At 42.5% G+C, this 65,602-nt stretch overlaps 3 protein-coding genes and 1 long non-coding RNA gene across 5 annotated transcripts; 1 reads left to right on the forward strand and 3 right to left on the reverse strand.

The window, feature by feature from the left end:
* Positions 1-11,363: 11,363 nt before the first annotated feature.
* Positions 11,364-17,354, reverse strand: LOC146562300 (uncharacterized). The gene is made up of 4 exons (XR_014894638.1): positions 17,340-17,354; positions 15,119-16,598; positions 14,161-14,645; positions 11,364-13,614 (listed from the first exon to the last, which is right to left on the reverse strand). It is a non-coding gene; the product is annotated as an uncharacterized LOC146562300 (long non-coding RNA).
* Positions 17,355-17,415: 61 nt separating this feature from the next.
* LOC146562301 (dual specificity protein phosphatase 18-like) lies at positions 17,416-19,501 on the forward strand. The gene has a single exon (XM_085293934.1). The coding sequence runs from the start codon at positions 17,416-17,418 to the stop codon at positions 18,085-18,087; it is 672 nt and encodes a 223-aa protein (XP_085150060.1). The 3' UTR covers positions 18,088-19,501.
* Positions 19,502-19,706: 205 nt separating this feature from the next.
* tgoln2 (trans-golgi network protein 2) lies at positions 19,707-25,071 on the reverse strand. The gene is made up of 4 exons (XM_085293933.1): positions 24,832-25,071; positions 22,111-22,835; positions 21,560-21,643; positions 19,707-21,474 (listed from the first exon to the last, which is right to left on the reverse strand). Exons 1-4 carry the CDS (start codon positions 24,893-24,895, stop codon positions 21,469-21,471), a joined length of 879 nt encoding a protein of 292 aa, XP_085150059.1. The 5' UTR covers positions 24,896-25,071; the 3' UTR covers positions 19,707-21,468.
* Positions 25,072-28,740: 3,669 nt separating this feature from the next.
* Positions 28,741-59,491, reverse strand: tcf7l1b (transcription factor 7 like 1b). 2 transcript variants are annotated; one of them, XM_085293937.1, is made up of 12 exons: positions 58,429-59,491; positions 58,229-58,301; positions 57,984-58,111; positions 40,904-40,987; positions 34,012-34,147; positions 33,670-33,772; positions 32,987-33,070; positions 31,070-31,210; positions 30,797-30,959; positions 30,593-30,700; positions 30,351-30,402; positions 28,741-29,743 (listed from the first exon to the last, which is right to left on the reverse strand). In XM_085293937.1, the coding sequence occupies exons 1-12, from the start codon at positions 58,612-58,614 to the stop codon at positions 29,253-29,255; spliced, it is 1,749 nt and encodes a 582-aa protein (XP_085150063.1). In that variant the 5' UTR covers positions 58,615-59,491; the 3' UTR covers positions 28,741-29,252. The 2 variants fall into 2 exon arrangements, with proteins under 2 accessions (XP_085150063.1, XP_085150064.1); XM_085293938.1 differs by having other exon boundaries at positions 30,797-30,956; positions 58,429-59,489.
* Between the last annotated feature and the right edge of the window lie 6,111 nt (positions 59,492-65,602).

Consider the following 65,602-nt stretch of genomic DNA (forward strand, 5'->3'; position numbering starts at 1 on the left):
TGCCGAGGTGTGTGAGACCAGCATTTGGGCCGCTTCTCAGTGTGTGAGCTGCGCTTAGCCCACGCCACTCACTCACATCATTTAATGAACCCAGTCCTCTCACTAATGAGGCTAGTAAAGGACTCAAGGGTCAAGTTTTCTGTCTCTCTCTCTCTCACACACACACACACACACACATACACATACACACACACAGACACGCACACAGTTCCCATTTACACTCTCTTTTGAAGCTCTATTAAAAATGTGGGGATACAAAATTTAAAGGCTCTTAGTTAATTAGCAAGGACAGGTCAGAGTGTGTTCATTTGACTCAAGTTCATTAACCTTCAATGACACCTGAATGATGAGGAGCCACTTTTATGATATTGTTGAAGGAAATCATAGACGACTCCATCTGCTTTTTTTATAATCCCATCAAGTATAAAAATGGATTGTTACATGTTTTGATGTTCGAGGCTGCTATAAAAAATATCCCCGTCATTTTAACAAACCTCTGTTGTTATTATCAATTACTCTTGTTGCTATTATGCTTCGTGATCTGCCTGGAAACATTGGCTCGTTGTTAGCGTTTTTGTCCAAATATCTAATGCTGTGCAGCCTCAAAGCAATAAGTATGAAAGTGGATTTAGACAGCCAATCAGCGTTACAGGAACTTTGTCTTGGCAGAAGTCTTGTAACTTTGAAGAAGATTATTTTGAATATAATGCAAATAAACATAGCTGTTCTGCAGTCTGAGGCAGACACTGGTGATGAATCTCGTATCTGTACATCTAAAGGCATCCTTCACTGAGAGGCGCACACAATCACAAGAAAATAATGCCTACATGCCCGCACGCACACACACACGTAAGCACATGCACATGCACATACACACACACACACACACACACACAAAATCAGATTCTCCATCTCTGCAGGTGCTGTCATGGGCCCACTCTTCAGCCTCCCATCTTTCCTCCCAGCTCGCCTCTCCTTCCTTTGTTCCCAGACTGCACACCGTCATGTCCAGGTCTTGCCTCTGGGGAGTTCAGCCTGGCAGGAGGCTTGTTTTTAGAGCTTTGCTCTTTTTTTTTTTTTTACTTCTCTCCTTTCTCCTTCTTGGGTTTTTCGTTTGTACTGGTGCTGGCTAATTACCGGCGCATTCTCCTCCTGCCAGCAGCGTGCTGCTGCTGTCGAAACCCCCCCCCCACACACACACACACACCATCACTTCTACCACCACCTCCACCCCCACTCCTCTGTTTCTCTCTTCCTCCTCTTTAGGAGTGAGCGGAGGAAGGAGGCGGAGGGGAGGGCCAGGTTACAGATGTGTATTAATGAAGCAGTGAAGGGCAGGGGGTGACTCATAGAGAGGGAGAGAGCGAGGGAGTGAAAGAGGAGCAAGAGGCGATTTGCATGCAGAGACGAGATTCACCGCTTCTACAATGCCTCTCTCTCTCTCTCTCTCTCTCTCTCTCTCTCTCTCTCTCTCTCTCTCTCTCTCCTCTGTCTCTGTCTGCTTCTCTCTCCCTCCAAATCCTCCTCCCATCATCCTGCATTCTCTTACTGTTTTAGCTCTCTCACCCTCTCTCTCCACTACTTCCTTGCCTCTCCTTTGCTCTCCGGCTTGCTGCCACTGCTGATTTGAATAATTCAGCACAAGCCGGTATTCTCCAGGGCCCCATTGTCTGCGCGCGGCAGGAGAATGAGAAGGAGAGAGATAGGAGAAGAGGGAGAGAAGAGATAGGTGGGATTGCAGGGCAGTGTGTGTGTGTGTGTGTGTGTGTGCGTGTGTGTGTAAATGGAGAGGGTGGAGGGAAGGGTGGGGGGAGGGAGGTCCACGCTGCCTTCTTTCACCTAGCTGTGGCGTAAATCAGCACTAATGAGGTAGAGGAGGAATACCGAGGCCTCGTAACACACTACAGAAGCTTCTATTTTTTCCATGCAAACGCACTAACGCACACAGGTAGACACACATTTAGCAGTCTACATGCATACAATCACCCATAACCTTCATTGCTCTGCTGTGTTGTGGTTATTGACTTGTTGCTAACCCTCACTCCAGCGCTATCAAAAGGAGGAGGAACGCAAGCAGAGAGACAGAAATGTTGTCATAAGAACACACAGGAGAAAAAATGGCATTCATTCTTTGCGTTTGTGAGTTGGCTTCAAATATAAAACACTTAAAAGTGAAACAGACCTTTTTAGTAATTGTTGTCATAAGAAAGAAACTTTCTGCCCTTTTGTTTTCAGCTGGAATGCAAAGTGTGAACAACTTGGTCCAAAGCAAATCCTGCATGTGCACAGCAGCTCTGTAGTGCAGATCTGCTCTCCCTCTCTGGAGGTTTTCTGATGTAACATATTTGTCCTGATGCTGTGACCATTTTAGTTTTTACAGCTGCTTGAGCGAGGACAATTTAGCTTCGTTTAGTGCAAAGAGGAGGTCTGTCTGCTTATCACATACCATAATTTGACTTTTCCACCCTTCTCAGAAATAGATAATCAGCTTCTGATTGAATCCTGAAAAAGTGGAGGCTGAAACCAAATGAGCACACCAGGCACAACAGATGCTCTCACATTCTGTCTCTTTTAGCTCCCTTTAACTTTGCTTTTAAAACCTTGATCTCCACTGCACATCTCATCTCCTGCCAGCCCTCCGTCTTACCATCCACCCACAGATTCTGATATTGGGGAGTGGGCCCAGAAACTGTCCCATCCATGAGAACTTTCCCAGACAACAGGCACCACACACTGGACTGAGATCAGCTGAATGCGACAAAGCTCCGGAGATTGTAGTCTACGCTGCTGCATCTTTACACCCAACTGGTGATTTGTTCCCATAAGAAAATATGTCAGTAATAGCTCCACCTTCATGAATATGGACCAATGTGGAAGCTTTGTACTGTCTACACAGTGACTTCAGTCAAGTACCTCTCTCTTAGGAGATGACATACTAGTCCGTCAGATGTAGGGTTTTTAGTTTCTCAGAAAAAAAGAAGAAGAAGAAGAAGAAGAAAAGAAAAACATATAATGTCTAGACATCAAAGGAATGACGCAAATGTTATGAAAGGGCTTTCTTTTGTAAGTCTTGTGAACTCGCTGTCAGGCATGGGTAAAATATGCATTTTAAAATGTTTGGAAGGGTAGACTCAAACCGAGTATTGCACATTATTTCTATCACATCTTCAGCTCTATATTTGGCTCCTGTGGGTGAGGAACTCAATAAAAAACAATGAGCATGGGGGAGGAACTGATTCCCTGGGTACATTTTATAACTGTAATAATATAATCTGGGGAACATTTATTGGGTTATTTATCTGAAATAACAAGCTAAAAACATGTTAGATAGGCTCAATTAAGCAGCGAATCACGAAAGCAACGTAATGCTGGTGCACTCTTTTTCTCTTATCTCAGTTTCTGCTTATTCGCTGCCCCCCCCCCCTCCCCCCCAGCTCAGCTATTAAAAAGGCTCAACCAATAGCTGTTTGTTAGCCATCAGGAAAAGAGGAAGATTTTTACCTCACACCGTCACGGTTGAATGAATTTACCCACATGAGTGCAATGGTCAAATAATCAGCTTCGGGAGGATGCTTAACCAGTCCAACTTTATCCCTGGAATAATTTTAGTCAATGAAGGGAGGAAGGGGAGACTTTCACAGTTTGCACCCGCTCACTTTCGCGGCGGCCCCCCCATCACTAGTCTCGCCAAAAGCAATGGCTGGAGGAGGGTGGAATTCCTCAAGACTTACTGCCAATTGGGAAGGTTTGAAGACAGAAAAAATTATTTAAAAAAACAGCTGTATCAAATGTAAATGATGTTGCCTTACCTGTTGTGGGGATTATGTGTGGCTATTACTGTGGCTATTATTACTACGTGAAGAGAATTACAAATGTAGTCATCATCAAGAAAGAAAGCAAAAAAGAAACAAGGAAAGTAGGAACGTATTCAACATCTGTTTTGCAGCTGGGAGTATTTCTAAGGGACACCGGGAGAAAAAGGAATTAAACACAAGAAAGGGGGAGGTGGGGGGATCTCTGGGAAAGCTGGAAGAGAAGACAAACACGGGATCCAACATGGCTGGACTGGATTAAAATGGCTGGAGTAAAGAACACCTTTCTATTTACCCAGTTTGAACTTGCATGTCATACAGCTCTGATGTCTCTGCCATGATTAACTGGAATCTAGTGGAGAATTAGACTTCACATGCTGACCTTCTCTGGAAAAATGAGGTCATTTGCACCTTGAGCAAAGTTTAACATAATAAGTACCACGTTTACGGCAAATCGGGGGGTTCGTGTCATATGCAGCTGGTGACAAATGCCAAACTACCCGCTTGATAGCCGCTTCCTAACAGCTATAAAATGGCAAAGAGCACAGACCACAAACACCAACAGAGTGTAGCAAAGCCCCAAGCCCGGCTCTACAGGGCCTGACAGTAATCAGGAGAAGAAGTGAGTGCTGAGGAAGTGTCAACAGAAACAAACCCTGTGCTTCGTTTGAGCCAGACTGAGCTGATAGCTCATTGCCAGTGGCATAATTTAGATGAATGGTGGGTGCAATCCATCAGAATCAGAGTATAGCTAGAGTTAGTATGAGCGCAAGGAGGAAGAGGAGGGGTGCGACCCTTTCCTGCGCTCGCCTGCCAGTAACGGTATCCCATTACCCTACACCTGTTAACAACACCAATCCCCTTGTATAAACAGTAAAGTGATCCACTCATTGAAGGCAGAGGGACAGAAAGAGACAGACGGTGGGATTGAGGTAGGAAGAGAATGCAGAGAATGGGACAGGAAAAAGAGGAAAGAGCAGATGAAGCAGTGGGGATAAAGAAATGTTTTCTTGTTTGATTTTAAAGAGACTAGCACCTCTGGACATGATGGATGAACCCAGGGTCTGGAGAGACAAGTCATGGACAGATGGCTCAGATGCAAACTCCAACAGCACTGCAGCAGCCTTTACAGTAAAGCAACAGGGACATCTAGTGGCACAGAGCGTAACTTCCCCAACGCTCTCAACGTGCATTTGGAACGTGCACTGATTTTATCAAAGCAGCTTTAGCTTGAAACATCTTTGAAAGGCATCTGTCTGTTTTCATTGATATGTGACAGGTGCAATTAAAAAGTTAGAGGCAACAAATCAAAATTAAAATCTTCATTTAACCCTTGAAATTGTTTAAAATGTGTACACAACATTAAGTAGGCTGCATATCTGAGTATTTTGTCTACATTTTATTGTTGATTAAAGGAGTAGATGTCAGTTTTGTCATAGCAAAGGACGATATATTAAAAAAACAGGTTTATTTATGAATGAAAACAGCTGCTGTGTTCATTTCTTTCTTAAGTTTTTACATTCGGTTACGGCACAAGTCAACCACATTCCTCACCTACCTTTGCCACAGAGACGATCCCTCAGCAAAGAGACATTTAATGAGATACAGAGAAGAATTGTTAAAGCCACCAAGTATCCTCTGAAAGGCAACTTTTATGTGTGTTTATTTTATTGTTCCTGAATGGATGGCTCATGTGAAAAAAACCCTGAAAAAGTAACTTTTAGGTAAAAGCTATTGACTCAAGCGGTCGGCTAATTGCCCATTTTCAGGCAGTGAAGATAATGGGCAAAAAAATAAAGAGCCATCCAAATTTTGACTAAATTACCCTCCTATAGCTTGGGAAGGTATTTATAGTCAGAATAATAATAATAGTCAGAAAAACACAGCGCTGTGACCTGGCAGATTAGAAGGTAACCATTAGCGGTTTGATAGCTTCAGGGCAGTCGAGTATCGACCCGCATGTAGCTGCATGCTTTTGTCATTCTTGTTCACTGTCGGCTCTCTCTCTTTTCTTTTCTTTTTTCCTTTTCTGGAGAAGGAAATAAAGCTCTTTTCATGGCAGATGGCTGTTTTTCAGCTAGTTCTTCTCGGCTACAGTTTTACACCACTGACACAGATGAGGCGAGCTGCAAACAGCACATCAGGGCTTCAGGACTGAGGTGTGGACAGGCTCGCTTTCAGTGTTTCGGGAAATGTAGGTGTCTGTGGCATTGTCTGTCACACTCATCCTTTTATGCAAAATCTATTCCCTGTTTGGCTTGTGATACTTTTATTTTGGAATACTTATCAGCAGCACAAAGCCTTATTCAGATTCCTTCACAGGGTAAATGTCCAGTTCAAAATAATAATGCAGCAGCTGCACTGACATGCCCAAACATGCCAAAATTTATAAAAATGCATTTCAAGGAATCTGTTGAAGAGTCGATTATATCTTTGGGTCTTTGGGGAGTTTTATAAAGAAATGGCCAAAGTGGGCTAAGACTAAGTCATTATTCGGCCTGTGAACTTCTACATCATCATGTGTCGTAAAACTTTCAGCAGAGTGTGCGCTTGCACAAAAGCTTAAATTTGAATTGTGTGCGTCTTTGGGGTAACTTCTTAACAACAAACCCAGCGCAATTGTCTGGAGTCAAACTGTGACTTGTTCTTTAAATAGAAGCTCCAAAAAATCAGAGACAGGGAGAATTAAGGAGTGGGAAACCAGCGGGAGAGCAGGCGTTCAATCACTCCCCACGCAGAAGATATAAAAAGTCTCCAGTAAGAATTCGAATAAGTATAAATGTAACACACATTTCCAAAATGACCATCAGCTCTTTGCAGAGGGCCCAAATTTTGCATCTAAGACAAAAATGAAAAGCTGAAGAAAGTTGATAGAGAAGATGAAATGTGAGTGTAGAGCTCGCCGCTGTGTGCAACATTGTGCTTAAAGGTGATTCCTCTTTGGCTTCAGCATCGAGTCCTGCTGCCTACTGCCTTCACACCTGGCTTTTTTGTATGCACAAACAGGATATAATGAGTAAATAAGGGTCTCGTGAGCTTTAGAGGCCAGCCAAGATTTTTTTTCCTCAAGCTTACCAGCTGCTGTTTTTAGGTTTATATTTAGCGTAAAGATAAATGAGTGGTGTTAGTCTTCACTATCTCGTCACCATCAGATACCTGATAGTGGTTTCTTCCTGGTAAAAATGAGTTTGTGCTTACTCATTGGGGTTGTCGGATGGTTGGGGTTTTCTTTAAAATACTGTAGCGTGTTCACAGTACAAAGCACCTTGGACTATTTTTTTCTTGTAGTTTGAATTGAAAACCTGAATTGATTTAAGTCCAATTTTATCTATTTTGCAAACAAACAAAAAACAGTCAAATTGTGCTTTTCAACATGTCAAATTACAAAACTGGTGGACTAAAAGCTTAACAGTTTGCACAGGTAGTGAAAGTGGGGTGCTTTTAAGCTAAATATCACATTCATTTATAAAGCTATTAGAATTATTGTTATTATTTTTTATTTTATGGTGCAGTGAATGTGTAATAGCCTATTAGAGTTGATTACAAAGCAGCGGATACTGTGGGAACCTGTGACCTGCGAGGAAAATCATTCAGGAATATTTTAGCTTTAAAATGAAATATTTCCTATTCCAGCGCTAATGACAGTCCAGCTACCCCACCATCACCCCCTCCCCACTATCAATTCATCTTATCAGTCCACAGTATCACTTATCAGTGAGTTTGTGTAAATGGCAGTGTGTGGGAGAACAAGTGCTGCAGCTCAACTAACAGCATTCCTCCTCAAAGGAGTTTCTCCTGTCCTTCCTTCCTTCCTTCGTCCCCTCCCTCTCTCCTTTCACTCTCATATTGTGTCTCTAACGAGTCACGTCCTTCTAGCAATTATTATGAAATTAAAGCTATTTTCCACGGCCGATGTTTGCCCCGGTAATAACCACACCGAGATAGGCTTCATTCATTTAGCGTTTTAGTTCAGCTCAATTCCTGTCGCATTAGCAAGAGGAGCAAAATCAGAGTGTCACTCAGATATTCTGCTTAATGGTTTGGCGATGGCCTGGCCCCTTTTCTTTTTTCCCCCCTCCTTTTTCTTTCACGATCCCCCTAACCCTATCTCTCTGCCAATTACGCTGTTTAATCTATATGTAGATAATGGTGTCCAGGACCTCCCTGTTGAAATGTCAGGTGTGAAGAGGTTATTAGCTAACTTTTAATTACTGTCCATCATTCACCAGGCAGCAGGACAGATTGGTCTTCTCCAGCTGTCCGCTTATCTGGTCTCCGAGTTGGGTGGAGGTGTGGAAAAGAAAGACGTTTAGGAAGCACCAGGTCTTCCACTTAATATCACCATTTTTTTTTTTTACATTATTAACTAGACTTAGTGTTTGGAAGGAAGACACAGAAGCGAGGAGACCAAGTAGATCATGTGTCATAGGGTTTAATAGAAGCTGTCCATAAGGTGAGTTGCTCAATGGAAGGTGACTGTGATGCTGTGATGGCACTGTATAATGTGCAAACATTTTGCAGAAAATGTGCAATCATTTTAGCATCAAAACAAAACAATCTCTGCTTTCCAAAAATCTGAAAATAGTTGGCGCTGGTTATCAGAAATGCCAGTCTACCGACACTTTGAACAACCTGCATTCTAGTTTAAAGTGAAGCTTAATAGAGATCAGCTAGATCATAAACGTTCCAGCACAAAAATATTTTATGAACTCCCCCCAGTTCATGTGTCAAAACCTATGTTGTGCGCTGAAAGACCAACAACCCCAGAGCCACAATTTAGTACCCCTGTCTTCAGCACTTGTACTTGCTCTGCTGTATTGCTCCGGCAGGGAAGCAACAGGATGACTAGTGCAGACAGATGCCAAGGAGAGTGGCCTTGGAATTGTCTGTGGAACTGTTGCCGGATATGGTGGAAGAATTGGACTCAGCGTTTCCCAGCAAGACACAACCGCTGAAAAGACTGATTTCTGATGGTTGGTGCGAGACCATTTGATTCAAGACTGTTGCACCTGTACATATAATGTATAAGTTGGACTTCTAGCCTGGTTTCAGTTTTAGTTCTCGTTGTTTCTTTAATGCCCTGGGTTTGCTTTACTGCTACGAGCACTCCTTTTTTTTAGCTGCTCTCTACCCGATGGAAAAGGAACTCCCTCTTCCTTCTGCTTGTTCCTCTTCTTTACATGTGTAACTTGTCTGCTTCTTATCCAGACTGAACTGAATAGGAAGTCTCCATTAATTTCCACATACATTTTTGCAAATGTATGTGGAAACAGGACACAGGTTGTAAAGGTTCTACAACACGACAACAGCGCACATACAGCAGGCCTGGAAATCACTTTTCCCCCTAAAAAATAGAAAACCTGAAGAATATTGTAACTAGATTCACGTCTTCATTCAGGAAGCAGCGACACGTAAAAATACACACTTGCAGCGAGAGCGATCTCTTTTCAGTCCTTGAACTGTCTTTCAGTGGTTTTACTATTTTAAGCTCTACAGGGCAGAGCACTGCTGATTACAGTGCCACAAAGAGAAATACTTCCCGGGCTTAGGTTTTCTTCTTCTTCTTCCTCGCCATCTTTTACAGCCTACACACACATTCCGCTGGAAGTAGCGGAGCTGTTATTTCAGCAGGCATCCTCCATATGATGGAGGCTCTGGTTACAGAGGGCTGCTTCTGGATCGCACACATAATTACGCACGCACACATGAGCAGTGTGCTAAGACATTCCTTATTTTATTCAAACAAAGAAGAAAACGGAAATGGATAATTGGTAAAAACTTGCAGAAATTCTGACACAATTAGATAATTGTGGAAATTACTGATTGCTTACATCAACACACACACGCACACAAGCTCTCGGTCTCTGCCTCTCTCTGTCTTTGGGACATAAATGTCTCTGTGGTATCCAAGCCTGTATAAACTTGAGCATTAGTGTGTTTTCAAAACTAACCATGCGCTAGAGGACATCATTAAGCCGATTAAGGCTTTTCATGCAAACATACCTGCCTTTGAACTGAGGTTTGTGTGATATTTAAGACTTTAAGTGGAGCCTCACTTTTCTGCGCGGGGTTTTGTGTGTGTTAAGACTCTGCTTTCAGAGCTCTGCGGTGAATTACCGCTGACCCATGAAGACCCCGGGCCCCCCAGCTTCTGCCTGTGGAAACCCCCCTGTCATCTGGATCACATTGGGCTCAAATGGGGGGCAGAGCAGAACCCAGTGTGTCTGACCCATGCAGATCAGGAGGATGCTGGAATGAAGGTCCACTGCGGTGTGTGTTTCGCTCTTTCTGTCTCTGGCGCAGACACACAAACCTGTATGACGTGATGGATCTAATGCACACATTACAAGCGAGTTTTAAAGCAATACACTCATATCCTACTAACATTACTAACCACTTTTGTTTCACCTTTGAGTTGTAACACACTTTGTGTATTTGTAAAATCAACATTGCTGAAAATGTGGTTTAAAAGGAATCTTAAATGCAGTGTTTGAAGCAGGCCTGATGTAAATGTGAAGGAGTATCAACAGAGTAGTTTGAAACATTGCCCCATCACAAATATGTGTCCGCTTGACTTAAATATAAGAAGAAACCTGTGCTAGAATTTACATCGTTTTTATCTCCCAACATGATGAGTTGCTGCCCCCTGCTGGAAGTTTGCATCCATGAAAACAATGCAGTTATTTTAGACAGTTTGTATGTATGAATTCACAGGAGGAACATGGTGATCTGACTGATCAGCCAGACACATGCATAATATTTAAGTTAGTTTAGTAATACAACCACTTCCCACTTTGATGCCAGCGCTTCTCTGCCATTAATGATGATTTTAGGATCCATGACATTTCTTTGAGAGATAAAGTACTACAGGTATGTAAGCATTTCAAGATAACCAGAGCTTCATCATTTGACCTTAACCAGATCCTTTTTTTATACCTGAGCAGCTGTCAGAAACAAATACAAAAGATAAATGTTGAATGATGTCATCCCTGTTATCAGGTTAAAAAAAGGTTCTTGAATTCTTAAAGGTTGTTGAGGCACTGACACAATGAGTGTGTTGCAGTGTTTATGGGTCGTAAACACATATCGTTACACTAACACTCCTTCAGCTCCCAACAAAATGAACTAGTAGCTATTTACTTTATGCAAAATATGAAGCAATCTGGTCATTTTTTTCTATACTCATTGCTAATATTATTTATGTACGTATTTACAGAATATACATGCACATATACATATATTATGCATATATATTTATTGCTGATTGTGAATTAATAATAAATAATGTTACAAATCACTAGCAATATTATTTTCATTATTTTTGATGCAATATTGTCTACTTTATGGTTTATACATAGTATTTTATATTGAATTGGAGCTTATAAGATGCAATACCAATTGTGTTCTGATGGCCATTGTCTTCACATTTTAAAGCAATGTGTAACCTTGAGTGTCATTGCTAATCTGCGCTTGTTGCTTAAAACTAACTCCACGCCGTCTGTGACCGAAACAGGACAGGAAACACGGGCCCACAGACTTATGACGAAACGCTATGTTGCAAAAAAATTTATTAACTGGATACAAAGTTTTAGAAACAAAAGTTACAACATTACAAAAATATTCAGAAATTGTTCATGAAACAGTAAACAATACAATCACTATCAAATTATTGTTTTTAAACTTTATTAACACATTTTCTTAGACCTCCTGCTGTTCTTATGGACATTTTGCTTGTATTGCTTTTTTGTTCTTTTCAAAACATGATTTATGTCAGTGTAAACATTAATTAACATGCTGCTTCCACATAATACATAAACTGAGAGGTTCAAGGATTAGATTTAGGCTGCAAGAGTATTTGGAGGTTTTCGCAGTGCTCACTGCCAGTTTGCAACTTGTTTGCATTTCCACACAAATACACCTCTTGTACACACTCGCTCTTCTCTCTCCCTCTCACACACATTCAAGCACGTTGTTGAATTTCATTCTGTTAGTAAGTGACGCATCCCCTCGATGCTGGGGCGCTTCAACAATTCTGAGCAGAGAGTTATTGATTCTAGTTAATTTTTGTTAGGTTATGTGTTCATTAGTAGGTTAGTTTGTTAGTTTGTGGAGAGCTGTTCAACACTCTTCTTTTGGGTTAGTGAATTGTTTTGATGACTGTTGTTCATAGTAGGTCTGTCCAGTGGTATTGCTGGGCATGCTTTGATTTACTCAAAGTTTAGCAAAGAACAGCAAACAAAGACATTAGTAAGATGGACATTTACAGGATCAGGACTGTTAGTATCAGCACCAATCAGGAGTTAGCACTGAGGTGTGCTCAGTTTCTGTCTGACATCACCGCCCGAGCTGACAACAAGCCAGGCACTCACCTGCAGGTTGACCGCATTGAGCACGTACAAATGTAAAGGCTGACCTCTCTGAATCTGATCACAATCGTTTTTGCGATGATTGCTCGTAAGTGTGTGGTCAACCCAGTTTGATGTCAGCAGCTGTTCCCGCTTGTCTTTTCACCTTGAGCTTAATCGCTTTCTTTCCCTTTCCAAGTCCCGAAACCCTTCTTGACATGCTCAGTGCAACATTTTTCCCGACTTTAACGATTTATTTAAACTTCTAAAAGAAGGGATGCAAAATCATGCAAAGGAAGTATATGCGCTGCAGACCGCGGGCAGAAAGCAGAGGGTTAGTCAAGTTAGGGTTAGAAATGCCAGCCAACAGCATTCTCAATACAGGTTAGTAATCCTCCAACTGTTAGCACATATATTAGTACTGTTAGAGATTAGTGAGATACTGTTAGTACAACCCAGATGTGGGTAAAAATCTATTTACGCATAATTATTAGCATTTGCTGAAATTGGCTTCAGTGTGAAATGATAGGACTGCAGGCATCGGGACAACTTAATTAATGCCAGCGGGCATCGTTTAGAAAACTACAGACCATTAATTTCCAATGGCATCCTTGTGATCTAAATCAGCATAATAACTGCTACTTCAGTGAGGTTGTAACAAATGCTAAGAACCATTTGTAAATGTTGTTTTATCCCTTATCTGGTACATCCAGTGGCTAAAAGAATATAGGCCTGTTATTGAGTGTGCAGCTGTGAAAACAAAAACCACAGTAAAGCAGCTTTTAGCTTCAGGCCCGTTACAAATACATTTCATCTGACTGATAAGAGACACATGCAGACATACGTACAGGGTACATGCAAAGAAACACGTGCACTCACGTAGACACTCCCGTAACACACACACACACACAAGTGTGATCAACTTTAGAGGTTTCCACACAAACAAAAACATACTGTGTGAATGGCACATTGGGAACTTGTCATTTTCACACAATTTAGCAGCTTTTTTTTTTTTTTTTTTCAAATATCAGAGCTTTGCACAAATCTGTCAGAGTAAACTCCAGCTATGAAAAGACACAAAATAGAGTCTTGGTGAAACACTGCTCGCTTTGACTGAAGTATCTTATATAGGAAGAAACCATCAGAGGGTTAGAAAGAGTAGAGGTCACCGCACGCGTCACTGTTTTTGAACAGCAAAATAAAGTCAGAGAACGGGCCAGGACGCGCTTATTACTTACAAAAGAAAAAAAAAACTGTATCAAATTATTCTGTACAACACCCATGAAATATCTCCCTGCTAAATCTGAGCACACTGATGTTGACCACGAAGCAACAAGTGAACTACTGTTTTCACTGATTTGCAAAAGCAGAAGTCATCTCTCAGTAGGGAAACACTGGAACACGGACTCGCTCTTCTGAAGGTGCAGGGCAGGGAAAATGGCACCATGTGGTCATCGCTGCAAGACAAGTCACAATAAAGGGAATTAGGATGGTATAGTGTAGTATAAAATAATATAGATATAGCGAATGATGGCATGATTACAAAGATATAGTTTTGTACTGGTTTGAAAAATATTGACAAATATTTCCTTTTCTACAAAAATCTTGAATAAAATCACCCGAGGGGCAGATTATGCTAATATGATTTGGTCACATGATCCAATTTGTGGTTTATCTCACCTCTTAACCATAATCATGAGAAAAGTACCATATAGCAAGCATAATAATAATAATAATAATAATAATAAATGTCAGTGATTAAGCACATAACTGATCTCCCACGTTCTATCTGGTCTTCATTTATCTGTCCTCTGTGCCAGCATAGAGGCTTAACACAAACACACAGAGACACACACTCACACAAAAGCATGACTGAGTCCATAAAAAACTGGCTCTGTATTTTATATTCATCGGCACTTATATAAGAAGTCACTGTGTACAACATAAAAGTGAATGTGGAGGAATAAAAGTCAGTGGTATAAATCTGTGGCTAGATCCTGTACCAGTCCATACGCAGCACAGTAGAGGGCAATGGAGCGAAGCCACCGGGAGTACAATGAAGTCCTGTCGAGCCCCCCCAACAATCTGCTTTTTCCATCGATGTAACTGGAGAAGAGCACACAACACAAAGCAGCAGAAAAAAGTGGGACACAACCCAACTGTCCTCACAAGATCCCCCAGGTACTGGTTGTTCTTTCATCTTTTTTTTTTTGTTTCTTTTTACTGCTTTATATTTAGTATCAGACACGGTGGACTGAAAAACACCCACTGTAAAAACATATGAGTCACTTAGGATAGGAGTCAGTAATATCAGTTATCTAAATGACTGAGTAATGCTATTAAATTTCCGTGTGACCTCCCTAGAGATGATAATGACGACAATCCAGTCTGTACACATAACCTGTCCTGCTGTTGGTTCCCTTCTGGATCCTCCCAGCATCCTGTGTGTCTCTGTCTGCAGCGCTGTGGATGAATCCACAGGGAGTACCTAAAAGGCAAAATACTGAGTCAAATGGACTTGTCTATATACTATATACTATGTATATACTTCATATATACTTCATATTAGATGTGACTCTAATATTAGAAGATCTAAGTTAAGGCTGGGACTATTTGACATTGCTCTTGGCAAATCAGTGCAAAAATAATGACTACAGCTTGTTCTCTGCAGATTAAAGACATATAGGGTAGGTTGCATCCTGCTGTATTGAGAGATGTATTGAGATTAAAAATAACTACAAGATTATTTTTCATATTCTATGGTAAACGAGTATACACCCTACAACCTACAAGACATATTCTCTATAATCTAGGCCCTCAACTGGAGGGATTAAAGGAGTTAGTGTTTGCCTAAAAACATAGATCTTATTAAAGGATTGGGAGGGATAGAGGGGGGTAAAAGTTGAATGCAACGGAAGAGCAGAATAATTGGAAATAAATTATCTATTTTTTTTTTCCTACCAGTGATCTCCGGGATCCACGTCCACCTGTCACCAAACGATAAGAAAAGATCGCTCCTTCTTCGCCTTTTTTTCTGCTTTCTTCGTCTTCCTCTACCAGGCTGACCGCAAGCCGATCAGACGGGAAAACAGGCGTCGTGTGTGTGCGCAGTGATTACGCCCGCACTGAAAGGCTGGTTGGATCGAGTGGCAGCACGCTACTAACACGAACCGCGGCTGTGCGTCCTCTCTATATGGCTGCCGAGCGGAGAGAAGCAGATGTGGGAGTGCCAACAACAGCTGCGCACTGACGGGAGTCCAGTCCACGGAAAATAGGATAAAGTGGAGTCGGAAGCCTCGGGACAAAGAACATGAGCGGAGGGTATTAATGAGAACAGTAACTTCTTTCACTCAGCGCGCAGACCTGAATTAATCGCTGGTCTCGGTCTCCAGCTGCTGCCACAGGTTTATGGTCTTTTGTATGCGCCCCCTTCATCCACCATCTGTGTTTCCCGGGCAACGAGAGGACTGCCTGCAGGCACCACCAGCAAGGCCTGCATGCAACCACCTCAAATCAAGGCACACTACAGTGCTGTGATTCTGCTTACTGTAACATAACCAGTGGTTGATGTTTCTTCATTGTTAGGTGCTTTCTACACGTACACACGCATAATCTCACACCTCTTCTTTCGCCTGCTTTTCATTCACTCATCCAAACTGGTGTTTGAACAATATTTCTTATCTTCTCGGTGCTGTGATTCAACACATTCAATTTCAAATAGCGGGTACTCGACTAAAAATGCCAAGTTTACCAGTCAATCTCAGCAAATAATAAAAGCTCTTAAAAAAAAACTGGACAATTGCCAACTAAATACTTTTTCAGACACCTAGCTATTATCTTGATTTTAGTTCATGAGCAAAAGAGCTCACATTAATCAGATTTAAGCGAGAAATTGCCACAAACGTAGTTTAATTTAGCCTTAATTTTCAGGTATTATTAATTAAAGGGCTTAATTATTTCAGAGCAAATCAATGGGAAAAATGGAAACAAGTTGTAAAAATCTCAAACTGGAACAACATTAGGCTGTGTGTTATCAATCATGAGCATAAAAGAGAATCCGATACAAGCTGTTAACCTCCGATAATTCTCAGAAAAAGAAATGAAAAGTTTCCATAAAACAAGAAGAACAAAACCGGTGAAGTGGTAAACGGATGAAACAAATAGTGTCTATCAAAGAGAAAAGCTTTAGAAAGAGGAACATATGTAGACGGGGACAAAGATCCTGACCCCAAAGAATGTGGTTCTGCCAGGGGTTGGATCTCCTGGGCTGCCGGTGGAAGCGGGACACTGGCTTTTACTCTTGATTTTCCTGCCAACTAAATAAAATGCTGCTTTTCTGGATCAGGACCTGGAACATTCTTGACTGGCTGAGTTAATCAGCTGATCTCAGTTCAACTGGGCTGCATTCCACTTACTGAGGAGGAAGATTAGTCTGAGAGACCTGACAAGAAACAAGAATGAGTTGCTTTCAAAACCACAGCAGTCACTTAAGCATTTAAATAAACTTAAAATTACATTATCTTTAAATTTAGAGTTTTCATGTTTGCTTTGTGTGTGTGTGTGTGTGGGGGGGGGGGGGGGTGATGATCCTGTTTTCTGTTCTGTATGTCTCAGTTTTCCAGGTCATGGTAGGCTAAGGAGCTTGGGGGGGAAAAAACTCACTGGACTTCTTTACGTTTCGTGAAAATGTTTCATCTCTCATCCAAGAGCTTCTTGGACTTTAAGTTTCATGAAGGAAACATCTTCATGAAACTTAAAGTCCAGTTGTTTTCTGTGCCTTTAGTTCCCTGATTGCTTTAGTTGGTGAAAGGTTTATTAATCTCCATTTTGCATTCCCATTCTCGTTTATCTTCTATCTCTTTGTCAAATTCATGTCTCAGTCCTGGTCTCAGTGCTGGTTATTTCCTGTCTTATTTTGATAGTCTCTCGTCGTGTGCTTTCGCTTTGTTCCCAGTCCTGCACTTTGGGTTCAATTACTGAGGCCACACAGCACATCTTGATTTTTTTTAAAAAGTCATTTACATGATAATCATAACGTTGATGATTCATTAAAACTGGGATGTTTAACGTTTGTTTGTTTGTTTTCACAGTGTAGGTTATTTGAATTGTGATCACACTTTAAACCCACTGCATAGCTGTCAGTATAAAGCTGCCTAGTACGTCACTAAGAAAGGGTATTTACATTTCATTAATTCGACCTTGGTATCCACTTGATAAAACCCCCATCCAGCTGGAGGCGCCAGCTTGCGCGCTCACAGATGTTTGGCCTTCCTGAGTCGCCGTACCACTGCATGTACCTCGCTGCCCCAGCCGTGCGCGCGCTGGCGCGATTAGTATCATGGAATGGAACAAACTGTGAAGCATCGCTGAATGTGACGTTATCCATGCATCAGCCAGCTCCGTCGGCTCTCTCGGGTCTGTGCCGAGTCACCGACTGTCTTTACCTGAGTAATGCCCGAGCGGCCGGTGATCACCGCCAGGTGACTGGCTGCGGGATAACCTGCATCATCAACGTCACTGAGAAAAAGGGCAGCGTCTCGCCCCCTCCAGGGGTGGAGTACTTCCACATCCCGGTCTCTGATACCCCGGTCTCTCGACTCAGCGATCACTTTGACGAGGTGGCGGATAAAATCCAGGTTACAGCGGAGAGCAGCGGCCGCACGCTGGTGCACTGCAACGCCGGGGTGAGCCGCTCCGCAGCCCTGTGCATGGCTTACCTAATGAAGCACCGCGGCGTGAGCCTCCTAGAGGCCCACGGCTGGGTCAGGACCTGTCGCCCTGTCGTGAGACCCAATAACGGGTTCTGGAAACAGCTCATCCAGTATGAGGGCGGGCTTCGTGGTTGCAACTCTGTCCGCATGGTGTCCTCATCCATGGGAGAGATACCTGACATTTATGAAGAGGAGGCCAGGAATATGATGCCACTGTGAGGGAAGCACGCTTCTTTGTGTGTGGTGGGAAAGTGGGACATAATTTCACAATGATCTGCAGTGTGCTGGCCTTAACTGTAGAATCCTGTGCAGCCTTGAAAGGAAGCATAAACAGTGAATGCGTTCCCTCCAGGCCCTCATAATAATGGGCAGTTGTGCAGAGTAACAGTGAGCTACTGTATAATTTATGCCTGCCGTGGTTTTCCCATGGTGCATTTGGCCACCTCTTGCTTGATTATGTGAGATTTTTGGTGAGCTCAGGAACCGCTTGCAGATATAAACCCTCCATCATTCTGCAAAATGCTCAAACATCCAGTGAGAGTGAGATTTACCCCAACACGTTTGTCATGAATGGGAGCTCTAAAGATAGGCTTGTAGTAGGCTTCTACTCAATGTGACTAAATGCTGCTCCACTGTCTGTTAATGATAAATGTTGTGGTATGTTGTTTTACCACAACATTTATCTGAAAAATTACAGGATGTCATATTAAAGGATTCAAAGCTTATAAAATACAACAGAATAAATGAGTGATTGCTATTCTCATTGAGTTATTCCACATAAAATTAACCAAATCCCTCAATAAGGCAAATAGTATCATCTGAACTATTAAGTTCAGATGATACTGATCGAAGAAAAATGGCAGCCATGAAATTCTCTTGAGTCATAAGGAATCATTGCTGGAAGATGATCCTAGTATCAAAATCGTGGCTCAAAGAGTTGGCAGTTTGTCTTGTAACCGGAAGGTTGCCGGTTCGAGTCCCAGCTCAGACTGTCTCGGTCGTTGTGTCCTTGGGCAAGACACTTCACCTACCGCCTACTGGTGTTGGCCAGAGGGGCCGATGGCGCGATATGGCAGCCTCGCTTGTCAGTCTGCCCCAGGGCAGCTGTGGCTACAACTGTAGCTTGCCTCCACCAGTGAGTGAATGAATAGTGGTATTGTAAAGCGCTTTGAGGGCCCCGAAAAGCGCTATATAAATGCATTATTATTATTAAAATGTAAAGTTTACACATTGTACTTTTGGGGGGGGGGGGGAGATGAGTCATCAGAAAAACATCCAGGTTATCGGTTCTTGTTTCTGTTATTCTGCGTCACTGATTTGAAAATAGTTTGTTTGTGGTCTTGGATCTGAGCTTAAATACGTTTTTCAACTCTGAAAGTTTAATGTGGCCATCTCATGTATGTAAAGGGGAGGGATCAAAAGTGCTGGGAGACTCATGTCAGATATCAGATTATGTACTTTGAGACCCCGTAACTCAGAATGTTCATAATAACAATAATAATAATAATCTAGAAAGTTTATGCATGAAAAACAAAGTCAGCTGACTCTGAGGGCTCAGGTGGAAGCTCTGATTCAACACTCACTTTGCTTTTAAAAATGTTCAGAAACTCCAATAAACTCTTTGTATACTTTTTATGTGGATCAATTGTACATTTAGATAAAAGTTAAAGTCCTGCATTCACAGCGTTGCTAACTGAACTATTTAACATTAATGCTTTGATACTTTTTACTCTCAAAGTCAAAATAAGAGCTGTGACACTGAAGGCTGTTAACAAGTCCGACTCAACTGAGACAAGACAGTAGAAAAAGCATTTCTTTTCCAATAAGCATACAACTGAGCTGGCTCACCTCTCACCCTAATGAGCAAGAAAGCTTCTTTTTATTGTTCTTTGTGTTTTTATTTTTTAAATGGACAGTCACTCCTTACAACAGAGAAATAAAGTCTACATGGCCATGATGTTTTCTAGCTAATTACAGTGCTTCATTAAACAAAACAAAAAAAGATAATTTCACTTAATTCTTTAATAAAAATATACATTTTCATACCATAATATGGGATTCCTTAAGTCAAAAGAAAACAGCTCTATTTCTTACACAATTAGCTTTACGTGCCCGCCACCTGCAACGAACAGCGAGGAAACTGAGGAAAACGGGTACAATATCTGAGCGACGCCACGGATCACAGTAAAACTCATTCACAACTTGGCACAAGTCTGTCATTTCTTTTAAACATAAACACACATCTGTTACAGAGTAAATGTGAAATCTTTATATTTAAGTGGTCATCCCCGAGACACACATGTAGTGGTACAACGTAAAAATATTCTTCTAAACCACAGACATGATGGATAGATTTCAGATCTTTAAACACCACTTTGAAAAAGACTGGTCGTCTCGACATACTGTCTGAAATAAGAGATTAGCATGCGCACCCAGTAAACCTAAGACAAGTCTCAATTTTTAAAAAGGAGTAGTCGGCCATCATACGGTTGCTCCCTTTATGCCACGAGTTTGCATCACAGCATTGACAGTACGTTCATCTCTGCATCCAACACAAACCTACAGCCAGCTTAGTGTTAATAAATATAGATTCCAGCCTTAAGCAGCGCATCGCTAATCGTGCACTTAAGTAGTCTTGAACAAATGGAAAAAAGTTCACGCGAACGCCCGCTTAGAAAGTCTTACAAACAAAAACGAAAAAAAAAAAGATGGTTTTAATTTTTTTTTTTTTTTTTTAATTAACCATCAAAGTGTCTTTTTTAACTTTCAAATGTCAGATTCTGTTCTGCAATCAGTTTATCGTAAACATTGTAATATTGTACCGGTGCATCAATGAGCTGCTGCCCACATAGGGTGATTTAGCGTAGGTAGAACAGTTTAATAAGGAGCAACCTCTAATAACAAGTCTGGTAATGAAGTTATATTTGGGAAACTGCTATAAAACACTGTTTACACAATCACCACACACTAACTTTGTAGTCCTCATTGATTCTACATTCCACCTTAAAAGCAAAGATGTGCTTTCCGATATTTGTGCCAGGCTGTGGCTGTATTTAGCATGCAGATATGAGAGCAGTGACTTTTCCTTCTTCCATGGTTATATTTAAGCCATTACCTCCTTCTGGATTACGGTTGTTACAACATTCACATGGCCTACACTGCAGAGTCTGACCTCCAATATGACACTTTTACATCTTAATGAAATCTTGATGTATTTTTTAAACTCTAAAAGACATTTTTAACAACCGCAAATAAAAAGCACATTACAGTATTTTACAACGATTCAGATGGCTTATTTAGGAGTAAGGCTGGAATTTGCTACTTCAACATCCTGAGCAAGGACCTTTGTCAGGCCAAACTACAAGTGAAATAATGACACAAGTGCAAAAACGGCATGCCTATTTTACCTTCATTGCACTTCCCCCATTCCCTCAATAAGGCAAATCGTGTCACCTGCATAGTCATGCAATAAACATCTAAAAAGGTCCAAAATAGAAGAATGTTCATTTAACCCGAGGTGTAACCCAGAGTACTTCAGTAATATATCGAACACCGGTATCTGCACTCCTTCATTTCAAACAGCCAACAGCTGGCTTGAGATCAAATCTGAAAGAAAAGAAAGAATCGAAAAGTTACAACATTTCTTGAAAAGAGCCGCAGAGAAATGTATTTCTTTATAAAAGTCACTCACCTGCTGTTGCAATTTTTGGTATTCTGTGGACTTAGGTCGACGTGCGGCTCTGGATTGCTTTCCTTCCAAAACAAAGGCGATTATCTGGTGGCGAAAAAAAAGATCAGGCAAGTCTGGTTTGGACTGCTGTAAGATGTCTGATTTTCAAAATAAGGATAGTTAAGCTAGCCAATGTTAGAACTGAGTGTGCTACACATTAATGGACAACTAAGTTAAAAAAAAAAAAGCTTTAGCTAATGTAAAAGTGGTTTTCAGCATTAAACCAGAACAGCTGGGAAATGTGTTTCTTTCCTTAAGCTCAGTGGAGAAATTTACACAACTCTCAACGTAATTGTTGTGTGTGTTCTACACAGGAAATGACCTGCGCCTCAAAAGGCAACCACAGGTGCCAAATATATTTTAGGCTCAAAGTTCAAGGTTCAAGGTGCAGTTTATGTTAGTTTAAACACCAGAGTCAAACTTTAAAGTTAAATTTAAAAAAAAAATCTTTTTCTATGTGTGTATTTGGGTACAAGACTTGGGACATCAAGCCGGTCTAACAGCAAAAGTACCTTGCGCTTGTTGTGGTAAGTGATGTAGAGCACTGCCACCAGCACAGCTGCAGAAACGAGGTAGGCAAAGAAATGGCTGCTTTCCCCGTTTTCCATCATTTTGGATGGGTCGTATGGAACTTTCACCTCTTTTCTTTTAGTCTGCTCCACACCATCCTTTCCTTGCTCTTCGCCATTAGCATGGTTTGGTGTTTCCTCATTGTCATCTATCCCATCGTCCTCGTCTACATCACCTCCTTGGAATTCCTCCATGGTGCTCAATTCATCTTTAAGTTTCTCTGTGGATGTGCTTTCAATTGGCTTTTTTTTAGAATCGTTTTCTGTAGGAGCTTGGGCTTGTGGACTTACTTCTTCTTTGTCTTTGGTTTCAGGCTCCGCTTGGTTGGTTTGCCCATCTGTCTTATTGGGCAGCTTGTTTTTCCCTTGGGTTTGCGGACCAGAATCCTGTTTTCCATCGTGCTCATCATTTCCATCCTCCTGTTGTTTTTCAGTTTGATTCTGTGTATCTGTTTCAGTTCCTGCGCTTTCCGGATTTTTCTCGACCGCCTTGGGCTGTTCAGCTGATGTACTCACACCCTTCGTAGGTGAGCTTAGTGACTCTTCAGGTTTTGATACGTTAGCCGCCTTTTCGGTGTGGTTACCAGACACGCTTGACTGAGATTGATCTGTTCCATTTGTATCTTTTACTGGTGGGCTTTTTGCATCTGGGGAGACTTCACCCTGTGCTGAATACAAAAACAAGAGCCTCAGTATTAATGGAATGTTAAATGTGTTAACTGGGATTTTGAATTAACTATTTATTACATTACATGCACATCTGCTTGTTTATCCTCACTACTTATTTCTTCCAGTGCAAACCTCTGAAATATTATTTAATCTATTTTTCTCTTCTCTCCCGATATCTTCGTAACATTTTTCTTGTCAGCTTCCTCCAAGTGATTACATTAAATGGGATTACTCAATTACATAATTGAATCATGTCTGCCATGAAAAAGATTGGCAGCAAAACATTCCAGAAATCAAAGGACAATATAGCAGACGTGGATAATACTAGACTGTGACAGTGACCACTGACACTTTGAGTACATTTGCTTACATATGTGACATACTGCGTAGACCTACTACTATAGGACTAATACACCAGTTATCAAGGCTGGATTACCCACTATGCAAAGCAAAAGGTCAGTGGGCTACAATATGTCAGCTGACCTCATTAATTTGTTAGGTTGACTACAAAATCATACAAAAACACAAAGATATAAGCAACACGCACTAGGAATCCAGTATTTTTTATCATCCTGATTTTCAACTGGGCCAATAATCAGCAGAGTGAACACTATATGCCATTAGTATTTGGTCACATGACTTGTGTGGATCAGTGGTGCAGACCATGATTAACAGATAAATAATGCTGAGATTTTTTTTACTAAAAGAATGTAGATCTGTACAATAAGTTATAATTCATGAGTAATTTTCTTAACATTATGCTACGGACAAAATGATCCAACAGTGTCCACAGTTTTATCCAGCAGGTTTGGAAATATATGTAGTAGAGACCAACTGATTTATTGGTGGGTCAATATTATCAGCCGATACTGGCACTCCACCTATCCTGTTATAAAGGTTGATTAAAGAAAGTAAAGAAGAAAAAAGGTAGAAACACCCTTTAATCGTGTTAGGAGTCTTAATGTTGCATTGTTTGCCAACTAAAGGGCAGTCTACAACTTCCCTGTTGGCAACAGGTACCACAAAATCAACAAGCAACGTCAGGCAGAGCTTAGGCGAGTAAACAAAGGGGTATTTATTATTTTCTTCTTTTTTTTGGGTTGTATGGAAGCCCCAAACGCAATTTCATTGTTCTTGACAATGACAATAAATAAATAAATACTAATACCAAATAAGTGCATAACAAATGTCAGGGAAATCTCTTTAAGTTTCATGTGTCTGAAAAATAAACTATATATATTGGCCAATATATCCGAATATTGTCGGGGTTTTTAAATCATAACCAAATATTGGTATGGATATATCGCCTGTGTCAGTTGGCCTCCAGTTGGGAGGAATTACGCCAGATTACGGTGAAAACCTTGTATGTGAATCCATATTTTGCTATATTCACTGTAAAGACAGGGAATATTATGCACAGATGTGTATAGTAGAGTACAGCACAAGTACACATTCCCCTGCAAGAGATCACAATAAGTTAATTATATCGCAAAAGTGAAGCGGTGAAGGAAAAGGAGACTGGATGAGCGCAATCCCTCCCAAGCTCTTAAGAAGCAGAAGGATATCCTATTCACGTAACACCTGTGAGCCAACCTGTTAAACCGGACCGACTGCTCAAGGAGGATGAGGAAAAAGTCAAGATTATTAAAATAACAGAAAAAGCTCAAATAAAAAACTAAACAGAATAAATAGCACCTATTATGCAATTAAAAATAAAAATAAAACATTAAAATTTACAGTTTTAAAAAATGTCAACACATTAACGTGGCAATATATACGAGTTTTTATTACTCATTTTATTGTTTTATTATTCTTTTTTTTATTTATTTCTACAGTGGTGTAAATCAGTCTATTCTCCTTTCTCCATTTAAAAAAAAGGACTGTTTTGACATATATCGCCTATCATCTTTATCAGGGATTGTGGGGAATTCCATAAGTGCTCAACCAACGCAGGCCTAAAGCCAAATAAAAACGCAAAAACAAAACTCGACTCACCTCCGATGGAGCTGAAACACAGGAATATTGCAGATATAGTGAGCAGCAGCAAAGCCGTCCTCATCGTGTCGGCTGTGTCCACACGCCAAAGAAACGCGACCCGAATCCGTCTAATTTCAGCTGCGTCTTCTCAGAGCTCACGACGCAATCCGAGCTGACAAACGCAGGCCGACAGGTTCAAGAGGTTTGACAGATCCGGCCTGCTTCCGTGTACGAGCTGGCATTTCTCTTCTTCTGCGATTGTAAACACGTGAGTGAAGTTTAGTGCCACCTAGAGGCTACATGCTTTTATAACAAGAACGTGCTGACGGAGAAAGCGTGGCGATTGTGGTTTCGTTACTTTCACGTCCTTCTTATTGTGCAGTTTTATCATTTCAGCTGCCCAGCTCAGCCTGTGACACCGCTGAATCTCTAGAGCCCATCTATGGTAGTATACGGCACGAAATCATTATACTTTTGTATTTTTTGATTCAATATTATGATTTTATTTCGTCTCAGCTCACTACCAAAGTGGATCTGCTTGTTTAAGTTGGGTTTGCTTTTGTTTTGTTTTTTGTTTGTTTGTTTTTGCGGGGGTGGGGTAGTTGTGGGGCGAGATTTGACACGTTCAAATGAGGTGTTACAATAGAAAAACCTTTCAGTGTCATCAAACATGTGCACCTCGCCTTGCTTCTTTTGTTGGAAAGCCATATTAACAGACACTAACACTAATCTGTATTTCTCTCTCTTTTTTAAGTCAATCCGTCTATTTTCTTCCACTTATCGAGTTCAGGGTCGCAGGGTGGGCGGGGCCAATCTTTTGTATGGCTAACACAGGCACAGAAAAGCATTCACATTCACACCTATGGGCAATTTTAAATGACCAATTAACCTAATCACATGCATGTCTTTAGACTGTTAGGGGAAGCCAGAGTACCGGGATGTAGATAACGTGCAAACTCTGTAAAGAAAGGCTTCACAGGACCTGTGGCTAACAGTGGTGACCATACAAGATACAGTTATTTTATATTTATTATTTTTATTTACTTATAGCTTTTTTTTTCCAGCTTACTTATAATCAATTATAATATCTTTGGTGCTTAAATTATGATAAAGACGTGTCACTATAGGTTAAGGGACAGTTTTTCATGTCCTGCTCCCAGTCATAGTGTCTCACCATTGTTGTAACAGAGAAAAGGAAAATCCCCCCGTTTCCTCCAAATATGCCTGCAGGTATTACTGTATTTAATTCCATATATGTATAAAGACAGGGATGTTCGAGGCAGCTCTGTCTTTACTCGACTTGGTTTAATTTAAAAGCTATGTGGAAACCACTAAAATTACACACATTACACAAATTTAGGGCCCGCCTATTTGACCTCATGAAAAAAAAGTTGTGTTTATTATTCTCAATGTCTTTTATCCACCATAGAAGAAGAGATGGGGGTCTCGTTTGTGTTATACTGCCACACACGGGTTAAGTGTAGGCATTGTTGATATTTTTCCTTCATGCGTGTCATTTCACCTTATCAGCAGATGGCAGTATTGGCATGTAGTGCAATTTAAAAAAACAAACACTTTACTTGTGCCATTATCTATGTAGGTTAACTTTGCTTAAAGGGTATTGAAAAGCATTTCTTCTAGTAAGCAATGGCCAAAATAAAACACCACAAAACAAAGCCATGACAATACCAATATCGCTGGCCTTGGAGCTGAACATGTTCAGCAGTTTCTGAGATAATGATATAAATGTTAATTAGAGGTGTTTTACATCTCAGTTGGGTGCAGGAGACCTTCAGGCTCTTGTAATGAATTTGTCTTAATTGTGGCAGGCTATTTGACATTTGAAAAGTCCGATGATCCCTCTCATTCTTGACATCCATTTGCATTTCCATCTTTAAGGTCAAATGGGTATGAATAATACATTACGGAGGTTCTTAAGCTCACAGCCAGCCATACCTGTCTTCACAAACGAGCCAGCTGAGGCTTGCTCAGCTCAGTGAATGCTACAGAAACAATCAATTAATATCACTTTGGGAAACCGCATGTGAAGCATCCTGTAATTAGTAGGAATATAAGGTCACAGAGTCAATGGCAGATATAGGTTCAGCTTTTTTTTCCTGATTATGCTCATGCATAAACACTGGCCTTGCCTTAAATGTGCTGCAGCTCACAGTTTAAGTGACTTCTCAGATAAGAGATCTAGAGGCAGCATTACGCAAGTAAAGTATCAAACGGTTAACCTGGAATAAATTTAAGATCAAAGGAAGGCCCAAAAAAGGAACCTTGGCAAGAGATTGGAGGAATTTAATGAGCAAAAATTAACATGTATTAAATCTGACCTCGTGCTTTACATGGCAGATGTTGAGCAGAGCAGCATCCAGACACGTTACTCGAGATAAACAGCCGTGTGTTACATGCTGACTGCAAGATAGCCTCTGTTTGGTTTCAAGTGGATGGTGTGATTAAATAAAAATATTTCTTTCAATATAGCAAGACCAATTTAACATTTAAAAAATAACAATAATAAGCAGGCACGGGTATGGAAATGTATTTACCTGCACATATGAACTTATTCACTTAGAGACTGGGCTTCATAATAGGGGTACTGTCTTTGGAGAATTGAACGCCGGGCTGCATGCATGGCCTCGAGGAGACAGATTTGCTGACTGTTTTGACAACTCATTACCTGTAATTTCACTGATGGATTGGTGAGGTGGCTCAGAGCAGGCAGCCGTGGCATCAGAGCACGAGCAGTTTGTGTCTGGAATGATGTAAGATAGAATGGCAAACAAGCAAATGCTTATTGTGCCTAATGATTGCTTAAAACAGCAGGGCACACTTGACAGTTTGGTGCCTCTACTATATAAGGCCCCAAACAGAAACGCATCCTCAGTCCCGCCGCTCTGCAGTTTTACAACAATGTTTAAAGTGAATTTTAAAAATATATATGACACAGGTCACCTTTTTTTTTGCTGGCGGCAAATGGATGATGCTTCTGTGACAATGTCATTGATTATTTATGTTTCATCTGAATGTAGAAAATCAGCTAAGACAGACAGATCGTTCTCTGTGTTATCGTTAAGTCTTCTTTATATGTAAATGCATGTGAAAAAGTAACATTTCCCAGCTCCCTGCAGCAGGTAACATCTTGCTTAAGTTAAATTGGTAGATAGAGGGGTTGCAAGTTATCTCGTCCTGGCCGGCCTCCCCCCCTCTGCTCCCACATAATTGGTCCATCCCTGGCACTACTACTCATCTCCAAAGCCACCAAAAACTGTAACCTACCTTGTGTATTTTTTCACTAATTGAAATGCCTAATGAGGTCCCAAGGGCTCCATCCCATTACCTCTGAGTTAATTAAAGCCTAAGCAGTGTGCCAAACGGTGAATAAAGATGCGGCAAAAGTGCAAAAGGAAAAAAGGGGAGCCCGAGTAGGGTACGGTGCACTGGGATGGAGGGTTGACCTGCTTTTTTTTTTTTTAGTCATTGTTGAGGGATGCCACATTCCAAGAATGAGCAGATGGCTATTATTTTTTTATTTGCGTCTATACCGGGCTTGAAATTTCCATTACCCTGGCTCAGGCACTCATTTTCCAGTGTGGTTAGCCTAATTCTGCTTTATTAAACATTAAAGTCTTTGCCACTGTCAGGAGGGTTTTGCTGAAGACGTTCTCACGTTAGCGCTGAAGGATAATGCAGGCATAAAAAAATGACAGCTGTGTTTGTTTTTTGTTTGGCTGCCCCCTCCAGTTTAAATGCAGCCCTGATAAAATCATACTTGTCTTTAAATGTGATTTTCTACACCTACAGTGTCATGCCCTGTGGTCACTTTTTATAGGAACGCTAATCCAAACCACATCACCTCGTTAAAGCAATTTCTCCTTGTTAAACGACCAGAAACAGCATTGAAAAGACAGACTTGAGATATTTCTTTTAAGAAACAATTTCAAATGTTTATTTAACATGTCAGAGAAGGGGCACACACTCGTGAATTAAAAAAAAAAAGAGGGGTTGGGGGGGAGAAGGGGGTTGCAATTATTGGCCAGTACTAAGACTTAAACTTCATACTAACATTAATCAGGTTTTGGCTAAAGTAAAAGTGTGTTTTTTGTTTCTTTTTTGCTTTTATAAAAGAAACTATGTACATAGGTTCATTTATACAAGAGGTTCATTGGATAAATGCATCAAAAACAAAAACAAACCAAAACAAACCAAAACAAAAAAAAAGAAACCAGTTCTGCAGTAAACTTTACAAAAAATACATTTTTGTTTTCATTGAGAGATGTAGAAAAGGAGACGGTCAAATATTGACCAATAATATTTCATCCTTTTCATTATTTAGAAAAAAAAGTTGTTCTAATAACTATTTTTTTTTAAAAGAAAAGCAATCAATATACAGCACAATAAATGGGGAGGAAAGAAAAATTGCCTTTGTGAATTCATTCAGTTGGTTTGGTAACCAAGGAGAGGGGCTGCGACTGGAACAGGGCATGATGGGAATGAAGGGCCTGGTGGAAGGGCGAAGGGGGAGACAGCATGGAGGGGTGCAGAGAGGTGAAGGGGATTGGCCGGGTGAGGATGGGTGTGTTTGACTGGCTACCTGAAGTACCAACGGGGATGGACATGGTGGGTTGGGAGGAGGAAGAGGAAGGGGTGGAGGAAGAGGAGGATGAGGAAGAGGAGGATGTGGACCCGGAAGCTTTCCCGGGTATCGAGAAGTGGTGTTGCATGCGCCCCTCCGGTTTGGTGGTGAGCGATAGCGGCTGGGCCTGTTCAGAGTGAGTGGCAGCGGGGGCGGCGGGGGAGGCCAAGGCTGCGGAGGGAGTGGCCGGTGAGTCCAGCATGCTTCCGTGTGACGACGCGGGGCTGTCGCACATCTTCTCCGAGGTCAGGTACTGCACGCACTGCTTCTTGCTTCTTATCGAGAAGTCTGCGGGGAAACGAGGAAAAGTGAGCAAACTGAATTATGGATCCGCCGCTGACTTCAAATCTGGTGCAAGTCCCTTTATGCCACGTCCGACAGAAGTGAATGAGTGATTATTTAAGCAATGAAGCACGATGTTAAAGTTAGAAACAAGACCTTTTTTTAAACTGACAACAAGAAGACTGAAACAGGATGTTCACAGCATAATACGAATGGTATGTGTGCATGGATCAAAAGAGGAACAACACAAAATGTACACAAAATGTGCACTAAAGAGTGAAAAGCTCCCTTTTTTGGCCAATTTGCCGTGGTAACTTGATTGCACAATAGCAGACATACCTACCACTATTAGCAATGAACCTCATAAGCTGCTTGTCAAAGTATAAAAGCAGGGAAAGGAGTTAGTTAGAGCCAGCGAAGGACAAAATTCACGCAGAAATTAAAAAAAGGGGGAAAGAAAATAACAGAAGAAATGTGCAGTGTCAGGTTGGGCTTGAGCTCTGCAAGAAAAATAAAGCCCTCGCTGTTAGTTCCTACAATTTTTCTTTCTTCTCTAATGTGAGAGGGGAAAAAAAACCAAATAAAGCCAGTCAGGAAGAAAATGGCCCCTTACCCTCTGGTTTTGAGTCTGGTTTATTCTCTCTCTTCCTCTTTTTCCGCTTTCCCTGCACACATGAAACAATGCTGTTAAAAACAGTTTTTTTCATAGTGAAAGCAAACAAAATTCACCGACTTCACTTCAAAGATTAAAAGGGCAGTTTCTATAGTCATAGCTGGACTGAACTTTAAAGGGAAATGAATTTAAACATCATCCAGTCACGATATGAAACCTGAGAACAGAAATGTGCCACTCACATAGTTATCTCGTGCTGACCATCCCGGATAGAGCTGGGAGTGAAGTTGCCTCTCTTTCCTGGCCAGCTCATAGTATTTGGCTTGCTCCTCTCTTGACAGGGAATGCCACTGTGGACAGAGTATATCAAAGGACATTTAAACACTCTCACACACACACACATATATGTATGTGTAAACTCCAACGCCTTTGTCTGCACTGCTTACCCGTCTTCCAAGGATCTGGTTGATGGCCGCGCTCTCTTTCAGAGTGCACTCTGCCACCACTTTGGCTCTCATCTCCTTCATATACAGCATAAAAGCATTCAGAGGCTTCTTGATATGAGGCTTCTTGTCCTCTTCTTTCTTGGCAGGAACGGGGGACTTTCTGCTAATCCAAAACAAGAATGAAAGTAGCCGTGTGAATGACCGAGTAAGCACGAGTAGATTTTAGCATAACGAGGAGCAGCAATGAAGGCAGGTTTTGCTGAATCGTCTTACGCGTGCATCGAGGGGCTGATGTCACCGCTGGGCTCCTGCTTGATGGCCGGGGAAACTATGGCCGGATGAGGAATGCCGGTCTGGTGGAGGCTGTGCGGAGGTGGGGTGACCATGTGAGGGGAGAAACGGCTGGACACCAAGCTGGGAGGGCAAAAAGGGGGCAACGTTTTAACAGCGGAATGTAACAGCGTACCTCTGTCAGCTTGACATGGCATAAAAAAAAAAGTTCAGCTAACCTGGCACATAACCGCCCTGCCTCACCCTCGGGGTGAAATTCACTGTGCCTACTGCCTCCGTCTAGACTAAATTCATACACACAATGAGTAACATGCTTTCTTTTTTGTTCAAATAAAGACGTTTTCAAAAGGCCTTTTATTCACCAAAGGCTGAAGAAAAGTGGAGTGTGTTGTTACCATGGCAACGGCAGGGCTGTGACACCTGAAACCTCTTTCCTTACCACGTCCCAGACCGCGGAGAGCGCTCTGACAGCCGTCCACACAGAACACCTTTACAAAGTGTTTCTCTCAATTTCCAGTAGTTAATACAAAGGAGCATTGTAACAGACAAGAGGGGGAATTAAGCTCCACAGGCCAGGATCAGTCACTCTAGTTAATGTTAAGACTGGAACATTCACCTCTTTTAAGTGTTTTAGCATGTTACACAGGCTGTCATTAGTGACACCACACATATGTATTATATATGTGCCTTATTAACCTACATATGTGATGATTTCTAACCGTCACACTCAGCGACATGTGTTCAAACCAAACTTCTTGTCTTATAAAAAGTCTAAAAACAACTCAGTAAACAGGAGCTAATTCTCAGTTCATGTGTTATTTTCCTTTTTTTCCCCCTCGTCTTTGATATTCTTAATAATTTATACTGCATAAACAAACAGGACCCTTATGACTCCCCTGGTAATAAACCTTTACCAGCTATCCTTGTAAACATCCTACTTATTCCCCAGTGAATAACTCAAGCTGCTCCGAGTGATGGCATGCAGTCAAGCTCCGTATTTTGAAGATATTGCTTCCATTAGTGTTCATCATTGTTGCCATAAATTTTTATTCACGCTTTACACTTACGCTTTAAACTTATATCTTACTGATACTGTCGAAAGTGTTTCGTGTAACGTCTTCGTTTCAGCGGGTTTCTTCCTGGGTCAGAGAGCCTCACCGCGAGTTTATTTCAAATCTCCATGATAGCAGAAATTTTGGCACAATATTTGGCACACAGTGCGTCTGGTGCATTAAATAACCTTGTGTGAGGCGTGCTTTGATTGTTGCGAGTTCATTTCAGGATGGAGTTACACATGCTATTGATCACAGAGAACCCTCTGAATATTTCATCTCATACTAACACCGGAAGGCTCCCTACAAATCTTTCCAATTTTGACAGAGGGTCAGAGAGTTTAGTCTGAAGGGACGTGTTGGCTCAGATGAGCTTTGATTTGTCCTAATCGATTCTCAGCCCTTTCATCTCTTCAGTGTGTGTGTGTGTGTGTGTGTGTGTGTGTGTGTGTGTGCGCACACATGTGGAGTGGCTCAGAACACTGGCCTGACCACAGAAGTTTAGCTCTCAAAGAAAAGACAGGAGAGAAGCCCTGAATGCCAATAATGCATTTGCTCTATTTAAGAAGCTGAACCTGTCTCCAATAGACTTAGACCTTACATCCCTTTGTAGTCCTGACACCACTGCCTGTCCACCGTCTCACAGTGTTTTCTCCAAGCGGATATACTGCATTTTTTCTTTACATTCCTATAAATAAAGCAACATCCACTCCAAATAACATTTACAGTATTAACCACTGAAGTTAATACTGCAGGAAAAATGTGAACAGAGCATGCCACAGAGGCAACAGATATTAGATGTCTCCCTTCGGGAGGGCTGGGGTGTTACTGAACGTGATCCACTCACCTGGACATGGATGGATTCATTGCTAGCGCTGGATAGGGGTGACGGAATCCCCCTGGAGGGATGGAGTACATGTGCTGGCCCTGCCTGGGAGACAGAGGTACACGGAGTGAGCAAAGGCTGCAAAGTGAGGTGGATCAAACACAGCTGACAGCTAACCCATCAGCACTAATCCTCCCCTCATCAACTCAAATCCCCTGCTTGTGGAACAGCACCGCTGCAATTGATTACAGGACCCACGGCAAAACCAATAAATGCTCATAAATTGTCTTGTCATGATACTGTCATGATATAGTTCTATGCTGCATTAAAACCTGGGTGTAGCAATCAAAAACTTTCTGGACAAGAAATACAATTTTTTTCCTTGCTTGACTTGAATTTTATAAATCATTTATTGCGCTTTTTTAAATTTTAGATCAGGGAGAAGCGGTCGAAAGTTGGCCACTAAGCCAGCGCAGCTAATTAGCTAACATCTCTGGTGGTCTGTTAATATGCATCATCACAGCAGGTGGACGCGCCCACAAAGCGAACTCATTCCAAGAACGTGACGCAAGATGGTCGTCAAAAAAAAATCTATTTTTTAGGCGAGCACATGTAACTGCAGCCAGTTAAAAGAGATATGATATGTATAAATAACTAAGTAATACATCTGGCTATGCAAACAGATCACAATGAAAGGAACGTACTGTGGCATGAGCCAGCTGAGAGGGTGTGCAATGGAACCGACTGCACCAGGAGACAGGGGGTAGTATGGAGACAGTTCTGATGGGTGAGGTGTCCGAGGAATACCTACGGAGGCCACAGAAAGATCAGTTTAATAGAAAAAAAAAAAGTCTATCAAACTTCCACAATATATGCCAAATTGTTTTTAAGGCGCGAAACTTTCAAGCCAATAAGATGTGCACTTATCCGTGCACATTTCAGTGCTTAATTTCATATTATTATAACACAACAACTGTAGTTTTATCGCCACTTTTCCTTGCAAAAAGATTCCATGTGAAGGTTAGTCCATCCATCAGATGCTTTACCTGTCTTTGGGTCAAGGATCTCTGGGGAGAGGTGCGATGGCGGCGTGCCAGGGGAGAAGTGTTCATTGCTGTAGGTGATGAGGGGCGTCAGCGGGTGGACATGGTGAGCATGCTGTACCACTGGGACTTTATTGGACTGAAGGAGACACAGAGAGCTGAAGGTGAGCAACAAGTGCCTGACATCATGATTGAAGAGAGTGACACTAATGTGTTTTTCTGTACTAGTGTTTTATTTACACATCAAAGAATTATTTATATTTGTATCTGAAGCAAACATTTTGTCTCCCATAAGTGCATGATTCACGCTGGCTATTGTACAACAGAAATGCACGCCATAAATAGGCCATAATTTGTGAATGCCCTCCATGGTAAACATCACAGTTTATGCGTGTGACTGGCCCTGTGATGCAATCTGGACCGGCACCAAGAAGCAGTAAAAAGGCCTCGCGGACACATGCCAAGATCATTACGGCCATTTAGCTGAGGAGAGAACTGTTTGTTCAGTCCAAGAAGAAAAAACAACGGTGCCACCGAGTCCAAAAGTCGCACCAGCAAGCCGCAAATAAACACAATGGGGCTAAGGTAAACGAAACGACCATAAACATGTGGAGCCATCATCTCCCACTCCGTCTGACAGCAACCACCACGGGCGGATTACAAATGCTGCTAATGTTGGAAAACCACTTAAAATTCTGTATAACTTCAGATAAGTGGTGACGAGCAGAAAGGCCAGCAACACGCAGAGTATGTCTTTCCCTTATTTCCACAATGCTTCACACACTGTGAAAAAACAAGAAAGCACACATCCTCTGTGAGATCTGACCAGCATTAAGAAAGGGATGATGAAGACAATAATAATAACCAGCGTCTCTACTTTCATTAGGCAGCACTCAGCCTAGCAGTCATTTCCCCTGGCTGCAGGGCTGAATAGAGCACTTGTTGGCTCAACTTGTCACAAGGGAGGGTCAAGGGGTGGGAGGGGAGAAAGAAGTCTTGTTCCTCCAGGCTAACCTTTCTTCAATATCCCTCCCCACCCCCTTCCCAACCTCTGTCTCTCTCTCTAACGTGGTCTGCCAGGGAACAAGGTTTGCATTGAGAGTCCTGTATGCTCTCTTGCTTCACGCTGCTAAGAATTGTTCCAAATGTTAGCTTTTTCTCTGCATCTTTTTTTTTTAAGAAAAAGGAAGGTCCAACCTTTTCCTCTTTAAAAAAAAAAAGTCTTTAGCAAAGTGGTTTCTCCTGTTTAAAGCAGGCTTTGATTCAGGTAATGCCAGATGGAGTGGGGAAAATATTTACTGGTGTTAAACATGGCTATATTAAGATCACTTTCCACAAGAGTTCTCTTTTTTTAAAATGTCTCCAGACTTGGAGGACGCGAGGTAAATGCATACGGAGAACGGAGGGCTTTGGATCGTGGTAGAGATGGTGTTGACTTAGTAGGTTAAAATCCTCGGTCCCACATGTCATGTATATTTGAGTTGTGCTTTGTTGTTCCACTTCATGTACAATATGCCGACTTATGAATTTCCCTATATTGTGAGAGCTGTTTGAGACCTCTAGACCTGGGTGCCAACACATTTTGGGAAGCAGTTCAGTGAGAATTTGAAATGATACACATTAATAATTCATATCTTGGAATACATGAATCGGGCGCTCCAAACATATTTCTAAGTTTGAAGGCACTAGTTTCAAATCCAGGCTGCTTCCAGCCTGACAAAATGCAGAGAGAAATGCCGTGTGCAGCTTCCATGGACGCAAAACTATTCTGACCTACATGCTACCTGTTAGAGCTTCTCTGTTAGAGATGAAAATGGATACTTGAGCTAGCAAATTCCTTTTTTATTTCGACATATATTTTTAATTAAATGAATAGAAATCAGCATAATTGTAAGCTAGTTTAAATTAATTAAATTCCCCAGAACTCAGACATCATAACTCAAAACCAAACAACTTGTTTATCAGTGCCTTTTTTGGCTCGCTTTATGTCCGGGGTAATATTCCTCAAGCCCGTGAAAACCATCATAGGCGTAGTATTATTATCCACAAGCCAAGTGTAAGAGGAAAACCGCAGGAGTCATGAGCCACGTTTTAAATACAAACAACACATACAGACGCTGTCTACGCCAGAAAGATACAAATCTTTACATCGATGTGCTTGTTCCGAACATGCCTGCAATGGTGCATAACCCTCATCTATCCAAGTAAAAACACTCGGAGCTGCTCATCTGAAATAGCAACAGGAAGGTTTAAGAGAGAGAGAGATGGGGGGAAAACAAAAAACAAAAAAGCCAGAGCAGAAAGTTTCGGAGCCGGTGCAGAGAAAAGATGTCTGTCTCTGAAGAGGGCTTAAAGCTAAAAAGGCCAAGGTGGCAGCACCTATCCTGGCTGTCCAACTTGGAACGGTGCTAAGAAAAGCACAGTCCTTGGTCAGTGTGGGTGGAGGAGTGGATTTCATTCAAGCAAACATGTTTTTGGATCCTGCACATCTGAATTGAATTACTAGGCAAACAGCCGATGGGGAAGAGAGCTTAGAACAAACTGAATAACCCCGCAGCTTTGTGTGTCTTTATGCTCGGCGATTCTGGGTGGGAGGCTCAGAGGCCTTTCAAAACTCGAGGAAAGACGGCGTGAAAAGAATGCCTGGCATGCTGAGAAATCCGAGCCTTGTTTGTCAACGCCAACAGGAAGCGGACGTGAAAGGGGACTGACCGTGTCGTACGGTTGTGTGTCTTTAAAATCAGCCACTCCAAAAAGTATGCCATTCATCACAGGCAGTGCGCGCCTTTGCGACTGGTCATCGCCTCTGACAAGGTCAACGGCATTATAATTCTAGGTTAGAATAATACGGCATCAGATTACTGGAGTGAACATCCTCAGCAGTCATTAAATAAATGAAGAGAGCTAGCAAAGTCAGCACCATAAATATGGCTGTAAACACGGACAGATCTCTCTGGAGCCTAACCAGCGATAAATATTTGTAAATTATCAGACAGTAACATTACTTTCTGGTGAATCGGCCACTAATAAACAGTATCTTTTCACTCAGTCTGCCGCACTCGATCTGAGTACGCTCCTCTAAAGAGTTCGACTGGAATCAAAGCACTGGTTCCTCATCACATTTCTGAAGAGGATCCTGTCTCTGCAGTGGCCCAGCAGGACTGCAGACCTTAGATCAGTATTCAGTACAGTCCTCCCAAAGCCTTTGATTTCATGGATCTCGGTTGTTCGCTGCCTAATGCAAAACGAGAAAATCTCACCGGACTCCCAGTGAAAGGTCTGTTAAAGGAATATAGGTCGAAGGCAAATATGTGTATCGCTTTGGGGAGGGAAAAAAATGTATCGTTTTTATTTAATATTTCTTCTTAAAATGTTTTAAGAGCCCATAGATGTAGAAATTACACCAGACGCATGTGGGAAGACAAAAAGGCATCTCTGGAATCTTGCTCTCTACCATGCCACTTTGATTCATTTAAACAATTCGGTGACTAAGTAGCTTGTGATACGCTGACAGGATCAGGCCCCTTGGTGCCGTGATTACTCCATACCATGTTGAAACAAAGAGGGCGATTCTGTCAAGCGCAGATCGGCCCATATTTGACGACTGAGTGTGCTGTAATCCAGTAAGCATCTGAGGGACAGACAGCCAGTTCTGTCTGATTAACGAGTCACAGCTTCTCTGTAAAACAGATTAACAAAACTATTCAGTAATGAGACAGACAACAGGTCTAATGAATGAATTACTGCAAGTAAGTACGGCAAGGCTTGTGATCACTATTAGCAAAGTGGGAATCGATATATTATAGAAGATTCCTCTCCTCTCCTCCAGCTGGGTCACTACTGATGGGCTGACAAGTTCTCCATACGGCATCACCTGGCCCTGCAGCGCCTTTGATGCGTTATTCATGAGGCAAGCCTCTGAACACAGGAGCTGAAATGGGGGTTTTTGGGGTTCACTCGAGTGTGCATGTGTGTGTGTGTGCACGAAAGACACGCTGTGGTATGTTCATGAAAAAAAAGCTTGTTCCCTTCTTCCCAGTCCTCCAACCCCAGCATCATCATTACTACCAAAAGCAATACCAACTGAATGCTAAACAAACCTGTCTGTTGAATAATTGAGGATCTCGGGCAAGAGCAGGCTTCCGATTAGCATACAGGCCTTATGGACCCAATCTGTGGCAAGATGGTCTTTCCCCGGACCCACCGAACACAATTTCTATTCACCAACATCTTTTCTTGTTTCATTCACGCCAACAGAATCGTCAGAAATGTCAAAGCAATTTTGCTCTGGCAACACCGATTGGTAGAAATTTGAAAGTGCATTGTCCCCCCCCCCCCCCCCCCCCCCCCAAAAAAAAAAAGTTTCACATATCAACATGTGGCAACTGGCTAAAAGTTATTAATGTGCAGAAGAGCCTGACTGAGCAGGCCTCTCCATAACAGACTGCAAAAACCTTATCAGTGAACCCAGTTGTCGACATGCTTTTAAAATGCATGAATACGCATATCCCTATAAGCAGGCCCCAGCAGATAATCCAAACTGTGGTGGTCCATCTTCACATAAAAAAAGAAGCAAATCTAACACACGCAGGGAACAGGTCCGCTTCAGGAGTCCCTGCTGGGGTCTCCTCAGCGTCTCCTTGGGTCTCTCTCTCTGGCTCCTCTTGGCCCTGGGCAGTAATCCCTGGCCCCCCGTGTGTGCCCATCCGCTCCCCCTGCTCTCATTAGTGCAGTGTTGGGGCCTAGGGAGCCTGCAGGCCTGGGGAGCCAGCCTGCTGCTCCCCTCCCACTCTCCTTCTCTCTCCTCGGCTGGAGTAATGAGCACATAATCAGCCTGGCTCCCTGTCAGCAGCAGCACACCAGAGGAGTATGTGGGCACCTGGCCCAGAAGGGGGTGGGGGGGTGGTAAGGGCACAGCGGGGTGTTTCACTTTTTATCCTCAGTGCCCACAGTGCGCCGTACCCAGCGTTCGATCTACCCACCCCACATCAAATAACCCTGTGGTCCCAGGTCACAAGATAGAGCGTAGCGACTTGCTCATCTAGATGACAAAATGAAAGCAGTTACACTTTCAGTGAACTTCCCCATCAGTGACACTGATTTAGCGCAAAAAAAAGCATAATTATTTTTTCCACAAGTGTTTCATACGTGACATTTGACAGCGCACCGCCCGTGCATTACAGCCGTCTTAACAGTATTAGCATTAACAACGCCAACACCAGTACAGAGCTTGTACAGATGTTGAATTTAAAGGCAATTTCCAAGTTCTGCTGTGCATATACAAAAACATTTTTTAAACATTTAAATGCATAAGAAAAGAGAACACATGTTCCAAACTTCCAAAGAGAAATACACAAAAACAAATGATACTTTGTATTCAGACAGTTTTTGCCAGAAAACGATCCCTCGCATTCTCAGACTTCTACATTGTTTCTTTCTGTACTAGCTTTTCTGGTTTAATGACATTCAAAGACATGAAGGCCACAAGACACAATAGAGTCACATAAAAAGTAGCAACAGCTACTGAAGGACAGAACAGAAACAATCCAACCGCAGAACTAAACCTCAGTCAACGTTCTTTAATTTCCTTTAATCCAACTGCCATCATCGCATTCATTTCTGTGAATTATTGCTCACTACAATGGGGATTCAGACAATTTTATAGTGTTCAGTACTGGCTAAACAGCAAAACTTCACCAAGCAGCTGCTTAGAGTCTAAAAGAAAACCAAAAAGGGTCACTGATAGGTCAGCATTTTTCCTAATAGAATATCTTTAATTGAGACATAAAGTCAGGACTGCAGTCCCATGAGCAAACTCTGTTTTCTTCACAATTTCCCATTAATTGCTCTCAATGAGGACTTTGTCAAATGCATCAGTGCAATTACAGGATTCAGAGGATCAACCGCAAACACAGCAAGCATGTCTAGTCAGGATTTAAGGTCAAGGGGGCTGAGTCACGGCGACTGTTTTCGACTACAGAGCAGTGACAATGGCTTCCTACTCTCTGCACTGTTTAAAAATTGGCTTCCTGAACCAGAAAACGCCCTGATACAATCATGCAGGTGAGATGCTAGATAGTAAACTTCAGGCTCCACGTTATCTTGTGTTTTCCATCTGAAAAAACACACACATCCCTCAGTGAAGCCACAAACCAAACAGGTCTGCTGAGACCCCGCATTGTCTAACCCGAGTGAGACACCATCATGATTAGCTCACACCTGTGTGGGAAAGTTGAGGAATGGCAGGGAGGATCAAACTTGAGAGATTTATGCTGCAGACTGAGTTATTGTGGTAAAGACAGACAGGCTGCTGAGCAGCTGGACTGCGGGTGTTGCAGGCTGTGGTGGGAAGCTGCACATGGATGGGTGGGAACCGGCAGATTTGCATGCACACGATAACTTCATTATCGTGAATAATCGCATTACGCTCATGGTCTGATTAAAGCATTTATACGGCTTGCAGTAAATTGATTCCCTCAATACATTTATATGATTTGTCTGATAATTGGGTTAATGTCTTGTAGGATGCAGCCGGGAGGAAGCATCTTATTAGCGCCACAAAAATAAGGGAGGGTAAATAGTGGGACTCTGCTGGTGTGCACATTAATGGATTTGCTGAGCTGAGTTGTGCAGTGTGTGAAATTCTACTCCGTGTTTATTTCTTCCCTCATGCAAGCTGTTCTGCTGCTTGTCAAGCAAGCACTTAACTTATTCCACAATCTGACGCACGCACTGAAGCAAACCTGCGGAAGACGTCCGACACTTGCAGCGTGCACGTGCAGCAATCCAAAGTGTTTGTCAGTGATCGGTAATGCCAAGAATTCGGAGTCGAACCCCGCTTGCACATCTTATCGTTGTTTGGGTTGAATTTTGTTCTGTTTTGAGATTTACTTACTAAATGGCCAGGTGTCGGAGAGCGAGAATCCTTTAGTCCTGCCGATCCGGGGACATCTAGAAGTGGCCATTTCATCTGCAAGTACTGCAAGTGAGAAAAAAAAAAGAAGCAGCGTTGAACCACAGCAAGTACACACTACAGGGAAAGGGGGTTACAAAAAACAACCAAAAAACTGAAAATAAAATATATGGATTTAACAAAACGCATTCAAAAATAGAGTCTCGTGTGCAAAAGTCACTCTCTAATGTGAGTGTAGGCAGACCAATCTTTTTTTCCGCACAGTGCAAAAGTGGCATAAAATGGTGTCAAACCCACAGAGATCTCCAGCAGACACCTGTACGAGACCCGCAGTGCTGCTGGAGTCTGACAGTGAGTTCTGGCACAGCGGAGAGTAGGAAGAGCGATGTGAACACAACGGACTGGTGGAGGACTGTGAAATTGCCGTTTGTCAGGGAAAAACAAGAGGCCAGCTGTGGGCGCCCATCGCTGAGCGGGTGGGAAGAGACAGCTGGAAGGAAGAGGAAGAACCATCTAAAGATCAGCAAAAGACTCCTGACTACCCACCTCAATCCGTATGGCCCTTTGACCTGATCGCAGCCCCTGCTCGTTTCTTTCTTCTCCACACTTTTTTCAAATATGAAAGTAATCATACTCTTTTTTTCTGGCATTTGCTAGACAGAAATCTGCAACTGCTTGTCAGATTATTACTGTTCTTCTCTCCCTTTGTGAGAAATGCGCTCAAGAAGAGGTTTTACTGCTCGATGCAACAAACTGAGCATTTTGTTTTTGTCCCACAGCAATGAAGATAGCATGAAGCCCGAGAGCTCCAACCATCTGGTTTATGAATCAGCTTAAATACCGGATACAGCAGCTTGTCATGCATGTGGATTTTCTCCCTGGTACAATTTAAAAATAATCAAGAGTTTTATTTTATAGGTAGTGTTGTTTGTTTTTCATTCATGCCCATGTCGAGTTGACACATAAAGCCTTCGCAAGTCATTGTTTCGGTAGCGTTATAAATTCTGTCACATGTTGTTGCGCAATTTCCCCATGCATCCACTGTTATCAGTCTGCAGTGAACTAGCATTGTTTTATAAATAAGACTCCATGTATGACTTCCAGTGCAAAAAAAAGTCCGCCCACTGGAAACATCTTGCTAATAAAGAAGGTCATTAATAGTACCCGTCGCTTAAAAACATTTAAAAAATAAATTTTTTAAAGCTGGACAAAATCAGCTAAAGACTATATGCAAAGCTTTGTCCATTTTCTGAAAGTCGGTGCAGGATAAATGATGACAAAGAGGCAAACTAGAGGAGTCATGCATTCAGGTTTTGATTTTTAAAACTCCATTCATCACTCCGGGTTTGTAAGGAGGAAGGAAGCTTGGATGGCTGTGGGTTAAAAATGGAAAAGACATTATGGCAGGAGAGGGAAAAGGGAGAGGAGGGAAGAAAAAAAAAACATTTTCAGGAATTAGTTTGTCGGAGCAGGCAGAGGGTATTGTTTCCTGACAGCTGGGGTCCAACAGAGCACTAAGGTAGGGGGAGGGGACCTTTTTTTTCCCCTTCGAAAAGGGGGGAAATTCTTGGAGTTGACATCAGCCCTCTTCATTTTCACTATACTGCTCAAGGCTGAATCGTAGGTTCCAACTAATGGGCCCAAGTCCATACAACTGTCAGGAGGCAGTTGCTTTTAAAGGCTGCTAGCTCCCTATTGAAACTTTACTCTGCTGTGTGCATAGTGCCTAATGAATGCTACTCTCCGGAGAGAAAATCCAAAACAATGCAGTTTTCTCTGTCTAATCTATGTCAATCATGAGTCCTTCCACAAATGAAACGAGCGCTATTGTGAGCGTTTGGTCTGGCCCAGCCGTGCCCACTCCAGCTCTCCCACCCAATCCATCCCTTATTTGACAGCTTCTGCCAGGACTGAGGAACATGCCCCCGGGCACTTTTTTCTGAGCACCTACTTTTCTTTTAATTGCCAGTGTGCCCTATGTAGCAACTGTTCACACACTCCCCGAAACATCCAGCCAGGTAATGCCAGCCGCACACTGTCACATTAGCTCCAGTCCACACTTTGAGCTACACACCGCTCACTCATACATGAGAGGGAGAGAGGGAGGGTGCTCGAGTCTGTGAGTTGCTTCTGGAAACAAAAGGTGAGGAATTGGGGGCTATGCTGCTTAGCAAAAACTTTCTCTGTGTTGCAGTGCAGAAGGAAAGAGAAAAAAAAAACAGGTAAAGTGTCAGAAGAAAGTTTGCACTGCAGAATAGGAGCCAGCATTTTTTTAAGTGGCTGATTCAAATGCCGTGGCTTAAGCTGTACTAGATGTTTGTAAAAGAGTGAAACAGGAGATAACCTAATATAAATTAAACTGCAAGACATTTGGAAATGCTTTACACGTGCCCTTATTTTATTAGAAACAAACGCAGCCATATGGTTGAGGTCTCATAGCAATGCCTATTTCAGCATGGGGGCTGGAAACTCTGGTAAGCACACTCGGACAGAGTACTGAAAGAAGTGTGTAACTAAAGTGAAGTTTAGCTGATCCATTTTCGTAACTCTCTAATTGTCTTCCAGCCTTCCCTGCTGCCTCCAACACTCAGAATAGACATCAGTAGAATGTGCTACTTTTACAGGACCCAGATGCAACAAAGGTGGCAGTGATGCCACTGAAATTTTCCAAAAAAGCTGCACTGGAGGCGTTTGGGTTTTTGAACACAGAGAATACAACATATGCTCGGGGGCATGTGGCCTGCCAGAGCTGGGTTCTAATTGTTACATTGCTCTCACAGAGCAGAGGAAAACACAGCCAAGAGTCTTTGTCATCTCTGAAGTGTGCGCTGCCATACTCCAGGCCAACAGCGGAGCATGGAGAAGAGACAGATGTCTGGACATTTGCTGTCAAACTAAGTCAGAGAGTCTGCCAAAGGGACAGAAAAAAAAATCCAAACTTTTGCTAACAACTATCTGTTAACTTAAAGGTCGCACTGAGGAGTCGTGTTAAGCGTAAATCTAGGTAATGTTAATTTTGCTATATTATCTAAAACGGATTGCAGGATTTTGCATATGTATTGGTGGCGGTGGATCAGGAAGTGGCTCAATACATGGACCCCCGCCCCCACCAAATGTTACTTAGTTATAAAGGGCATAAAATGAAGCGCTGTTTGAATGTGCGCGAATGGGCAAATGTGACTTGTGGCAAAAAGCGCTTTGAGTGGTCAGCTGGAGTAGGAAAGAATTATATGAGCACAATTCCATTTACCATTTAGCATGATATGCTCAATTGGATTAACTCACTCAAATCAACAGAAAAACAGTCAGACAGCTAACAAATAAAGGAGCGAATATGCATAAAGTGGCAGCTCAGACGCGGCCTGGTGCTTGTAAAAGCGACTTCGCCCAACTTGCGGTGAATAGCCGAGCAGCAGGAATGCCTCCATGGATCACCCCGGCAGATAATGTCAATCACCTACTGTGTGGAGAACTCCTCCCCATTGTTTTCTTTTAACCCTCCTCCCCAACAGAAAACAAATGGGCCACACAGCTTGCTGTTTGGCTGAGGTGTTAATTACCGTCCCCCCGGCCCATATGAACAGCAACTTCAGACAATAACCCTGTCAGGCTCCCGGCAGGAACAGTCCCTCCCAGGTTTTCTCTGCTGATATCACCTGCTCCACGCGGGGCTATTGACACCTAAACCTGATCTATGCATGAAACACAATTAAAGACTTTAAGGCACAAAGGAAAGTGTGATAGGTAGCACCCGCCTTTGTCTCAGAGTTTGCATTAAGCGCCATTGTTTGTCGACATTAAGGACAATTACGCAGACAATTGTTAAGCAAACCTTGGAAGTCATTGTGCTAATTAGCGTGTAATTGATGGGGAAATGACAAGCGGCTCAGCTGGTAATACCCGCAATACCGTCTGCGAATGAGGCTACTGCCTGCACTGAATGTGGACTTTTCAACTGGTCCACTATGAGGTAAGTATGCATTAGTAGCGGTGGTAGGGAGGTTGTTAATTAGAGGAAGATTAAAAAAACCTAGTTTGGTGAGAGTGTAAGTTATGGTGATATTTCTATTGCAGAATACATGGAGTATAAATACAGTTACATTAGGCACCCATAAAAAACTTTTGGGGTTGAAGCCTGTCGTCTTGGTTTATACTACATTAACCGTGAGAAGCCCGTGTTGCTGCACTGGAAATAGCATGCTGCTAATGGCTACCACATTTGAAGTGTCCATTAGCCCACAGAGGAATGAAGTTAAGTGACTATGACAGGGGCACTCCCTCAGTTTGCCAGGCTTCTATTGTGACCCGGTTGGTCGTCCTGCACTCTTATTCACAGCCAGTAGAAAAACTGGGTCAAAGGTCAGACATCCAGAGTGCTGTGGTTTCTATGACGACGTGGCCTATTAAGGCCAGGCTCATTGGCCTCTTAACATGCTCTTGTACACAAAAGAACTATTAGTGCAAAAAAAGGGGAGCGAGAAGCGATGAAGGGAGGCAGCGCCGGGGAGGTCCTGACAGCGCAGCGTCAAGCTTCTTCCGACATTTCCAAGACGGTTCGTGCAGGATACGCACTGTATGTCAGACGTACGCAGCGATGACGTGCTCTTCCGAAAACAGGCAAGATACGTGGGTTTGCGCTTTTCTCAAAAGGTCTCAGCTTTAAATTACTCAATGAGCGATGCCGTCATATGACTACCTCATGTGTATTCTGCACAAGGCCAAACTCACCAGCAAACCGGGTTTATTTGAAAAGTCCTTGGAGTGAATTTACTGCTGTTTCAGTAATAAAACAGCATTAACAGAATACAAGGCCAAGACAAACCCCCATAAAAAGCTTCTTTAACATTCTGTCTCAGTGAGTGAGCTGCAACTTAAGCAGGCGTTTGCATTTTTGCAACTCAAGCAATTATTTGTTTCATGAGGCTACTCTTTTTTTTTTTTTGTCTTCCTTGAGCATGACATGGTCCTGAGTTATTACTTCCTGCATCTAGAGTGTAACCAACGTTAACTGCAATGTGTGTGTTAGAATGAAGCCGCCATTGTTCTCCTCCTTGGATTTCAGCTCATTTTAATCAGCCGTTTAAAGCTAAAGTGAGGGTACAGTCAGGAATAAGTGAGTAATTTTGTTACAGAGCACAACAGCAGGTCACATAAAAACTCACTGTGTAATTAGACGCAGGAGAAAATAATTATACATCTGGTAAGAGCAAGGCCATCTCATAAAGACAGAGAGTAGGGTGCAAAGCTATTCAAAGTTAATTATGTGAAGTCAGTTATGTGGTTTTCTGCACCTTTGGAGATCTGCTTTCGATTGTCACAAACGGCTCCCTGCTAATGTCACAATGATCCGATGTCAAGACAGGCTAGCCCTCTAATGTCCAAGATATGCTTTCTGCTCAACGACCCGCGGCATTGTTTGTCCAGTCGCGCAGGAACGCAACGTTTTTATTGTTTGGGGAGTAGCCTCGTTTCATTGAAATTCACAGCTGTAAACGTCTGTATAATTAACTCCAGAACACGACGTGGTTACCAGCAGTCGGCTGGTTGTTTACAGTAAAGCTCGACTTAGAAATCAAATCTAGGTGTGTGTGTGTGTCAACACTACGCCAATGACACACAAGTGAGACCTGAATTTTTCATTTATGACCAAACACAAATTGACCGGAGACAGCGTGGGTTACCAATATAATGCTGCGTTTTCTTGCCAAGGCGTTTAGGAGGCAATAATAAGTTCTGCATGCACCCCCACCCACTCGCGCTGAACGGGGCAAATACCACAGCGTGGTAATCACTCCCAAATACACAGGGAAGACATAAAAATAACCCCTCTCTTCTTTTTCCAGAAATTGCAAATAAATATTTACCCCCAGCCTCCGAGAGTAAACACACGTACGTCTAAAAGTGCACCTTTTTTTTCTCACTGACAGAGCACAATTGTTTTTCTCTCTCTTTTTTTTTAACTTCCCAAGAGTAGCTGACAGGGCTAGAGGAGAGGCAGCAAAGCGTCGTGAAGGGGGGCAGTCAGTTTTGAAAAACTGAGGTGGGCATAAGTGGGTGTAGTGGAGAAGGCAAGCGAGAGAGAGCGAGAGAGAGAAGGAGGGAAAAAAGGAGCCTAAATTAAACACATTTGTTTCTGCTCTCACATACCACAAGTCTTATGAAAACAGAGGGCTGATTGTGTTCACTCTGCAAGTCCTACCCCCCTCCCCTCTGTCTCTTCACCACCACCCAGCTCCACTCCCCCAACCCCTGTCCTGAGCAGCAGCAGCCCCTAACCACCCCCCCAAACACACACACACACACACACACACACACACACACACACACACACACACAGCTGCCTGCAGATGCCTCCTGTGTTTGCTCTCTTGAGTGCTAAAGCGCAAATCTCCAGGCCCCGCAGACTTCTGGGCCCTGCCTCATCTCAGTTTTTACTACCTGACATCCCTATCACCCCACTGCAAACTCCACTCCCTCCACTCTCCTCCGGCTCTCTCCTACTCACACACACACACACACACACACACACACACACACACACACACACACACACACACACACACACACACACACACACACACACGTACGTTCAAATGCCACAGGTATGTTTCAGCCACAGTCAGTCCTCAAACACAGGGGACTCAGAGAGGGACTGAGGCCATATAATTTAAGGTGGCAAAGCTGTGGAATCAGTCACTTTGACGTGGAATCAATTCATTTCCATCTATATGTCGCTGTTTTTAAGCTCTAACAGTCATGCAAACTATATTCAAAAATCATTTGGCACAAAAGAAAGAAATTTGCTACATGTGCTACAATGTAGCTTTTGAATCGAACAGTAAAAGCAATCTCAAACCTCCACAATGTGTGACACAGCACAAAATTGCCATGACATTCCCCGGGATTAGTTATGCGTACTGTCAGCAGACTGCAGGGAGGTCTGGAAGACTGCCAGCGGGGGTTTTTTTTGTTTTTTTTAATACCTGAAACATTTGTAGAAGTCATTTCCTTACAGTCTGCAAGCTTCATTTTCATCGTGCTGATATTGAGTGCTAAATCACGATTTAGCAATAGGCTTGTCTATAACTTTGTCCCCATGCAGGGCTCTTCTTACATCTCTGAAACTCTGAAAAGCTTGAAACCCGTCAGACAAAACCTACACGTTCACGGTGTAAAGAAAAGCCTATAGAGGAACCACAAGGCAGGATGGGTCATTAGGTCCTTTACCTCTTCAAGGTTCACCAGGTCTCTTGAAAGCAAAACAATGAAGCAGGAACATGAGCAGAGAACCAATATCAGTTTATTTTAATATTGACTAAATCACTTTTTACATATTTTGGGAAAACATGTCCAGTTTTGAGCAACTAATATTAATTCATACAGGCTGTCACAACTTTTTGTAGAAAAAAAATCTTCATGGCATTAACCAGACCACTGAGACCTCGAGGCTGGACATGCTACTTAAAACAATACAGCTGCTGCTATCTTTCACTTTCAATGCAATCTAATGAGAGGGGCAAGGTGATTATGATCAGGGGCTGCTGTAAATATCAGATTCCCTGGGACAGGGTTGAGGAGAGGCCCCCTTACAATTACATAGTATTCAGGAATGCAGAGCATGAACCACGGTAACAGGGAGCTGAAGACAAAAACGCTCACATCCCATTCTGAACGTTTAGCTCACACCATGCGACAGGGAAAAAAAGGGGGTTTTACAAACAGCCTTTAAAAAAGTAGGAAAGTTTATCTTTCATGGAGAACTGTTTCTGCGATACTGTGCCACAATGCAACAAGCTTCCACTCAATCCAAGCTGCACACTTCTGCAAACAATTAAATGTTAACCCAAGGACTGTAAGCTGCTCAGAGAGAGAGAGAGAGAGAGGGAGAGAATAGGAGGGGGTGACTGGAGAGAGAGAGAGAGGGGGGGGGGGGGGGTGCTTGTGCACAATTACAGCAGGGATTTATGGCCTGAGAAACAATTTATAAATCACAGCGCCTGAGCTAATGTGCTCCAGATTGTTCTCCATGCAGCTGCAATTTTGGTCTGCGTGAAACGGCATAATAAACCTGGCTGGAGGACATGTTTGGGTGGTGGCGGTGGTGGGGCAGGGAGAAAAGTTGAGATTGTGGGTGGAGGCTGAAAGTTTTGAGGTGTTTTGAACAAAGAAACTGAGAAGGTTTTTTTTATTATTATTATTATTAATATTATTTGAGGCCGGGTGAGATTGTGCTGAGGTGTGATTCTTAATTGAGAAAGGCTAAGAAGGTCTTAACAGAAATGTTCAAATTATGCAAATAATCCCAGTTAAAGATTGGTGGGAGGTTTGGGGGGTAATAATGGACAAAACAGGAAAAGCAGTGAAACTTCACAACAAGCGCAGTAACATTGCAGTGAATGGTTTTCCACTCACTGCAAAAACCGTGAAAGGCACTCTTTTAATTACACTTCTGACATGAGTCGAAAATCATTCGGGTAATGAAAAGGAAAGACAAATGCTGCAAACTGATCCCTTCATTGTGGCTGCTGGGCTGATGTAGAGGAGGGGATCGGATATGCCGAGGGGAAGCCTGAGCTTTCGCGGCCACTCAGCCAACTGGCCCTGAACCTTGACCTCTAACCCTTCACCCAGGGGGGCAAACAAAGCTCTGAGTGACATCTGAAACTAGACACTCTGTGGGGAGAGAGTGTCTGGACAGGACTCAAATAACCCCATTAACTCTGCAGAAAAGATTTATGGCTATTTATTCTCCATCTGCAAATTTCGAAAGCTGAAGAGTCACACAGATCTGTCAAAAATAATCGAGCGATTAAGAGGTGCGCAGCGAGTTTTATCCCGTTTACTTGCCAATATCTCCATCTTGCATGAGGATAGGCAAAAATGCGCCATAATTAACAACTCTGAGTGGAGCTGTGATTAGCAGTGGTACACACATATGCCAACAGTTAGTCTGCAGCAAAATAAATTCTGCTTAATATGAACAGCATGAGTCCGTCTTCAGGCAGTTTTAAAGAGAGTCACCCGCACCTCTGATGGATTTCTGTACAATGGATTACGTAAACAACTCTGGCATTGGTTTACTGTAAACAAAAACAGAGGGAAAAGTTGATGGTAAATGTGCTGCGGTGAATGCGATCGCTCCGTCGCCAGAATGCTGAAAGCCACTGTAGTATTTAAATCAGGCAAGGAGGGAGGAAGACTGGGCCAAGCATTCTGTAGCTCAGCTGTGAGGCTCTAAGCCGTTGCCCTAGGGTCTTTGTCCTGCCTTTCAGGGCAAGTCTGAGGTAGTCAAAGACCCTATTCATGACCGGCGCTCCCCCTGCCAACACACCCATACAGCCCCAGTCAAGTCAGCCGAGAGCTATAGAGCCTTCCCATTTCACACGAGAATCAGACCTGCCCCTAAAGCCTGCTTCAGGGATTTCCAATAGCCAGCTCCTCTAACCCATGTACAAATCAAACAAAAGGGCTCCTTGGCCTATTCCATGTCATATAGGCTTGATTAGATCTTTTTTTTTTCTAATGTAGCTACTCTACATTTGAAGCAAATAAGTCAGTCAAATATGTAGGGAATTGTTCCGATGGAGATCCTGACCCTACCCCACATCCATGATTATCATCTGATACAAGATCAACCTCATGCCAACACTTACTTCTTTAAAGAAGCACCCAAGCTGAGTATATCAAATGATAAACTCTCAACACAAAGCAACCTAATCATGCTGATTATCTGAGGGCAGGCGTTAGGGGAATCCCGCTATCTGTAAAGAGTGTCTTATGTCTGCTGAGCACAAGGCCCTCAATCACATCCCTTACTCATAACTAATCAAGAACATTACCTCATAATTTTAAATTGAGCAGATAAGGTCAGGGAAGAGGGATATCCTGTGGCTGAGAGCGATGCAAACAGCTCAGGCCATCAGACGCTGCTCCTGCTGTTTATTCTAACAGGATCCACAAGTCTGGACCGAGATAAGGAGGCTACACATTTTCGATGACTTGTGCCTTTGCTCGGCTTTAATCTAATTTGCTGCTCCGCAGAACATTGTGACTTCTTAACAAGTACAATTGGTTTATGAGGCTAACGGGGAAAGAGAGGGGCACCCAAAGGTTAAGTTAATACCAATATCAGGACAGGCAGCCTGATCTCATGGGAAAAGTGTCAATGTGTGATATTTAACAAACAAATTCAAATTCAAATTCAAACTTTATGGGGTTTCCTGGTTGTTGTTTTTTAGATATCTAAGATCGGCGTGCTCTCATGAACATTTTATAAACTTCACTTAAAAAACACTGTTGCAATAAAGTGGCAATGCATAAATTCTTTTACAAGTACTGTTGCAGACAGTTTTTAATGGTAAAATGTAAACCACTAAAGCTTACACGGACACGTTCCAATAATGGCTTAAACAACAGAGTGAAATAATGCTTCTGTGACATACATTTACCCCAGGCTAATATGCGTGTGTCTAAATAAATGTATTAAACACGTGACACTAGCTCTCCGTCTTTATTTATACAGTTACATATACGATCCATTACTTACGAGCTACCAGAGCTAAATTCAGTTTGCAGATGGCGCGTCAGTCTTATCGGTTACAGCGATGGCTCTATAGTCAAGCGCGTGCAAGTTTTGGTCTATTTCAATACAACAACGTGCAAGAAATCATCATGCGGCAACTTAAAATGCGTGACAAAGTGAGAGATGCATTTGCTTTATGGGTAAAGTGAAAATCTGCACGGGTTAAAGCAACTCTTAAAATGTCAGTGCGGAACAGGTCACGGGTTGTGTACGGGTGCAACGTGCGGATGTGTGACATGTATCTGTCAGTGGGCTACGAGCTCCAACAGCACTCCCAAACCTGCTCCACCATTTAACTCGGTGGGAAGCGGCATTGCTGATTTATAACCTCAACCAGAAGAACAGCTGCTCTGCTTGCAGTCAACTAACCTCATTCTGGAAGGATGTCCATCCACTTCTTAATTTAGTATGACACTACAGCCTCACTGGTACAACGCATACGCATGCCTTTATTGGGCCGCACAGAGCACTTCCGTGCCCAGCATATGAACCGAAGCGAGGCCTGGTGTAAATCTCAGTAGTACTGATGCTACATGCACATGATCTGATATCCTCCTGCTGTTGTTGACTGGGTTGTGACTGTAAGGTAATGGTAAGGCATTGTGGTCTACGAAGAAGAAGCTGTGCTCTGTGGGAGACAGAATCCCTCAGATAAGTGAGTGCCTCAAGGTCTGGAAGGCAGCCCACCACAGGATAACAGGCAAAGGAATAGCAGCACCCGTATCTGCCCCAGTTTATGCTTCTACCACCACATCTCATCAACAATCTCTCCTCATGCCTGCTCCCTCTCCCTCTGCTGCTGCCTGCAGTGCTTAAACTGAAAACAGCTGCTTGGAATACCAGACTGATGAAACCCTGTTTAGAGCTTTTTTTTTTGTCTTCCTGCTGTACAATCACATTTTACTAGCGAGGAGTTTAAGGTACAATTATAGAGGGAAAACATTTCTTTATGCGACCTAAACAGTAGTGGTTATGGGTATGCATGGGCATACAAACACTTATATAAAGAAACAGTCACTCTACCCTAATCTACCAGTTAGACTGCTGTGGTAGGGATCATTATGATTTTATCTGCAGTTTTCACTGAGAAGCAGTGTACTGGAGGTGAAAAGACTAGTTAACCGATAAGACTAATTTAACCAATCCAGACAAAAAAATCACAAGTTCATCTCCTTTCTTTGTCGTATTACACAAGCGATTACACAGTTAATCCACCTTCATTCAACTGGCTGGATCATAAACATAATTATGGTTAGATGCAGGCATAATTAAGGCCCGACCGATATATCATCCGACATTTGTCTAGCACAGGTAATTTAGTCATTTAAAAATGGTATCCGACAGAGTTGCTCCGACTCCAACTCTGACAAACTGTATTAAGAATAAAACTCCTTCTCCGTTTCTATGAGGACAGAGACACGCACACGATTCATGCGAGCTTTAATTTGCACTAAGAACAGCTTTTTTTAATATGTAACAGTTTAACCAAAAAAATGAGTGACAAAGAACGCAAGCTTTGGTTTTCCATTGCTTCTAACTAAACTATATTTGAGTCTCACAATAGATTCATGATGCAGAGATTATCCGCTAAGCATTGCAATTGTTTGAGCGCAAAGTAAGGACATGTGTAGACATGACTCTCTATTTGTTCACCGGAACGCCTATCGCCTATATTTAACTCTTCAACAAGAGTTTTGTGTTCCGAGACTAGAGCTTCGGAGACATCGGCGTGCGCTCCGAAGCGCTAGACGTGTTCACCTGTTTGGCCAAATGTATCTCGACTTAAACACAAGTTCTCCCATTTTTTGTTTGGTCTTTTTAAAGGAGAAAAAGCAGTGTACCAAACTGAGCAGCAGTTCTGGCCAAACGCAGCAAACGAGAAAAACACATAAATTGATTTTTAAAAAAAAAAAAAAACACTCGCACACATATTCATCTTGGCACATCAAAGGGATTCATTGATGTCACTGAACATGGGGAGTCTGCGGCTGGAGAGGGGAGATGTTGGTTATCCTTTCCTCAAAGGGTGCTGAGATGCTCCTGATGGGCCCCGCGCTCGAGAAGCCAGAGAACGCTATAAACAGAATTTCTAATGTCAGGCGGGCGAGTGGGTGGGTTAGGTAGTGAACCAGCAGGCTATGGGGTAGCGGGAGGAATTGACGCCAGCTCATGCTTTCCACAGAGATTAGAGAGAGAAGGATAGAGACCAGGACTGACACCATTTCACACAGTTGTGTGTGAGGGATGGTAGGAAGAAAGCATCCGTGGGCTGAAAATCAAATGCCAGATGCATGCATCCCCCCCCAAAAAAAAAAAGATTTGCATGTGACACTGCTGGAGATGGTATAAAGTTATAACATCTACTGATTTGTTGGTTAGTTTCTGTGTAAATTGGAACATTTGCAACATATTATTAGCTGCACTGGTTTGTGTTGCACTAATTAGAACTGACCTTGATTACCCCTGTGCAATATAAAAGCTAATTGCTGAGAAATACAGCCGTGAAATATGTACCAATTCACACATTATGTGGAAACTGAGAATGTAAACATCTCTCCCCTTCTTCTGCAACTAAATCATGATTGTTTTTCAATTCCTTTAAGTCCGAGCAGAGGGTTCATTATCAAAATGACTCCAGGCGAGAGCTCCCAGCCAGTGATGGCATTTCTGCGGGCGATCGAGATCTCCTTCTAATTGGATAGTGCCACCAAATTGATGTAGATGTGTTTGCCTTTGAAGGGAAAAAAATCCTTTAAAAACTATAAACCTAGTCAAAAATGTTAGCTGTGTTGACACAGCGCTTGGGTATAAAAATATTTGCACGCCAACATTCAGGAATACAACACTGAGCGTTGTGAGAATGTGAGCGCCCCGTACACTGTTCCCTCTGTTGCAAAATATCCACACAGCATCACCTGAACGCCCCCACTCCCCCAACCCTCCTGACGCTCACAGGCTCTGCACAGACAAACGTGCAGCACGCATGGTTGCATGTTTGCTCATTCACACACACACACATGCAGCAAGGTGAGTGAAATGCCAAGTGAGCCACCTGATGAAAAGACATCTCCACACAAACAGGCTTTGCTTATGCAGGGAGAGGCCCTTTTATTCAGCGGGACAATGTCTGTGTTGACTTTTCTTTGTCTGCACATTTTAAGCACCAAAAGCACCAGAAAGAATTGAGGGGGGGTGGCGGTGGTGGTGAGAGCCAATGCGGCATGCAATCGTAGCCACTGACATGTCCAGACTTATACAAGCTCTCCATTCATATCTCGATCTCAAACCATTTTCTATTCAACAATCATGCTCGGGAGTTCGAGTGTCCCACCGTGTATTTGATGAAGATATGTTTGAGCGGCTAACCTCGCTCACACTCTCTCGCCACCTCTCACACACAAGAGGCATTTCGCTCGTCGGCGAGGATGATGGTGATGTAGTGGCCGAGTTATCTAAAAGTGCTGATGAAGGCAACAAGGGGCGGTGGCGTGGAGCGGAGTGCGTGTTTCGCCAAGTTAAATCTGACAGTCTTCGATCACAATGCAAATCAGTGAATTGGCAAACATTTAGCTGGATTTGTGCTGATAACTTTGATAAAGAGGGGTAAAAAAACAAAACAAAAATTTAAAAAAACAAATGCTCCGGTCCTGCGCCCCACAGCAGGCAGAGGTCTGGTGGAACATCTCTGCAAACATAAAACCTCCTCCTCAGCTCTCAGTGGATTACAGCGGAATGTCAGCTCAGAGCAGGCTTTAAATCAGTTATGCTTGGCCCTCAGGGGAACTCTGTGCTGATCCCATGTAGGCCTGTCTCTCATTGCTCATGATAGGGTTGCCACATCCCAATTTTTTTTTTTTTTTTAAGTTAGGGGCTCAAAACCTTCAAGACTGCAGAGTAAAATTACTGCATGACAACTCTTGAGCAACAACTCACGTCTATTATATGCACTGAATGCACATGCAGCATTACTACACAAAAGCAGCTGATTGGGAGAGCACAAGTAGGAGTTATAAATAGTTTCATGCAAATGTGAAAATGAATGTCTTGCATACATACAAAACTAAAAAAAAAAAACATTTACATTACGCTCAAAGGTATCAAGCTGCCTAGTCTGCACCAGGAAATGGAAACGGTGGATTTTGTTGCCTGGCACTAATCACACGATCTGTGTGAGAGACGCAACTTTAATGCGTCTCATGCAGCACAAGTACAACCGCGTACTGCTGGGCGCTTGTAAAACAAATGTGGCAGTTCCAGCAGCAGGGCGTTCCAAGCTGCACAAGATCATAAAAGTATTTGCGGGCACCAGGATGGTTTTTATGTCAAGACGGGAGAGGTGACAAAACAAATTCATTTGCCCTGTAGGAAGAAATTTAATCTCACTAGCCTATCTGCATATTCCACAGAATGATTATTCGTGATAAGCTTTACTGCAGAGCTCATCATGTGTGTAAAATGTGTGATAAATATTATTCTGTAAACCTATCTGCACTAAACTTGATCCACAGGTGTAAATAAATCAGACTCTCGCGATGAGAGGTGAAAAAAAAAGAAAAATGTTGAGCCTTTCCCCAATCACATTCACGACATTTAAGCCACGAAGCCAGTCCAAAGCCCAGTACAATATGGAGACCTTAAGACGACCGCTAAGTATGCCAGCTATTGTCTGCCTGCTTGTTTTCTGCCACAGTGATGATTGACACAGTCAGCCCACTTTGTCCTATTGACCCCATTCTTTTTTTTTCTTCAAATATAGAGGATTATACCTCAGAATTTAAAATCCCCTGTAATTATTTGTTACTTTGCCACAAGCAATAAGCTGTATTAATTTTCCGCTCTTGTTTTCCTAGAGAAAATACCAGGAAGAGAGAGGCATTCATACCAGACACGCATGACAAAACAAAGCAAGGGACGAGATAACAGAGTTGAAGCCGTTAGGTTTGTTTCTTAATTACACCAAATACATCTACCACAGTTTCCTTTGGGGGGAATAAACGTATTCTAATGCACTTCTATTCGAGCACGTTTATCTCTTGGGTTGTGACGTCACTCCTCGGAAAGTCTGGTGGCCAAAACCAACAACATAGACAAACTACAAGATAGCGTGCATCACATGGAGTGAGGAGAGTAGCCATTTAGTTAATGAGCCCCAATGGAGACCTCCAATGAAGCCATCAAGACTGCTCAGAATAACAATGGTCAACTAACGCCTTTCTAATTGAATGGAAGGTACAGGGAGGCAAGGGGAGTGGGCAAGGAACAGTGAAAAGGATAAAGGGGGAGGGAAGGGGGGCTGGGTCTTTTCAGTCAGATGCCTGCCAGGCCTTAACGAAAGTACTTGTTTTGTTTTTTTTTCCTTTTTTTGGGGTGGGGGGTGACATGGCTTGGGGGATGGACAATCTCAAGAAAAACAGAGCTCACAAGCAGAGATTATTTCAAGGAAGTTTGTGCAGCACCAATTACATTGCATTTAACAGTCTCCCGATTCCAAATATTAAACTACCTAAAATGTGTGTCTGTTTGACCTTAAGTGTCCACAGCATTACTAACTGGCTACCCACTGCTGTGTGAAAATGTCATGTTTGAAGCCAAGCACTGCAAAAAAAGAAAAATTGCAACAACAACAAAAAAGCAGCAACCAAACCAATAATCAGTATTAAACACTATAAAATGTTTACAACTTCACAAGCTGGGAATGCCTCAATGCAACAGGTTAAATGACACACTCCAAACTCTGCATCAGCAACACTTGCTTAAGACTGTCAACCTTATCTGGACATTTAAAGTCTCTGGACAGCGTCTGTCGGGGGACACAGTGCAGTGAAATGCCTCCCGTGTGTGTCAGAGTGAGGTATTACATTGTTGTTACTGTAGGATATGACCTGACCAACAGCCTTTTCCCCCCTTTTGCAGAGTAGCTTTTAATATGCAGGCCAACAGAAGAAGTTAGCCTGCCTATCAAAAGAAATGCCACTGAAGCTAAAAACATTAGAAAGAAATGTGGTGCAAGTAAAAACAACACGAGAATATCTTGCGATTCTAAAATGGCATTTTAGCCTCTGCACTGCAAAATACAAGTCCCTGGAATAACAGCACTTTAGATAACATCAGCTTTAGTAAGGCGAGGCCACTATTAAGTATATAATGAAGACCCAGTGTGAAGCTGCAGCACAGTTTTTGTAAGGGACTGTCAAAGTTGCTCCTTATTTTCAAAAAGACTGAGCAACGTGTCTGAGGTTTCCATCTGAATAAGAAGTTCTCATATGCGAGCCTTTGCGAGGGGTGGGTGGTAGGGAGAATTTTATATCCCCAAAAAGAACAAAGAAGTAGTTAGTACTCCTTGAGAGGCCACTCGGAGGGAATATGGCGGTCTGAGTTGTGCACAAGGAACTTTTACGCACGGCCAAAGTTTTTTGCAGAGTAAGAGGGAACAAAGAAAAGAGAGCAAGGGGAGGGAAACACATCCGCAGAGACACTTACTGTTCTTGCACTGGGAGACAGCGAACCATTAGAAAGGTATGGATTGGTGAGGTCTGGGATCATGAGAAACGGGTAGCCAGGATAGTGTGGACTCTTAAAAAAGCCACCATCTTGCTGTCTTCTCAGTGCTGCAGGGATAAAGAAAATGGTTAAGCAAGACACAACAATTACCAGTTGCACTATGCAAAAGACCCAGAGTTCCTTTTTATTATTATCATCATTATTATTATTACTGTTATCATTACCTTCGCTGAAGTAGTCTCTTGTTTTCTCATAACTTTCTGAGTCGGGTCTGGTTTGGGGGCGCCTCTCTGCTTGCTACAACGGACATTAGACACAGACGGAGGAGGAGGGGGGAAACTAGTGAAACTTTCAGCGCTATTAAATCCCATTTCTTTTAATGCTGAGCCCCGCGGAGAGCACTTAAAATGTGCTCTGCACTTACCTCCGAGTCTGATGAGCTGCTATTGTTTTCCGACTCGTTCACTAAGGAGGATTTCACATCATCCAAATCCCTTTCCGCTGACACATTTTCGGAGATCTTTTCCTCCTGCTCCCCTTCGTCTTTAAACGATATCATTTCATCGTTGGCCCCCAAATCGTCCCCACCACCTCCGTTTAACTGTGGCATTTTCGCAGACGTGTGGAGAGTATCAAGGAGGACGAAAAACAAACGCAACAATTGACCTTTTCTTCTTTTTTTTCTTTCTTTATCTGATCAGCGTAGTCCAAGCGAACCACTGGAGCAGTAAACTACAAGAAAATGTTCATATTTTAAAACTCCTTTTTCATCCTCTGAACTTGATCCCGTGCGCCATGTCGAGCCTTGAGTTAATAATCCACAATTAAAAGTTTGCAACAGCGACAGAAAAAATCGATGAAAGCTTGGCGTCGGTGGCCGGATGCGCCGCAAACTTGGCAAAGTTTCGTCTCCTTCGCAGGTTGTGGACAACTTACGGTCCCTGTGTGTCTCTACTTTTTGTGCCGCTGAGGAATGGGACTTTCTTTCCTCCTACAAGAGTCCGGAGACCACATAAACTACAGCACGCGCGACAGCGAGGTTATTCAAGAACGAGCAACACGTCCGATTTCATCTCCTAATATCCATGCGTAAGAGAACTGCTCAAGTTTTTTTTTAAAAAGAAGAAAAAAATGAGGAAAGAAAAGGGGAAAAAAACAACAACGACACGGGCTGCAGTTTTCTCCACTTCGGACTCGCTTGCTTTCCCCGAGAACCGACAATTTGTTATGTGGGCCCCCAACGTAAACAAAGTTCATAACTAGAAAAAGAGAAATAACAAAAGACGTGCAAAAGTATAAAAAAACAAAAGGTTCAGCTGGACGTGCTCGCCCTTTCCCTCCACATTGCTGCCGGGGAATGCGCTCTGAAAACTACTTGGTTGTTCAAGTGGAAGAAAAGCGCAAGCCCGTCCGTAGAGGAGGAGTTTGCGCTGAAAACCGACACTTCATTCACCGCCGTGTAGGCTACATCAGCTATTCTTAACCCTAAAGCCACCAATGCGCAGTCTCCATACAGACCATGAAGTGATGAGGGGGGGCATTTTAACTGGAGGGCTGCGTGACCACAAATAAATCACCACCCCAATATATTATCATTATTATTATTATTATTATTATTATTATTATTATTATTATTATAGACAAATTACGAGGTGGACTCGCTTTGTTTTAAACATGCGAATAAAGCACAAACAGCGCGTCACCCTAATCGCCTTTTAATAGTTTAAGTAAACACCAGCAGCAGTCTATCGTGTGACGCGACCAGATGATATTCCCAGTATTGTTCAGGTAAGCAGCAGAGACCACGCCGCCTCCATCAGGGAAGGAGGAAATAACAGGCCAGCTTTTAGTGACAAACTCGTAATTACACGCTTCTATTTAAATTGCACGTCTGCGCTGCCCTGAAACAATAAAGCGCAATAACACCCGGGATAAAGCACGGCCTATTACGGCACAGCTACCAGGCATGACAGTGAGGCAACAAGGCTCTGAACATCCAGGCCTCCTGTGACATGCCTGGCTCACTTCTCTCTCTCTCTCTCTCTCTCTCTCTCTCTCTCTCTCTCTCTCTCTCTCAAGCACATTGCCCCATTGTTGATTTGAGGAACAGGACTGGAGCCTGGTTTTGCAAGCTTTGGAAGAACAAGGGAAGTGGTTACATTTTTTTAAAAGATATGAAGTAACCTCCTCACAAATCTTAAAAACGGGGATGAATTTTAAATCCACGACAAATGAAATGAGCTGAGTTTGTTTTGTTTTTCTCGCAAAGTATGGAGAGTTGCTAAAGTTATCCAGAGGTGCAACACACTTAGGAAAGTGGTTTCATTCTTCAGGAGCTTTTTCTTTCTTTATGCCTCACGTTATCTTGGCATTTCTTATTCCAAGTCCAGCGGACCTCAGACTTTTCCTGACTTCTGATGCAATTCGACATTCTTCGCTTGCTTGTGAAAAGCAGTCACTGATGTTGTTGACTGTGTGTCAGCAAGCTGAAGGCTGACTGACAATTCAGCAGTGTTGTCTCCACGGGCCTCATTAGATCCCCAGATTCCTACTGAGTGTTTGTGTATGTGCTTGTCAGTGTGTGTGTGTGTGTGTGTGTGTGTGTGTGTGTGTGTGTGTGTGTGTATTTGTATTCGGTTAAAAGCAACATATACTGTAGTTGCATACTGCACCTAGTGCACTTGCACACACACACACACACACACACACACACACACACACACACACACACACACACACACACACACACACACACACAGGTGAGTATTTGCCCTCAGGGCTACAGATCCTTGCTTTTTTTTAAAGGGGTGGAAAATGTAGGAGGCTACAGTATGCAGAAAAAAAGTATGAGTGAATTTTCCAAATTGTGCTTCGGTTAGTTGATGATTTTGTTTATCCGAAGTCTGTTTCGCAGCCTTTTAGTCACACCCTTTGTTTCTGGTGTGCATATTTCTATACCCCTTCTCAAAAAAAAAAACCTAAAGTGGAGGAAAAATACAGATTTCTCCCCCTTAAAGATATTACGTGTCAAAGATGCAATAGACTATGCATGTCCCAGCAGGTGTAATTACAATAATTCAACACTTGTGCCCCATAGCCTTATGAATGATTAATAAAGAAATCAAATATTAAAACAAGTCAACACAGAAAAATAATAATGACATGCATAAGCAGTTGCCCAACAGGAGTATCTCTTAAATAATGACAACCTTACACACACACACACACACACACACACACACACACACACACACACACACACACACACAATAGTTGAAGCAAGCATGATAATAAAGCACACTCGGTCAAACTGTGGACAGCATCGAGTATATTTGCAAGATGATAAACGTCAGCTATCTTTAATATGTTTTGTGATAGTGCCAAGGCCTTCATGCTGATTTGTTCACCACTATCTCTCTTTTTGTTCTTTTCCTTTTTGCGAAATTCTAACAATCCAGCTTTGATAAAAATTAATTTCTTCACACCCTCAGCACCTGAAAGCAGATTTAATCTCTCTGACTTTAACCTACGGATCCCCGTTTCTCCGTACGACTGCCTCGTTGGAGCGGGATCGGTTTTAACTGAGAGCTGATGAGGGGTCAGGAGAGATGCGAACAGCCACAATCTTAGCCCGGGGGCAGATCAACTGGTGGCCAGAAAATTTATTCAGAGGGTGCTGTCCCTGCATCTGCCTTACTTTGAAGTTGCTCTCTCGACTCTGGCATGTCGTACGTGACTGCGTGTTCATTTTTTTTAACCCCCCCTCCCCACTCTCACTAAAGAGAGTGTGAAAAAGCCGAGAGGGAGCAGTAGTGTACACATGTATGCGCTTCTGTCAGAGTAGGCTTATACTTGTGGTAGTTCGTGTGCGTGTGTGTGTGTATTTGACAGACATGAGAGTGGAGAGAGGAAAGCAGGGGAGGCGGGAGAGAGATGGAGAGATGCTGTGTGCCAATCCATACTCGCGCTGGAGAATTCAAGGTCATTCTTTCATGTTTTGCCAACCATCGGTCAATCAGTTCCCAATCAAAGTGGTGCTTAATTCAGCAGTAATTCCCATCTCCTTATTACGTTTTTGTTTCACCACCACCACCGCACCCCCCTCACTGTTTCAGAGGTGCTAAAGCATTTCCCCTGTCTTCTATCTGATCTGCTGCAGTGTGTCCAACATGCCCTGCCAGGCCAAACCCGCGCTGTCAAGTTCTTTAATAATACCAGTTAAAGTGTGTGGAGGACATGTCAGATCACACAATGTGCTACCAGTGCTTCTATCTATCTCACTTCAGGAGATTTAGGGCTCATTTGATTGTCTCTGAAGCGTACCCAAGTCATGTTCTTCCATTAATCAGTTCAACCCTCCCCAATGTCTCCATCCATGTCTGTGTGTGTGTCTCTTACAGATTGAAACTGGAGCACAGAAAACTGTCCAACAGGAATCTGGAACAGTTATAATAGATGTGATGTTGTATCTTAATATTTGTGATTCCGAAATCCAAAGAAGATGCTTTGTTTACGCTGCGTAAAAACATGCCGCTGCCCATCTGCTGCCGAGCATTTTCACCCACGAAGAGAAAGCTTACAAATCACTCAGCGAGTGTCACTCACTCGAACCGCAGTGTGCAAAAATTAAGCATGCACCAACAGTTGCACATTGCAGAAGGATCAACAGACTTAAAAAAAAAAAAAAAAAAAAAACACTAAGCACTTCAGGATTTTTTTCTCCTTTTTTTCAAAGGGCAGGATCCAAAAGCAGATGAACTTGCACAACACTTTTGCATCACCACTATGCTATATTAGCTCACCTCCTCAGTCATCACGCTAAGTCTAGATGGGAGTGCCTCGTGCAATCATGGATCTCACAAAAATAACCTCATATCCGTTTTAATCCAGAGAAAGGTCCCCTTTCCAGGCTGGTATGGGCGTATATGGCATTTAAGACTGTGTGAGGATATGATTAGATGACAGTTTTTACTGCCTAAAGGGTGTAACTGAAACACTAAACTGTGCAGAGAGGGGAAAATAAAAGACTGTGTTGCAAAGTTTTATTCCTGCCCTTCTCCTTCTCTCTGGCGCTTTGTTGCATTTTTAGTATCCTTTTCAAGCAGAGTCCTGTTTTCAAGATGAGACAGAGTTTCCTGCCAAAAAAAAAGAAAAAAGAAAAAGCAATCAATCCTACCCTAATGAAACAACTGCTGACTCTGTTCATTTCTATATGATCGAGCTATAAAAGATGACGGCAATGAGGCGCAGGCCAAATTAACATATTTTTCTAGCAAAGATAATAAACGTGCGACTAAATTAACTTTATAATGAGATATTCTCAAGAAGTATAAAAGATGATCAGACTTTAAAAAACATCAAACATGTCCAAGTCCTCCAGCTGAGATTTACATGGTCGCTAAGAAGTGCTCGCTCGCACCTCTTGTCTGAAAATCCATGTTCATGTTTTTCTGTATTGTGGAGGATGCTTTTAAGGAGCATTATTTCTGAGAACTTCAAAGCCTGCCAAAAGCACTCTCCTTTTGGAGTGTGCAGCAGCTTGAAAATGTACTTATATTTTCCAAATGGACAGGAAGAGGCCCTCACTGGTATTGAGGTGATGCTAATGCAGTGTGGCTCTAGTTTTTTTTTTCTTCTTTGCTTTTTTTTTAAGTGTAACACAAAAATATAGCCCCATATTTAAAATAATAATATTGTTTTACACGACTGATTATATATAAATTTTAACAGCTTGAAGACAGATACACATTTATGTATTTTTTGCTTAGTCTACACAAACGCATATTCAACAATGCCTACAGATACACTGTTTACGTGTACAGTCCTACAATCTAGCTACTATAATCTGAGTCAGATTCTTTCCAGATGCTGCATTCAGGTTGCTTGATATTCCCTCCTTTTATTGATTCAGTTAACATTGCTGCATGCAAGGCCGCTGTTTTCTTAGCTTGGGACACACTGCACGGCTCCTCGGGGGGGAATGGGGAATAGTTCCCGTGATGTAAGCCCTGCCTGAGTAAAAGCCTGTTGACTTTATTTAATACATCCGCCAGATTTTTATGAGCATTACGCAAATGAAATGGTCTGCATTATGTGTGAACCATACGTTCCACAGAGGCATGCATGGCAGCAGACAGCTGGAAGTAACTTGAGCCCCTCGGTCACTTATCAGCCTTGGCATCCCTGCCATTTCCCATAGCCATCTTCAAGCCAGAAGAATCCAGCCATTGTTTTCATCTCTGTGGGCCCTGTGTTAACTCAGCAGCCCCTTGCTGATTGTTGCAGAGATATTAAAGAAAATGGTAGATTTGTCTTTGTCCGTATAACCCTGTCTTGTGATACCAAGTCCCCTATGTGTATGTGAGTGCATGAGTGTTTGTGTGCGCTGTGTGTGTGTGTGGTGGGGGCTTCTAGTCGATGCAGTTGTAGAGAGTAGCTGCACCTGCCCTGTATGTCAACAACAGGGTCTGAAGGAGACACTCAAGAAGAGAGGTGGCTTTCACACCACCGGCCTTTACTAGAGCTGCTTACTTTCCAAAGACAACAATGACCACGCTGCTGTGCTGCGCAGTGGAGCTTTTAGGCTCTATAGACTTGGCGCCTGCTCTGTGTGGCCTCGAGATTATCTCCCGACTGAGCCCTCAACATACAAGCTTATTGGACTTCCTCATGTCCCCTTGTTTTTGTGGCTCTAGAATTTCCAGGATGCTTTTTTGACTGTCTGTTTTACACATAGAGACAGGATCCCCCGTGGGGGTTGTTAGGAGGTTACACGGGGGTAGTAAAGGGGTCAGGGAGAAACTGTCAGTCTATTTCCTTTCTCTGGCCTTGGGAAACTGCACCACAAGTCTTTTGCATATTTTTAGCGTCCTTGCTGGTTTTTGTCTGCAAGTATCCAGAGGAGAAGATAAGTTATTCCCAGTCCTCGTGAAGTTCTGTTTTTCACATGGATTGCTCATTATTAGTGTATTCTCTATGGCTCCTTTTTTTCAACTACTTATAGGATGACCATATCCAGGACAAGATCAGTCAGAATAATGCACAGGATCTGGAAACCATCATCTGAATCTCTCTTCCACAGTATTCCTGCACAACCCTCTGCTGGATCTTGTAGATGTGAATTTTTGCATTTTACATTAATTAATAAAGTCGCATTCACAAGCCAGAGAAATGCTGTGTCCAACAACAAGTTATGTCACAAATTCGACATAAAAAGAGTTAAATTGTGTTATTTGGGATAAAATGTTCTTGTTTGTGAGCTGCGGGAGGATAGATGCTATCTGTGGAAAGTACGGATATAATTTTCAGGTACTTTAATGCTGTTATGAACACAGAGGGTAAATAGGTGCTATGTTTTGCTATTAGTAAATGCAGCAGATGCTCTAGCAGTGTACTGTTTAAGGGGAAATGAGTCATGTTTATTAGATGCATCCGAACTCTGAAATAGGACTATTTAAAAAAAAAAAAAGCTTGAGAGGGAGAAATTGCACAAAGTGGGCTGGGTAAGTAAAGAGCACCACCCCATATCTTTTTGGGCAAAACTTGCTCTGACGTCAAGGTGGGTATTGAGCGATCACGTACACCTGAGAGAGCAAGCT

Source organism: Mchenga conophoros, linkage group LG12 (assembly GCF_057382185.1).
Source record: "Mchenga conophoros isolate Kocher_MC1m ecotype Shallow Benthic linkage group LG12, M_conophoros_male_GT1.1, whole genome shotgun sequence".
Lineage (NCBI taxonomy): Eukaryota > Metazoa > Chordata > Actinopteri > Cichliformes > Cichlidae > Mchenga > Mchenga conophoros.

Excerpts from the sequence above, each read along its gene's own strand:
- LOC146562301 (XM_085293934.1), top strand. The coding sequence starts at position 17,416 with ATGTTTGGCCTTCCTGAGTCGCCGTACCACTGCATGTACCTCGCTGCC.
- tgoln2 (XM_085293933.1), bottom strand. The coding sequence starts at position 24,895 with ATGAGGACGGCTTTGCTGCTGCTCACTATATCTGCAATATTCCTGTGT. Across the intron at positions 22,836-24,831 it reads GTGTTTCAGCTCCATCGGAG|CACAGGGTGAAGTCTCCCCA; the intron begins GTGAGTCGAGTT and ends TTTTGTATTCAG. Across the intron at positions 21,644-22,110 it reads CTTACCACAACAAGCGCAAG|ATAATCGCCTTTGTTTTGGA; the intron begins GTACTTTTGCTG and ends TTTCGCCACCAG.
- tcf7l1b (XM_085293937.1), bottom strand. The coding sequence starts at position 58,614 with ATGCCACAGTTAAACGGAGGTGGTGGGGACGATTTGGGGGCCAACGAT. Across the intron at positions 58,302-58,428 it reads GCAGCTCATCAGACTCGGAG|CAAGCAGAGAGGCGCCCCCA; the intron begins GTAAGTGCAGAG and ends TGTCCGTTGTAG. Across the intron at positions 30,701-30,796 it reads ACCAGATCCTTGGAAGACGG|TGGCATTCCCTGTCAAGAGA; the intron begins GTAAGCAGTGCA and ends CTCTGTCCACAG.